The following is a 72,089-nucleotide window of genomic DNA, read 5'->3' on the forward strand; positions in this document are numbered from 1 at the left end:
TGGAAGTGGTTCAAGAGTTCACCTACCTAGGCTCAACTATCACCAGTAACCTGTCTCTAGATGCAGAAATCAACAAGCGCATGGGTAAGGCTTCCACTGCTATGTCCAGACTGGCCAAGAGAGTGTGGGAAAATGGCGCACTGTCACGGAACACAAAAGTCCGAGTGTATCAGGCCTGTGTCCTCAGTACCTTGCTCTACGGCAGCGAGGCCTGGACAACGTATGCCAGCCAAGAGCGACGTCTCAATTCATTCCATCTTCGCTGCCTTCGGAGAATACTTGGCATCAGGTGGCAGGACTATATCTCCAACACAGAAGTCCTTGAAGCGGCCAACATCCCCAGCTTATACACACTACTGAGTCAGCGGCGCTTGAGATGGCTTGGCCATGTGAGCCGCATGGAAGATGGCAGGATCCCCAAAGACACATTGTACAGCGAGCTCGCCACTGGTATCAGACCCACCGGCCGCCCATGTCTCCGTTATAAAGACGTCTGCAAACGCGACATGAAATCGTGTGACATTGATCACAAGTCGTGGGAGTCAGTTGCCAGCATTCGCCAGAGCTGGCGGGCAGCCATAAAGACAGGGCTAAATTGTGGCGAGTCGAAGAGACTTAGTAGTTGGCAGGAAAAAAGACAGAGGCGCAAGGGGAGAGCCAACTGTGCAACAGCCCCAACAAACAAAATTCTCTGCAGCACCTGTGGAAGAGCCTGTCACTCCAGAATTGGCCTTTATAGCCACTCCAGGCGCTGCTTCACAAACCACTGACCACCTCCAGGCGCGTATCCATTGTCTCTCGAGATAAGGAGGCCCAAAAGAAAGAAAAGAAGAACCTTTGATGTAGCACCTTATTGAATGCCTTTTTGAAATCCAAGTACACCACATTTACAGTTTCCCCTTTATCCATGTTGCTTGTTACTTCTTTAAAGAACTCTAATAAATTAGTCAAACATGATTTCTGTTTCACAAAACCATGTTGACTCTGCCTGATCATATTATGATTTTCTAAATGTCCTGCAATAACCTCCTTAATAATGGATTCTAGCACTTTCCCATGTCAGATGTTAGGCTATATTATAAACTACAGGCCTATAGTTTGCTGCTTTCTGTCTCCCTCCTTTCTTGAATAGAGGTGTTACATTAGGTTTACCAGACTGATTCCTGGGATGGTGGGACTGACATATGAGGAGAGATTGAGTCGGTTAGGAGTATATTCGCTGGAGTTCAGAAGAGTGAGGAGGGATCTCATAAAAAGATATAAAATTCTAACAGGACTTGACAGGGTAGATGCAGGAAGGATGTTCCCGATGGTGAGGGAGTCCAGAACCAGGGGTCATAGTCTAAGGATACGGAGTAAACCTTTCAGGACTGAGATGAGGAGAAATTTCTTCACCCAGAGAGTGATGAGCCTGTGGAATTCGCTACCACAGAAAGCAGTTGAGGCCAAAACATTGTATGTTTTTAAGAAGGAGTTAGATAGAGCTCTTGGGTCTAAAGGGTTCAAAGGGTATGGGGCGAAAGCCGGAACAGGCTGGATGATCAGCCATGATCATAATGAATGGCGGAGCAGGCACGAAGGGCCGATTGGCCCACTCCTGCTCCTATTTTCTATGTTTCATCATTAGCTATTTTCCAATCCACTGGGACCTTTCCAGAATCTGGGGAATTTTGGAAGATCACAACTAATGCATCTACTGTCTCTGCAGCCACTTCTTTCAAGATGCTAGGATGCTGGTCATCAAGTCCAGGACACTTGTTAGCCTTTAGCTCTAATAGGTTTCACAGTACCTTTTCCCTGGTAATTGTGACTGTTTTAAGTGCTTCCCTCCCTTTTATCTCTTGTTTCTCAAGTATTTTTGGGAATTTTTTGTCAACTACAATGAAGACTGACACAAAATACCTGTTCAATGTTTCCGCCATTTCTTTGCTACCCATTGTTAATTCCCCAGACTCGCTCTCTAGAGGATCAACGCTCACTTGAGTTATTCTTTTACTTTTTAAATACTTGTAGAAACTCTCACTATCTGTTTTTATATTTCTGGATGGCTTTATCTCATACTCCCTTATTTCTCCCTTATTTATTTTCAGTCATTCTTTGCTGAAAGTGACAAAGTCTTGGAAGAGGTGTCACTGACAGATAGACAAGTAGTAGTGAAGATGAATGATGTTTCTGATGTCAAGGAGTTGGGGTGTTTAGACTCCATCTTGTTGAAGTGGTCATTGTCTGGCACTTGTGCGATACAAATATTACTCAACACTTATTACTTCAAGCCTCGATGTGGGCACAAACTGCTTCATTATCTCAGGGTTTGCAGATGGAGCTCATCTTTGTGCAATCATCAGCAAACAGCCCACATTTAATGTCATGATGAAAGGAAGGTCATTGTTAAAGAAACTAAGATAGTTGGATCTGGAACACTGCCTTGAAGAACTCTTGCAGTGAGGTCCTGATGCTGAGTTCCATGAGACACGATGAAAACTGATTTTCTCTTACATTTACAAAATATATACTCTTTCTGACCCTAAAATCAGATTTGTGTTAGGGCAAGGACCGCATAGCCTGTGGCTGTCAGGGTAATTGTGGCTCTGAACTTTAATGCACTTGGCTCCTTCCAGGCAGCTGCTGGAGATATAAGCAACATTTTACCATTTGTGGTGCACTGCTGCAAAAGGGATGTCACTGAGGCTCTCTATACACAGATAGAGACAGCTTCATCTCATTCCCTATCACCAGAGATAAACAGGTGATGCTTCATGCTGCAGGGTGCCATTGACTGCATGCAATTTGCCTTGTGCGTGTTTCATGTGAACTCAGCCATTGTCCTGAACCAAAAGGGATTTCACCCCTTGATGTACAGCTGGTGTGAGACCACAGGTGATGCTTCATGCAGGTGAATGCTTTTATCCTGGCAGTAGTCACGATTCCTTCATTCTGCTGCAGTCCTCTGCGCCACCTTTATTTGACCAACCATGGCAAGGTAAAGGGTGGCTACTGGTGACAAAGGTGATGCACTCATGACATGGTTCATGACACCAGTGAAGAACCCATTCACATGTGCACAGCAGGTCTACATTGAGAGCCATGCTGCTACAAGGAGCTTGATAGAGCACACCATCGGTGTCCTCAAGAAATACTCCCATTGCCTGGACCGCTTTTGAGGAACCCTGCAATACTCGTCTAAGTAGGCATCAAGATTTGTGGTAATATGCTGCATGCTACACCAGCTCGCCATTATGAGGGAACAGCCTTGCCACCACCTATCAGGTGAAAAGCTGAAGATTAGAAGAATAAGGAGGAGGAAGAGTGTAGGAAGTGGATGAAACGGAGCTGAGAATATGCAACAGGAAGTCAAGGACCAGGAAGAGGAACGGAGGCTATGCCGTAGACAGCCCATTTCTACAAGAGTTCTATATAATCAAATAATTCACGAGCCATACCTGTGACCTCAACCACACCTCGTCATTCACCAACAGTCCCAAGCTCCTTACCTTTCCTCAGTTATTGACCATTATATTATCCTCTTTCCGACAACATTAAAATAAAACCCACCAGAAAATGCACGTTGAAATCCAATTTTATAAATTTACTCATTGCATAATATGGACAAAAATAAACTAATAACTTCTGTGCATTCCCTTACTGTCTGTCAACCGTGTGCTTTTGCCTATCCTAGTACTGCTATGACATGCTTCCCCAGTGGCTGCAGAATGAGTGTTGAAAGGCTGCTTCCTTCAATTGAGGAGACTGCAGATGGCCTTGGAGGCAATCACACCCAGCTCTGGATCTAGAGGATCTAGCTTCAGAATGCGCCATATAAACCTGGTCTGTCGCAGTCTGGGCTGGCTGGCTGGCTAACTGACAGGCAACAGCAAGGCCATCGGCTGAGTGGCAGTGGTGGGAGCAGGAATGCTATCATCTTTAGAGAGGACAGCATGTTTGTGCTTCCACTACAGCACACAGACCATTGATGGAATTTGCTTGTTTTGCAATAGAAGCTATTTGTGTTTCAATGGAAACCGTGACATTGGTGATGAGATGCTGCATCATGGTGGCTCCACAGCTATCCTGGTGCTGGTGACCTCCCCACCATTCCATGTTAGAAAGGATGAGCTTCAAACTCTGTGTAAAGCTGTCAAGTTGCTGCTGGACTCCTCCATGCTCCTTGATATTATACACAGGCTTTCTCACAGGTTTTCCAGTGCATCAAGTATTGGATACTCTCATCAGTCTTCTTTTGCAGCTTTTCCCATTGAAGTCCTCATCTGAGTTTGCTGTAGCAATACTAGTGTGTGACCTTGCCCTCCAGTGAGCTGGCACGTGGGCTATCCTTTCCCCAGCCCTAGCTTATGCACACTTGTGCCCAGTGTCTCACCATGTCTCTATCTAAGCCTCTAAAATCCACACAGTATCAGTGTCTGAGCTTGTGACTGTGTGTGTAAGGACAAGTGACATTGTCTCTTCACCTTCACCGTCTTCTTCCTCTTCCTCCTCTAATTGGGAAAGTTCCAGTTTGTGGGTATATGAAATGAAAAGGGGCCAAGGGTTGGGCTGTGGTAAGAGGAGAGATAAAGTAAGAAGCGCATGCTGACACCATCTGTAGCATGTGAGGCAGAAGAGATTTTGGGATGAGGGTGAAGTGGGAAGAGATAACAAGGATTAAGTATGGCTCATCAATGTTCCCTGCAGCCCTTCCAAGTTAAAACATGCAGTCGCGCTTGTTCTCCTCTAGTTCTTTCCTGCTGCCTCCAGTTGTGTGCGACCTTCTCCTACAATAGTGAGGGGATGTGTCAGTAAGTGTCCTGCAATATGTTTTAATGATGTGCCTGTCATGGCTGAATAGCTACCAGAGTGTAAGCTTTGAGTTGTAGGTGCAAGGCTTGCTACAGTGATAAGTATCTGCGGGGTAAGGTGAAGCTATGAGTTGAGAGATTGTTGGTAGATTGGTGATAGGAGTGTAGTGAATTGAACAGTGGATGATACTATTGATGCAGTTGGTAGGAGATGCTATTTGAAGATAAACTCAGTCACCTTGACAACTTGTATCAGTTCGTTAAACTTCTTCCTGCACTGCATCCATGTTCTTGGAGCTCCATTCCTGGCATTGTCCTCCATCATTACTTCTTCCCATGGAGCATTTATCTAGAGGGCCTCTACCTCCCTGCGGATACAGAATGTCTTTCCTTACCTCAAGCACCAAGACCTCCTGTGCATTGGAAGAAAATAATGGTGCTGACTCTCTTACATGTTCAGCCATTCCTCAAAGTATCACAGTCCAGACTCACTTTTCAAAATCTTCCCAACACTTCTTGCAGCTACAATGAATCTCGCCTTTAAGAGGTGCAGCTGCCTTTCAGTAACATTCTCCACTCACAATATCAGGTCCCCTACTGATGTGTGCAGCCAATAAATGGTACAGGTAGCACCAGATGCCAGCAGCAATCATCTAAAGCAGCAGGCAGCACAAACTTAACATGCTGCCAGCACTGCAATAAATGGGAATAGGTTAATCACACACCATGATGCTCAAGCCTGTTTTAGGAGGTTGGTCAATTTTGTTCTCATCATGTCTAGAAGTATTCTTTGCTAGAACAATCCAAAACCAATCCCACTGTCCCACACTCTACATAATTCTGTACCTTCCACTGCTTCCCATGTTTATACAATTTTTCCTTAAAAGATTCAATGATTTCTTACATTCCTTAGCAAAGCATTCCATGCTGTAATGACTCTGCATAAAGAAATTCATCCTTACCTCTTTACGTATTGTCTAAGTGACAATTGTAAATTGTTGGTCCCTCATCTAAGACTGAATCTAGTCTCAGAAGGGAACAAAGGTGCTCATTCTAGACCCTTTAGTGATGGTGCAGCCAGAGACCAATTTGGTTAGCAATGCACGTGTGATGGGTTTTCCCTCTTCCAGAGCATTAGAACATAAAAAAAAGGAATAGCAGTAGACCATATGAGCTGCTAGTGTCCCATTTCAGGCAGAAAAACTCCTACAATCTGTGAAAGGCCCTGAAATTTCACAGGCTGCTTTCTGGACAATTGTGCTAGGATCACATCCGCTGGTGAAGCTCCAATGTTGACCCTGACAGCTTGTGGCATCAGTGGAAGGGAACCTTATTTTCAAACTGGCCTTCACTACTATACCAGGTCCCCAGTCAGGACCAGGGAATCACAGCCTAGGAATATCCGGCCCCTATACCCAAACCATCATTTGCCTTGTGAGCATCAGACAGAAGTTCTATCCCTTACAAGCCATGCTGTAACCAAGTCTGGCTTATTTCCATATGAGTTCTGCAGATCTCCTACTGGAGTCACGATGTAATACCAGTAGACCCCCATCGTATTTTGGGGCCATTTGGTTCCTTTCACTTTTTAGCAAATATTGAACTATGCTAATCTTCATTCAGCTACACTAGTAACAAGCTAAACAGTACTTCTCAATAAACATGTATCCAGATTCATCTGCTTTGCAATAATGTGGCTAGAAAACAAAGTTACTAAGAGCCATTTGCCTGTAACAACATGCATTTAAACCTGCTTTTTATGAAGTTCTTTTTTAGACTGGTGTGTTTCGCCCTCTAGTGGTGATGTACTTAATAACAGTAAACATCAGGGACTGAATTTTCCCAGCCCAGTGGCGATGGGCTTGGAGGGAGGAGGAGACGGAATATTACGACAAAAGGTGTTGGAACAGAAGCCCGATGTCTTTGCGTCACCACCAGGTGTCCAGAAGGGCAGCCAGCATGGCGGCAGGAAGGTAATTAAATAAATACAAGAAATGCTGGAAATACTCAGCAGGTCTGGCAACATCTGTGGAGAGAGAAGCAGAGTTAACGTTTCATGTCAGTGATCCTTCCTCAGAACTAGTAGATATTAGAAATGTGAAAGGTTTTAAGCAAGTAAAGCAGGGGTGGGGCAAGAGATAACAAAGGAGGAGATGTAGATAGGACAAGGTCACAGAGAATAACCAACCAGAAGGTCATGGATCAAAGGCAAGCAATATGTTAATGGTGTGTTGAAAGACAAAGCATTAGTACAGATAGGGTGTTAACGGACTGAAAACTGAACAGCCACAAGTACAAACATGAAAAAAAACAATGGGTAGACAAACTGAACAAACCATGATAAAATAAAATAAACACAAAGAAAAAGAAAAAAGAAAAAATAACTAAAAATTAACAATAAATGGGGGGCCCGTCATGCTCTGAAATTTTTGAACTCAGTTTTCAGTCCGGTAGCCTGTAGTTTACCTAATCGGTGAATGTGATGCTGTTCCTCGAACTTGCTTGGTGTTCACTGGAACACTGCAGCAATCCCAGGACAGAGATGTGAGCATGAGAGCAGTGGGGTGTGTTGAAATGGCAAACAACCGGAAGCTCGGGGTCATGCTTTCGGACTGAGAGGAGGAGCTCCGCAAAGCGGTCACCCAGTCTGCGTTTGGTCTCCCCAATGTAGAGGAGACCATATTGTGAGCAGCGAATACAGTATACTAAATTAAAAGAAGTACAAGTAAATCACTGCTTCACCTGAAAGGAGTGTTTGGGGCCTGGGATAGTGAGGAGAGAGGAGGTAAATGGGCAGGTATTACACCTCCTGCGATTGCAGGGGAAGATGCCATGGGAAGGGGACGAGATGGTGGGGGTAATGGAGGAGTGGACCAGGGTGTCGCGGAGGGAATGATCCCTTCAGAATGCTGACGGGAAGGGAGGGGAAGATGCATTTTGCAGTGGCATCACGCTGGAGGTGGCGGAAATGGCGGAGGATGATCCTTTGGATATGGAGGCTGATGCGTTGGAATTTCCAGCATCCGCAGTATTTTGCTTTTAATATAGGAAGGTAATTAAGCCAGTTAAACAGGCAATTAACTGCAATTTTAACCAGGGTTTTCAGATTTTTCAAAGGGTGCACAGGAACTGCTTCAGAGCCTCGCCAGGTATAATGAGGCAGTGAGTTTGCGGGAGGTCTGCTGGCTCCAGAACACAGACATCATGAATGCTAGTGTGGCTTGACAGTGTCATTTGGCAGCAGGGACAATATTGGGGGCATATCGCCAGAGTGCCATATCAGAAGTGGCACGTGTGTGAGGACCTAGAGCTGATTGCAGCTACCTGCCATGCACCTCATTCATTCAGGCTCAGTGAGAAGTAGCATTAGAGAGGAAGAGAGCAGCAGCCACAGGCAGTGGGTCAGAGGTAACTTGAGGGCCGACAGGAGCTCTGGCTTCATTGTGGGTGGGGGGGGGGTGGGATTGGTGGCAGAAGAGGGGCACAGAGGGGCATGCAACCAGCCTCCTGTGCACTGAAGAGCTTACCCTCGAGAGAGGGTCTACCGTCTGAGGCTCAGGTACCTTCAAATGTCGCAGCAGCAATATTGCTGAAGACTGCACCTCTCCAGGGAGGCCATCACAGAGCTGTGTGCCACGATGCAACGTGAGCTGACCCCTCTGGGATGTGGTGATCACCCAATGTCGGTGGAGCTGAAGGTCACCGGGGCATTGAATTTCTACGTCTCAAGATCATTCTAAGGATCTACTGGAGATATATGTGGGATCTCACAGTCTGCAGCTCATCGCTGCTTCAAGATGGTCACCAAAGCCATCTTCAAGAGGTTCGGTGATTTTGCACCTATCTGGACAGTCAGGCTGAGAGGGCTGTAGGGTTTGGGGCTATCACTGGATTTTCCCAGGTGCAGGGTGTCATTGACTGCACGCAAGTGGCCATCAAGGCTCCCACAGACCATACAGCAGCCTTCATCAACTCACTCAATGTACAGGTCTGCAACCACTGCAAGTGGTTCCTGCAGGTGTGTGCATGATTCCCAGGAAGCAACCACGATGCCTACATACTAAAGCAGACCCAGGTGCCAGAGCTTTTCAGGCCCCATGCACGCCTTTAAGAATGGATATTGGGTGACAGGGGCTGCCCACTAAAGACGTGGCTATTGATGCCTGTAAGGAACGCAGGCACTGATGAAGAGGAGAGGTACAACATCTGCTATGGGACAACTCAAGCGACTATCGAGCAGGCTATAGGGCTTCTGAAGATGAGGTTCAGGTGCCTAGGTTGATCCAGTGGCAGTCTTCATTATGCCCCAGCAAGGGTCTTGTGCATCATGGTGTTGTGCTTTCCTCTGCACAACCTGGCATTACAGAGGGGAGAGACTTTGACCAATGAGGATATTGCTGATCGTGATGCCTCTTCCAACAATGAGGATATGGAGGAAGATGATGACCAGACACTGCATTCTGAAGAACCTCAGGGGCTACAAGCAAGGTGCAATAAAATATGTGCAAGGGAGGCTCAAAACATGCTGGTCTAGGAAAGTATCAGATGGTCCTTACTTAGATCCATGAAATTCAATAAAGCTTCACCTTTCTGCAGCCCCGTTGCCGTTTCCTTCAAAATCCTTACCATTTACCTGCACCCAGAAAGACCATTAGACTGTGACATGGGGAATGCATCAACCTCATGCTGTGTGGTCCTTCCGATCACACACTTTGATGGAGCCAGAGTACTCCTGAAGTCCCAGTGGCCCACAAGAAATAGAAGGATAACTCTTGCCTTGCCATATTACGCATTTATTGGAGACAGAGGAGACTGTAAGGCAGCATACTTTAACAAAATATTAACAGTGAACCCTTGGTGCAGTTAGGTACTCTTCTTAAATCTTTTACGTGAACTTCTAAGCTGTGCTCTCCCTGCGCTGTCAGCTGGGTTGGAGGCAGGCTGCTGACCTTGCTGCCCTATGCCTTTGGATGATGTTGGTTGTCCTCTCGCTGCCTGAGGCCTGGAAGGTCCCGGCATATTGAGGACCTCCTGCAAAAGTGCAGGACCCTGCTCTGTCATCATGGCTAAGTGAGGCACTAGTGTCACTGACAGAGTGGCTGAGGAGCCACTATCCACACCAGGAGAGCCCTGAGGGGAGCCCCCAAATGCTTCAGGCTGCCATTCCTCTACCTTTTCAAGGCACACTTGTACCTTCCTACTCACTTGAGGAATATGAGGACCAGGCGGTGACTCCAGGCACCTTGACCCACACCTCTCCCCCCGCCCCGTCCCTTGCCCAGCCATTGCTGCACAAAGCTCATGGAGGTGGCGATGGCACGTACATCTGCGTGCATCTCCGGCATCCACTGAATGGTTTGCTGATATGGCTTTCCGTGAGGGTCGCCAATCTCTCAACAGAGGAAGCCAAAGGTGCACACACCAGCGACATCACGGCACTCATGGCCTGGATGGACTCCTCTATCATCCGTCCCAGGGTGTGCATAGCCTCTGGAAGCTCCGCTGATATTCCCGCACCTCACGCTGCAGCTCTAGCATCTGCCACCTTGCTGATGACCCCAGACGTATGTCATCAGCCTGAGGCTCAGCATTGCACTGGCCTCCCACAGTCCTCCGAATGTCAGTTGCCTCAGCTGTCACAGCTTCCCTCAACTGCTCAAGCTTGTCTGTGCTGTGCTCACCACGTTGTGACCCGAACTCTAGAACAAAGAACAAAGAACAAAGATAATTACAGCACAGGAACAGGCCCTTCGGCCCTCCAAGCCTGCGCCGATCCAGATCCTCTCTCTAAACATGTCGCCTATTTTCTAAGGTTCTGTATCTCTTTTCTTCCTGCCCATTCATGTATCTGTCTAGATACATCTTAAAAGACTCCATCGTGCCCGCATCTACCACCTCCGCTGGCAATGCGTTCCAGGTGCCCACCACCCTCTGCGTAAAGAACTTTCCACGCATATCCCCCCTAAACTTTTCCCCTTTCACTTTGAACTCGTGTCCTCTCGTAATTGAAACCCCCACTCTGGGAAAAAGCCTCTTGCTATCCACCCTGTCTATACCTCTCATGATTTTGTACACCTCAATCAGGTCCCCCCTCAACCTCCGTCTTTCTAATGAAAATAATCCTAATCTGCTCAACCTCTCTTCATAGCTAGCGCCCTCCATACCAGGCAACATCCTGGTGAACCTCCTCTGCACCCTCTCCAAAGCATCCACATCCTTTTGATAATGTGGCGACCAGAACTGTACGCAGTATTCCAAATGTGGCCGAACCAAAGTCCTATACAACTGTAACATGACCTGCCAACTCTTGTACTCAATGCCCCGTCCGATGAAGGAAAGCATGCCGTATGCCTTCTTGACCACTCTATTTACCTGCGTTGCCACCTTCAGGGAACAGTGGACCTGAACACCCAAATCTCTCTGGACATCAATTTTCCCCAGGACTTTTCCATTTACTGTATAGTTCACTCTTGAATTGGATCTTCCAAAATGCATCACCTCGCATTTGCCCTGATTGAACTCCATCTGCCATTTCTCTGCCCAACTCTCCAATCTATCTATATTCTGCTGTATTCTCTGACAGTCCCCTTCACTATCTGCTACTCCACCAATCTTAGTGTCGTCTGCAAATTTGCTAATCAGTCCACCTATACTTTCCTCCAAATCATTAATGTATATCACAAACAACAGTGGTCCCAGCACGGATCCCTGTGGAACACCACTGGTCACACGTCTCCATTTTGAGAAACTCCCTTCTACTGCTACTCTCTGTCTCCTGTTGCCCAGCCAGTTCTTTATCCATCTAGCTAGTACACCTTGGACCCCAAGCGCCTTCACTTTCTCCATCAGCCTGCCATGGGGAACCTTATCAAACGCCTTACTGAAGTCCATGTATATGACATCGACAGCCCTTCCCTCATCAATCAACTTTGTCACTTCCTCAAAGAATTCTATTAAGTTGGTAAGACATGACCTTCCCTGCACAAAACCATGTTGCCTATCACTGATGAGCCCATTTTCTTCCAAATGGGAATAGATCCTATCCCTCAGTATCTTCTCCAGCAGCTTCCCTACCACTGACGTCAGGCTCACCGGTCTATAATTACCTGGATTATCCCTGCTACCCTTCTTAAACAAGGGGACAACATTAGCAATTCTCCAGTCCTCCGGGACCTCACCCGTGTTTAAGGATGCTGCAAAGATATCTGTTAAGGCCCCAGCTATTTCCTCTCTCGCTTCCCTCAGTAACCTGGGATAGATCCCATCCGGACCTGGGGACTTGTCCACCTTAATGCCCTTTAGAATACCCAACACTTCCTCCCTCCTTATGCCGACTTGACCTAGAGTAATCAAACATCTGTTCCTAACCTCAACATCCGTCATGTCCCTCTCCTCGGTGAATACCGATGCAAAGTACTCGTTTAGAATCTCACCCATTTTCTCTGAGTCCAAGCATAACATTCCTCCTTTGTCCTTTAGTGGGCCAATCCTTTCTCTAGTTACCCTCTTTCTCCTTATATATGAATAAAAGGCTTTGGGATTTTCCTTAACCCTGTTTGCTAAAGATATTTCATGACCCCTTTTAGCCCTCTTAATTCCTCGTTTCAGATTGGTCCTACATTCCCGATATTCTTTCAAAGCTTCGTCTTTCATCAGCCGCCTAGACCTTATGTATGCTTCCTTTTTCCTCTTAGCTAGTCTCACAATTTCACCTGTCATCCATGGTTCCCTAATCTTGCCATTTCTATCCCTCATTTTCACAGGAACATGTCTCTCCTGCACGCTAATCAACCTCTCTTTAAAAGCCTCCCACATATCACATGTGGATTTACCTTCAAACAGCTGCTCCCAATCTACATTTCCCAGCTCCTGCCGAATTTTGGTATAGTTGGCCTTCCCCCAATTTAGCACTCTCCCTTTTGGACCACTCTCGTCTTTGTCCATGAGTATTTTAAAGCTTACGGAATTGTGATCACTATTCCCAAAGTAGTCCCCGACTGAAACTTCAACAACCTGGCCGGGCTCATTCCCCAACACCAGGTCCAGTATGGCCCCTTCCCGAGTTGGACTATTTACATACTGCTCTAGAAAACCCTCCTGGATGCTCCTTACAAATTCTGCTCCATCTGGACCTCTAACACTAAGCGAATCCCAGTCAATGTTGGGAAAATTAAAATCTCCTATCACCACCACCCTGTTGCTCCTACATCTTTCCATAATCTGTTTACATATTTGTACCTCTATCTCACGCTCGCTGTTGGGAGGCCTGTAGTACAGCCCCAACATTGTTACCGCACCCTTCCTATTTCTGAGTTCTGTCCATATTGCCTCACTGCTCGAGTCCTCCATAGTGCCCTCCTTCAGCACAGCTGTGATATCCTCTTTGACCAGTAATGCAACTCCTCCACCCCTTTTACCTCCCTCTCTATCCCGCCTGAAGCATCGATATCCTGGGATATTTAGTTGCCAATCATGCCCTTCCCTCAACCAAGTCTCAGTAATAGCAATAACATCATACTCCCAGGTACTAATCCAAGCCCTAAGTTCATCTGCCTTACCTACTACACTTCTTGCATTAAAACAAATGCACCTCAGACCACCAGTCCCTTTATATTCATCATCTGCTCCCTGCCTGCTCTTCCCCTTAGTCACACTGACTTCATTATCTAGTTCCTTACAGGCTTTTGTTACTACCTCCTTACTGTCAACTGACCTCAATTGGTTCCCATCCCCCTGCCACATTAGTTTAAACCCTCCCCAACAGCGTTAGCAAAAGCACCTCCAAGGACATTGGTTCCAGTCCGGCCCAGGTGTAGACCGTCCAATTTGTAATAGTCCCACCTCCCCCAGAACCGGTCCCAATGTCCCAAAAATCTGAACCCTTCCTTCCTGCACCATCTCTCAAGCCACGCATTCATCCTGACTATTCTTTCATTTTTACTCTGACTATCACATGGCACTGGTAGTAATCCTGAGATTACTACCTTTGAGGTCCTACTTTTTAACTTGGCTCCTAACTCCCTAAACTCTGCATGTAGGACCTCATCCCGTTTTTTACCTATATCATTAGTGCCTATGTGCACAATGACAACTGGCTGTTCACCCTCCCCCTTTAGAATGTTCTGCAGCCGATCTGAGACGTCCCTGACCCGTGCACCTGGGAGGCAACATACCATTCGGGAGCCTCGTTTTCGACCACAGAACCGCCTATCTACTCCCCTTACAATCGAATCCCCTACGACTATAGCCCTTCCACTCTTTTTCCCGCCCTTCGGAACAGCAGAGCCAGCCACGGTGCCATGGACCTGGCTACTGCTGCCTTCCCCTGGTGAGTCATCTCCCTCAACAGTATCCAAAACGGTATACTTGTTTTGGAGGGAGATGACCGCAGGGGACTCCTGCGCTGCCTTCCTGCTCTTTCTCTGCCTTTTGGTCACCCATTCCCTTTCTCCCTCAGCAATCCTAATCTGCGGTGTGACCAATTCACTAAACGTGCTATCCACGACCTCCTCAGCATCGCGCATGCTCCAAAGTGAGTCCATCCGCAGCTCGAGAGCCGTCATGCGGTCTAACAAGAGCTGCAGCTGGACACACTTCCTGCACGTGAAGGAGTCAGGGTCATCAGCCATGTCCCTGAGCTCCCACATTGAGCAAGAGGAGCATGATACGGGTCTGAGATCTCCTGCCATTTTTAATCTTAAGTTTAAACTTAGTTAAATGAAAAAGGAACGAAAAGTTTTTACCAATCACAATAAAACCAGAGAAATCGAAAAAGCCTTACCTTATAAACACCCCACCGAGTCCTTTTTTTTGGTTAGAGGAGGAGGGCGGGTGAGAGACACTACAAGTGTGGTGTCTCGGGTTCAGAAACCGCCCAAATATATAGTGTTTTACTTACCCAGCAGCCCCCTGGCCTCCGCCGAAAAACAAAAGGAAATTAAATTTACTTTCAAACGGACTTTCCCAGCTGCTCACTCGCTCACACGCTGCTCCCGAAAAAGCTGCTGCACTGAAAGGAAAGTTATTTTAAACCGCCCAAATATATAGTGTTTTACTTACCCAGCAGCCCCCTGGCCTCCGCCGAAAAACAAAAGGAAATTAAATTTACTTTCAAACTGACTTTCCCAGCTGCTCACTCGCTCACACGCTGCTCCCGAAAAAGCTGCTGCACTGAAAGGAAAGTTATTTTAAACCGCCCAAATATATAGTGTTTTACTTACCCAGCAGCCCCCTGGCCTCCGCCGAAAAACAAAAGGAAATTAAATTTACTTTCAAACTGACTTTCCCAGCTGCTCACTCGCTCACACGCTGCTCCCGAAAAAGCTGCTGCACTGAAAGGCTAGTTGCGAATGGATACCTACCGACGTGAAAGTATCTCCAATTGGTGGAGGGTGCAGTGGAATGATGTGTTGGTGTACCCACTGAGGTCCCCACCTCCTCCTCAGTGGTGGATGGCTGCCCCCTGGTCTCTGGAGCTATCTGCTCATCTTTGACCTGTATCATACTCAGAAGGAGCTGTGATGAAATAAACAATGAACTGGAGGAATTATGAAAAAAAGCCAGCTGTTGAATTGAACTGAACCACAAGAAAATGGGCACATTTGTACCACAGACGAAATGGAGTAGAGGTAAGGTCCTATATTGTCAATAAACCAGCCTGTGTGCAAAGACAAAACTCATTAACTGCTTCTGAATTAGCTTTGGAGAAAACACATTAAAATGGAAAGAAGCCCATTTCATGTTAATGACTCCTACCTGCAGGAATGGGACTAACAAAGATTCTGTAGACTCCACAGCCCAAGCCAAGATGAATAGGTGTGAAGTAGCACCATTGAAACCGAATGGTCCCCACAAGACACCAACAGATAGCAATAGTTTCCATAGCCTGGACTATTGTATGGCCACACTAGGGGAGAGGGCCCTTTCTCACCTGACAGAGACAGTAGCTGTCTGGAGAGGGAGGGGAGATCACCCAAAGACCACAGAAAGCCAGTTCCAGCCAGAGGCTGTGAGATACGATCCAGCTAAGCAGACAAATCCTGCTGAATAACAACATGAACAACCACTGGAACAGAGAAATTGCAAGGTGACTTTGAAACTCTCCATCTGTGAAAGTAAACCAGGATTCACACCACCAACTTTGGGCTGAGTTTTAACCATAGAAGACTACAACACAAGACTACAAGACAAGGAACATTCAGGCCTGCAACATCGTTATAAAATTTCCTCCTGACAGAAACTGAAGGTTTTTTAAAGCAATGGTGTCTTGTACTGTAATTTGGACCTTAATTGCATCCTACCCTTTTCTCTCTGTCTATCTATTCTTGTGGATACATGTGTGTGTGAATGCGTGCGTGGGTGAGGTACTGACCATTTCAGAAACTGTTTAACAATAAATAATTTTTTTTTTGATAACCTATGAGAAAACCTTTTGTTTGTCTGTTTATTTGACCCTAAAAACACTCAGATACTAACACACCATTTTTAACAAAACACTATCTGTGGTCAGCTGGGATGTGAAAAGTGGAAGCCACCAACACCACTCACCACCTGTCCGTAACACCTGTGTGATAGAGATTAATTAGATGTTTATGCACATACCATCATGTCCTTCAGACTACTCCTAGTGTGAAGCTCCACGTGGCCAGTGGTGGATACATGAGAAATGTACCTCATGCTTACCAGATAGTCTCTTGTCCGGCCATATGGCCATTCATTCCCATGTGCCTCCACTCCTGTCATCATCTGTTATGGCCTCCATGCTGAGTTCCAAGCTTCAGAGCCTCCTCCAACAACGTCAGAATGATGAGGAAAGGGATGCCGCCGCCGGTCTTGGCGCTTTCGTTAATGTTGTGCGCAGCTTTCTCCTGTAAGCACATTAATGTCCATTGTTAGTTGCCTGACAAAGATATGCATAACATGTATTCTGTGCTGGAGGCAGCCTTACTGTCGATGATGGTGTCACAGGCACGCCTCCTGCATGCGGCCACTCAGAAGCCACTCATGGTCCGCGGCCCTCCATAGCAAGGCTGCCATGCCTCTCTCAGGCAATACTGTTGCCTGGCCATTGCCAGTGGCTGTGTGGACGTGCCCTTTCTACCAATCTCACATTCACGCCTAGTCACTTGTCGGGCTGTAGGGTAAGCAATGTGTAGTACATTCACCTTGACGGATTGCATGAGGTCATTACCCCGCTTGCAGAACTGCTGCCAGGTTTGAGGGACGACCCTCTGCAATCTCCGTCCAGGCTTGCTCCATCTGCCAGGCCAGTCTCCTACTCCTGTCCCAGGGGAAGAGGACCTCCCTCCTTGCCCAAGCAGCCTGGAGGAGAACCTGCAGAAAGGCATTACTGAACCGTGGGGCCATCCGGGTTCTTCTGCTCCTTCTGCATTTTCTCCAAAGGTACTGTTCTAATTAAATTAAGGAATGATTAAATATGGTGCCAGTACTTCAAGTGGCATGACTTCACGCCACCACCACCACCTGAGTGGGTGGCTCATCCGCCTACCGGCAGTTAATTGACCGGCCATCACTGAATTGCGTTTTCCAGCCTGTCCTTGCCTGAGCAGCAGCAGCTCCCACATCCAGTCCTGGTGGCAGAACCTTGAGCCTTTCCGCAAATCTCAGCACCAGGTTTCCTGGAGCACTAGGTGATCTGTTGACAGAAGGCGAACTGTCACCTTCCTCTTTGGGGAAAATTAACAACTGAGAAGGGGAATGGAAGGAGCAGAGCAGATTATTAACATTTTGAACGAAGACAATCTTTTCAGTTCTTTGGTATGAATATTTGTGTATTTTGTTATAAGGAATATCCTTTCAATATCTCAACCAAAAAAGACATGCTTACATCACAATATGACAACGTGATGAAGCAGTTGTTTGAATTTAATTGAAAACGATACAGAATGATCCTCATTCCAACTTTTGACAATTAAAAACAGCCTAATAGCAGCAGCTGTTTGATGCCTGAATTATTTGCTGGATTCTTTCTATTCAATGGTGATGGCAAGTAAAGATGTGGTAGTAACAATCTTAAGCAACACATGTGTGGTGTTCACCCCTCACAGGATGGTGCTGTCAAGCCAAAAAGACGTCCTGCCCATCACACAAATGAATAACGTGATATAGGAATTTCAATGCCAGTGTGATGCTAGGTATATAGTCTGTACATCTCAAAGATTGGCAGATTGTATCGAGCAACATGTCCCTTTCGCTGTTCGCAATGGTTAAGGTACAGGCCGTACCCAATCAGCCTGTGCTTGCAAAACTCAAAACGCAGTGTCAAACATTAGTCGTGATTCCGCGATTGGGCAACATTTGCTAAATAATCCTCAGTATGCTAAGAATTATGCTGACAACCAATTTAAGATTGTCAGTAGGGCTCGCAATGTGGCACATTTGCGCGTACTGGGAGCTACATTTATTAATACACAGGGCCCTGTTCTTTGCAGACAGAAAGAACATGTACACACATTGCGCCTGTTTCAGCGAAACAAAATAAGTGACAGCATTCGCTGGTTCATTCCTCAGGGCAATGCCTTGACAACCAGAGTCAAGCCGCCTGGTTTGAATTTCAAACAAAGCTTGAGAGTTAACTGTCAGTCACCATAAATCAGTGCATTTTCTATGGCAATGGCTCTACCAATCAGAGTTTACTTTCCAACCAATCAGCATTCTGTTATACAGTATAAAGTTGCTTTCCCTTACATTGGTATTCTTGCGGATTGTCCAGATGAGTGCAAGACGAAAAGATATTTTCAGCAATACTCAAGTTATGTACTGCCAAACAACTAATCTTTTCTCATTGCACAATACCAGGTCAAGTATAGCCTGCTCTCTGCTTAGCACCAAAACATGCTGTTCAAAGAAACTATCCTGAAAACATTCTATGCACTCCTCATGTATGCTAACTTTGCCCATCTGACTTTTCCAGTCTATATGTAGATTAAAATCCCCCATGATTATCACCGTACCTTTCTGACAAGCTCCCATTATTTCTTCCTTTCTACCCTATCCTACCATGTGGTTATTGTTAGGGGACCTGTACACCACTCCCACAAGTGACTTCTTGCCTTTATCATTTCTCATCTCGACCCAAACTGTTTCTACATCCTTGTTTCCTGAACTTAGGTCATCCCTCTCTATTGTGCTAATACCATCATTAATTAACAGAGCCACCCCTCCACCTTTTCCTCGCTTCCTGTCCTTCCTAAATGTCATGTACCCTTCAATATTCAGGTCCCTATCTATGTCATCCTGCAGCCATGTCTCTGTAATGGCTGTCAGATCATACTTATTTATTTCTATTTGCACTATCAGTTCATTTGTTTTGTTTCGAATGCTACGTGCATTCAGATACAGGGCCTTTAGTTTTGTCTTTTAATTATTTTTGTTGCCTCTAGCCTTGCCTGCTGAATTACTCTTAGATTTGTATTTTCTGTCCCTTCCTGTCACAGTCTATTATTTCCTATATTAGTACCTTTCTCTCTTGCTTTGTCTCTACTCTTTGATTTACCACATCTTCCCAAATTTTCGTTGCCTCCACTATTTAGTTTGAAACCCTCTCTATTTCCCTAGTTATGCAGCTCACTAGAACACTGGTCCCAGCATGGTTCAGGTGTAGACCGCCCCAACGGTACAGCCCCCACTTTTCCCAGTACTTGTGCCAGTGTCCCAGTGTCCCATGAACCAGAACCCACTTCTACCACATCAGTCTTTCAGCCACACATTCATTTCTCTAATCTAATTTGCTTTATGCCAATTTGCATATGGCTTAGATAATAATCCAGAGATAACTATCTTTGAGGTTCTGCTTCTTAATTTGGTGCATAGTTCCTCACACTGACTTTGCAGAACCTCTTTCCTTGGCCTGCCTATTTCGTTGGTACCTACATGGACCACGACAACTGGATCCACCACTCCCACTAAGTTCCTCTCCAGCCCTGAGCAGATATCCCTAATCCTGGCACAGGGCAGGCAGCACAGCCTTCTGGACACCCGCTTTTGCTGCAGAGAATGGTGTCAATCCCTCTCACTATACTGTTCCCTACTACCACGACTTTCCTTTTTGCTCCTCCCGCTTGAATGGCTTCCTGTACCATGGTGCCAGGGCCAGTCTGCTCATCCACCCTGCAGACCTCACTTTCATCCACATAGGTTACAAGCACCTCAAACCTGTTTGACAATTGCAAAGGCTCCTCCATTACTGCCTGCTCACTCGCTCGCTTTATCCTGCATCATTCACGGTCACCTCCTCCTGTCCTTCACTGCTGACCAAAACTGACAACACGTTTCTAAGAGGTGTGACCGTCTTCTGGTACAAAGTGTCCAGGTATCTCTCCCCCTCCCTGATGTTGCGCAGTGTATGCAGTTTGGCTTTCAGATCAATGAACTCCTCTAGCTGCTTACGCTTTCTGCAGATATGTTTGTCCTGGATTGCCTTGGCATCCAGGAGCTCCCACGTTCCACAGCTGCAACACAACACCTGTCCTGCCATTGTTACTTAATTTGTTTAGTTAATTTAAGTTAATTACTTTCTTAATTAACTTAGAATAATTCCTAAGTATACTACAATTTACTGTGCTTATTAAATGCTAGTACCATCTACAACCAAGTGCAGGTGCTGGATACATGGAGAGATATTGTTAATTAAGTCAACGCAGTTACCCAACTCCCCCAACAGGGCATAGATAGGACAGCAGAATAGGCAGAAAAGTGGCAAATGGAACTTAACACAAGTATCAGGTGATACATTTTGGCAGAAGGTACAGGTTGAGGCAATATAGACTTAATGGCGCAGTTCTAGAGTGTGCAGGGACAGAGGGACCTGGGGATTCATGTACATAGATCTTTGAAGGTGAGAGGACATATTGAGAGAGTAGTTAGCAAAGCATATGGGATCTTGGGCTTCACAAATAGAGGTATTAAATACAAAAGCTGGGAAGTTATGCTGAACCTTTATAAAGCTCTGGTTAGGCCACAACTAGAGTATTGTGTTCAGTTTTGGTCACCACACTTTAGGAAGGATGTGAGGGTCCGTGACAGGGTGCAGAGGAGTTTTACCAGAATGGTGCCAGGAATGAGGGATTTTAGCTACAAAGTTAGGCTGGAGAAGCTGGGTTGTTCTCCTTGCAGCAAAGAAGTTTGAGAGGAGATTTGATAGAGGTGTACAAGATTATGGTAGGTTTAAATAAGGTGGACAAAGAAAAGCTGTTCCCATTGGCTGATGGTAAAAGGACTAGGGGGGACACAGATTTAAGGTTTTGTGCAAGAGATGCAGGGAAGATGCAAGGAAGAGCATTTTCCGCAGCAAGTGGTAATGACTTGGAACTTTCTGCTTACGAGGGTGGTGGAAGCAGAGATGATCGATGATTTCAAAAGGTAATCGGATGGGCACTTGAGGGAAATAAACTTGCAGGGTACGGGGTTAGAGCAGGGGAATGAGACTGACTGAATTGCTCCACATACAGAGCTAGCATGGACTCAATGGGTTGAATGGCCTCCTTTTGTGCCATAATAATGATTCTAAAATTAGCTGCAAGCAGGGTAGGAAGACGAAAATGAGTGTTCTCCTCACTTCAGCACACCTTTCTTATGAGGCCTATTGAGCACGGCACAAATCTAAGTGTTCCCTTTTACACATGCTCTGTCATTGTACATGAACTGCAGGTGCAATTTTTGTGAAGGTGAATGTGGCAAGGACTGAAATATCCGGGCTAAGGTGCTTCTCTGCTATTAGGGGCTTTCTGTGTGGGATCAGCAGCTGTGGATGCAGAGAATAATGCTGGTCTCCAATGAGTCATCCACCCCTTGTTTCCTATCCATCAGATAATGAAGGCATTGTGGACTGCCGCACACTAAGACATCATGGCTGTTTCCTGGATAATGGTCACTGACATGTAGAATGATGTTTCTGTTGAACACCATTGGTGTGACCTGAAGGGGCCTGATATCCACATAGATACCAAGGGCAACTCTTTGCACTCAAGAGAATCTTCCCATCCAGTGAAACCTTGTCCAGATGATGCCTGATTTCTACAGAAGTAATATAGATGTGTAGCACTTGCAAATATAGCAGTTGACACTCTGCTAATGAATGGGTGCACTGGAGACTGCTTGATTTGGAAGATGTCTATCTGGGCAGCTTGGAAGAATAGTATGAAAACTTCACATCATAGTACCTCTTGCTATTGCGGGAAGAACTGTCTCTGATCCAGATGTTGTGTGTGGATCATTTTGTAGTAAGCGGCGCAACTCTTCGACAGCCTGTCTTCTATTGTAGAGGTGGCAAATACAGGAATGCACTGACATGTCCAGGCATAGGTGGGATAGTGACAGGTGTGTCCAGAACATGAATGGTTCTAGCCTCTCATGAATACTGCTTGTTCATTTTGAATATGCAGCCCCCACCCAGGAGTGAATCTACTGTTGTTTTCAATGTATAGAAAGGAATCTAACAAATTGATGGATTTTGTAGAGTTCAGGGAATTAGCGATTGTACTAATCTAGCCTTTTTATGTTAGTACCAATAATATATATTATTCAAAAAGATCTTCACTCTTTGAATGTGCTGATGATATGTGAACATGAATTATACATGAAAATACCAGATTTCCAGCACACCGATGGCTGATACATATTGCACTAATCCAGCTGAGGGAACACATTTGAAGCTGATGTAGGTGACTGGCTGCTGGTAAAATGGCAAAGGTTTAGAACCATAATTCATGATCCCTCTGGACAAACCCAGCATCAGGGCAGAGACAAGTTCTATTGAAGGACAGTCCTGGACTAGGGTGCTGACTAAGCAAACATCTGGTGTCCTCAAATAGCATTTCTAGTGCCTGGACCACTCTAACAGATGACTCATGTCTGCCCCTGAGAATTTGCATAACATTAAGATAGTGTTGTGCTCTACGATCTACAAAATCATGTGACAGATTAGTCTCAGGAACCTATGGGTGATCATAAAGCAGTGGTACCAGATCTACTGCATCCTGTTTGGGCAATTTCCAACCTAACAAGGACTCTTCTATGCTGCAATATCACACAATTCAGGAATCAATAGATTTCACCCTGATTATATTCACGTAAAATACACAGAAAATAGGAGATTTTAATACAGTAATTAGTATCTGTCAAAATTTACTACAGTCCTATATCCTCGGTGTATCTCACAATACAATAAATTACAGTTTATTTACAATCAAGAACAGGTTTCTATAACTGCCATTTGTGGAGGGTGGCAAGGCAAAGTTGAGTTATGGAAATATGGGGATGGCTGAATAAACTGAATATACTTTATATTTTGGGTATTAAAACAGAATCTTCCCTCATGAAATTAATTCAGGGCTGAATTTTACCGGCCCCTCATTGCCGCGGGTCACGGCGCAGGGGCTGGTAAAAGGCTGTGGGGAGAGGCCCGCCTCGACCCGCAACGTCGAGAAGGGCCCGCCGCATATTACCGATGGTGGCAGGGCCTCGGTGCGCCCCCCCACCCCCGCTGCACAGCAGTCTCACTTTGCATTACGTAAGGGAGGATGGAGGGGGGATACACAGGGGTCTAACTCTGCATTCTTAAAGGGAGGAGGGGGAGATACACAGGGGTCTCACTCTGCATTCTGAAAGGGAGGGGGTCTGGGATTACTGGAGGGAAAGCTATGCTGGCATGAAGGAAGGTACCGTGTATTATCCCTCTGTTAACAGTGTACGCTCTGTGTTTGTGAGGGGGCAATGGCACACTAGGCACCTTGTGTGTGGGAAGGGTGCCAGAAAGGGCAGGAGCATTAAGGTTATATGGATGGTGGGGGCAATAAATTCAGCTGGTAGGATCCTGATGTGGTCATGCTGTGCCACAATGAATGTTAGCCAAGATGGGCAATGCCTGGCATGCCACATAGTTGATCCAGGAAAGCAGCTGATGTACCCATCAACACCAATCAATGCCCTGTTAGGGACCTGCAAATACATGCTGGGTTCAACTTTATTTAACACATGGAAATAGGTGTGGCTCATCTGAGGATCCGTATGCGGCAGAGGCAATACCAACAGGCAGGTGCGATCCATGTAGAGGCCCCCGGTTATGAGCAGCAGCCCCCAAGGGGAGCTGCCATTACATTTGCCGTGCATCTACAGGTCCCACATGGTATGACATCGGATGTCAGAGCACCAGTGTCAGAGGAGATTGCGCATATAGACAGGGTGGTGACACGTCTCTGGGCCCTACTCAAGGATGACCTGCAGCCTATGGGCTCCGGTGTACGTCCAATGCATTTGCTTCTCATAGTGGCAGCAGTTCTCAAGCCTCATACCGCTTCAGCCTTTTAGGGGCCCACCAAAGACCTTTGTGGGGTCACACAGTCAGCAGTGCACTGCTGCATCAGGGAGGTCACCAATGCTCTGCACCGGAGGGCCAGTGAATATCTCCGCTTCAGGACGGACTCTCAAAGCCAGGCCCAGGGGCCATTGGTTCTGGCACCATTGTCGGAGAACCATAGGTTGTAAGGTTCTTAGACTGAACTCATAAGGCCATCAGGCCTACTGCCAGGCTACCACCTGCAGACGTCACCATTAAAGGAGCCCTCTCAATCTAGGTGAAGCTGGTATGTGAACACCGCAGATGTTTGCTGCAAATGTGTGACTGCTTCTCAGGCAGCTGACATGACACCTGGGTCTTGCGCCATTCCCAGCTGCCACCCATGTTCACTGAACTGGCTCAGATGGAGGGGTGGCTTCTTGGAGATAAGGGCTATCTTTGCAGGCATGGCTCCCAACACCAGTGAGAGACCCCACCACTGCTGCAGAGGAGAGATACAACACCAGCCACTGAGCTACATGAGCCACCATTGAGCAGGAGATTGGCATGCTGAAAGAGCACCTCCAATGCCTATATGGATAGGGTGATGCCCTGACCTACAGGCCAAAAAGGCCAGCTCCTTTCTTTGCTGCTTTGCACAACTACGCACCCAATAGGGGCCAGGCCTGGCATGATGAGGAGAGACATCAACAGGATTCATCCTCGGACTATGAGGATGCTAAGGACCTACAACATGACAGACACATGGGAGGGCAGATGGCACCCAGGCTCTGCACGCAGGGCTAGCAGTGAGCTAGGGATGTACAGCAGTGGCTTCTCAGACAAAGGCTGTCTGCACCATAGGAACCGACATGAGCTCTGCAAGCCACACATCACCCTCGCTCGCCTGCTGTGCACCAGTCCACATCTGCAGCATCTCTGTGTAAACCATCAGAGGCAGCAGCTGACTGAGCCAATGTCCATATCACTGCATCCGTGGAGATGCTCATGAGTAATGGTAGCATGGCAATGATGTTATTGTATACGTTGGCTCTCCTGATGGGCCAACGGTGCAAAGAGATGTGACATTGGCGCAACATGCTGGCAGACATCATTCGCACAGAGAAAAGGACACACATGTTGGTGAGGAACGTTTAGTGTTAAACGTATTTACATTGCTGTCACACCTGTGCATTCCCATTTGTGTCAGTGTGTTCTCTGTAAACCTTTATAATACCTTTTATGGTCTATTTAAGTCTCACGTCCTGGAATGTGCAAATTTAAGATTATTCACCCAGGTGCGGCACACCTACAAGAAGGAATGTTACACTTGAGTGGGAGAAGAGGATCGCAACTTCACAGGATACTGGGACACAGCAGGGTAAGTATGTGGCAGCAAAGTGGAAAGTGCTGGGGTAACTCAGCAGGTCAGCCACCATCTGTGGAGAGAGAAGCAGAGTTAACTTTCAGGTCTGTGAACTCTGCTTCTCTCTCCACAGATGCTGCCTGACCTGCTGGATTTCTGCACCACTTTCTGCTTGGCTGCCACATTAACAGCAGCCCCACTCTTCAGCAGTCAGGTAAGTATTCTTTGAGAGCTGTCAGGAAGCAGGTGCTGGGGTGCTTAAAATAGGACCCCAGCACCTGCTGCACAACTATCAAAAACTCTCTCAGTGCGCCAAATGTCCTGCCTCTCTCCATGTAACATGGGGAGGGTGGCTCAGCACCGTAATTCTAATGAGCCCCCATGATTAATATTGCGGGGTCTCGGCGGTGGCCACTGCACTGAGTTGAAAGGGCGCCACCGCACAGCGCGGTGCCCAAATAAAATGCAGCCCCTAGGTGTGTAGAAAACGTGTTAGGATAATTTGCCCACAGTCTGACAAGAGTAAGGTTGAAGAGCAAATGACTCTTTCCATCTTAGATGCTCTCACAGTTCAAAATGCCTTATCCTTACCAATTGCTGCACTCATATTCATTTGGATAGGTCTAAGGCTGCATCTTAGACTAAGCAATCAATATTTAAATATCTAGCTGCACCATGCAAGGACAGTAATTGACACTATCCCACTGCTTCAGAGAAAAGGCAGTATTGATAAAGTGGAAAAAAAGGCTATTCTGAATTATAAGATCATTGATTATTTCCTGGTTCACATAAATTATAAACCTCAAACAGAAATAATGCATCTATTAGGTGTGGCTAAAATCAATTTTAAAATCATGTTTTGCTGATACAAGCTCCATCAATGCGGTCTATAAAATGAGAACATATACAAGTTCAATAAAAACAGGTGGCAATTTCTAAGTGGCAGGATAAATGGCCCCATTAACGTCTGTTTAATGTACTTGTGATGGCTCATCACATTGTTGATAAAATGTGACATGGAATCATACTTCCCAACAGAGACATTTCAAGAGGGAAGGAAGCATTAATAAATGTGAAGTGTTTAACTTCAGGCAGATTAAAGGTGTGAAATGAATCTGTATGTACCAAGCATATCTCATGCAGCCAATAACTGTGTTGCTAACATTAGCGATTATAAATGGTGAGAAATACATTATTATGATAATATTAGTGAATTTGCTTTTACCATTTACATTATTGATCTTTTATAATGGCATTTTTACAATATCTAACTTTGATGGGAGATGGCAGATCACCTTTTAAGATTTTCATATCATTTTCCACATAAACGTTAGCTTTAATATTGAGATTTTTAAAAAAAAAGTATTAGGTTAGATTTTTGTCTCATTGCCTGAGCATTAAACAACACCTGGTAGGAGGTCGGAAGGAAACATTTGGCAGAATGGCTTTCATGCTGGTAACTGACTTGCCTGATTTTCTCTTCATTAAAATGAATGCTGGGAAAATCTGACACGTTATGTAGCAGGTGAGTGATTGTCACTGGCAGATGTTTCTTTCTGCACTGCAGTCAGGTGATGCCTAACACCCAGGCAGCAAAGTCAAAACTCTACCTATAGTGGGCTCGATTCTCCAGCCCCCCCGACGTCAGGGGTCATGGCAGGGTGGGACAGAAAATGCCTCCAGCAGAAGCCCACCACATGCCTCAATGCCGGGAAGGCCCAGCCCAATATTACTGGTGATGGTGCAGCCTCCTGCCGCTCGGCAACAGGAACCAAATTAGAATAGGGAAATTTATTTACATCAATGAATTAAGTAGTTACCCGCTCCCGCCATCCATTCTGGTGCCGTATTGGTGCTAGGGGCCTGCACTCCCATCCTTCGGATACTCATCCGAGGATCTGATGTAGGACACTGGTGGGGAGGGGGGAGCAAGTAAGTACCTCAGTGTGGGAGGAGGGTGGAGAGGGGTCAATCTCATCCGATTGGTGTACAGGATGATGGAAAGGGGTAAAGATTAAAGTTTGTGAACTGTGGTGGGGGCGGGGTAAGGTCAGGTGCACAGGTAAGTATTTTTTTTGGGGGGGGAGAGGGAAGTATTCTGTGGTTATTGGTGGGATGGGAGAGAGGGCAGAAACATTTTGTTGATTCCATTTCAATTAACTATATCTTTCAGTATTTAAATGAAGTGGAAGGGCTCAAAATATAAAAATGGCGTTGGTGCCTGCGCAGTGGCGCCTGACGCCATTGCTGGGTATGGTCCGCCCGCCCCATGTCTCTACATGAATTTTTAAAAAGTTGGGTCAGTAGATAATGATGCTAATTAACTTTGAGTTCTGATGAAAAATCATTGGAAATGTTTACTCTGCTTCTCCCTCTGTAGTTGCTGCTTGATCTGCTGAGTGTTTCCACCATTTTTTGTTTCATATTGTTTCCCCGTTGATTGTAAGTAAGCAGTTGGTTAGGCTTCTTCAGCAATGGAAAAACACCTCATACTCACCGTATTGAAATAGTTTCTTTGCTATGGTTGGAGAGATATACAGCAAAGTTGAGACATGGATGGCATAAAGATTTTTTGTAACATGATGCTATGCTGGAAGTCAGGTTTTTAAAGCAAAAGCTACAAGACCAAAAATCTGGAGGAGCAGCTAGAAGTTATTGGCCACAATTTTCTGTTGCGTAGCACCCATTTTTTCAGAGCGATGGATGCAATCTTGTTCCAAAATGGTATCCATAGCATGCGCACACTGATGGTGCAGATTGCATTGGATGCCATCTTGGGTAGGGCATTGTGTGGGTGCAGGGAGCTGATTTGACACCAGTGGTACCATTTTGGAGTTCGGCACTTCAGCTAATGTCCTCTCTTAATCTTGCGCAACTGAACATGCATTCAGCAGAAAGAAGGACTTCCCCTCCCCGACACCCACCCGCACCCCCCTCCACACCCCCACCTGTACTATTTAAAGGGATCATCCATTACACTTGCTCTCAGACATGGTTACAGTAGTTTGCTTTCCTCCCTTTGGACCACAACATGAGAGGAAGAATGAGAAGATGTGGCACAAAACAGGACAAGGAAGAGGGAGGAGGAGGTGATGAAGAAGGGCTCTCAGCAGGAGACAATATCCACCCAGGGTCTTTAGGGGGAAATTCTCCTACATCAACCTCAGCAAGGAGTAGCATGTCAGATGTCTCTGCTTCACTAAGGAGATCCTTGCTGAAATCTATCACAACTGAAGCCTCAGAGGAGGGTGAGGACGGCATTGCCAGTGGCTGTGAAGGTGACCATGACCATGAACTTATGTGCATCGTCCTCCTTCCAGATTGTAGCAGGAAAGATTTGCAACATCTCCCAGTTTGCTATCCATTATTGGGTGCAAAGAGAGCTAAATACATTTCATTCTCTCTTACCAGAGAGAAGCAGGTGGAGTGAGCATGTGGCTTCACCATGATTGCAGGCTTCTCCCTGGTGCAGAGTGCCATTGGCTGCATGCATGTCACTTTGTCAGTGTTGCATATGAACTCTGAGGTGTACCACAACCGGAAGGGGTTCCATTTCCTCAATGTTCAAATGGTGTGCAACCATATGCAGCAATTCATGCAGGTGAATTCCCAGTATCCTGAAAAGTCCTGCTGCATTCATTCTGTGGCAGTCCAGTGTACCATCTGCATTTGAGCCACCACTAAAAACCAAAGATGGCTACTGGGTGACAAGGGCTATTTGCTGATCACATGGCTCATGAATATAGTACACAGCCCATGCAAACGTGGGCAGCATATATATAACAAAAGCCATGCTGCCACACTAAATGTGATTAAATACACCATTAGGGTGCCTAAACAATGCTTCTGCTGCCTGGAGCGCTCTGGTGGAGCCTGGCAGTACTTGGCAGAGCATGTGTCAAGATTAGTTGTGGTATGTTGCATGCTGCACGACACAACCAGCATGAGGGCACAGCCCTTGTGATCAGATATCCAGGGAGCAGCTGAGGAAGAGCAGCAGGAGGAGGAGGAAGGGGAGGAGAAAGAGAGAAGGAGGCAAAAAACACATCTCTTTTATAGCAAAGTTGTTCATGATTGACTCAATCAACTACAGTACCAGTGAATGCGACCCCAATTCCCCATTCACTACCAGATAGGGTAAAAATTGAGAGGGCGGTGGAAAGGCTGGCTATGCTTAGGGTAGGTAAGTCACCTGGTCTGGATGGCTTGCATGCCAGGTTGCTAAAAGAAGTGGGAGTCGAGATAGCAGAAAGGCTTGCCATAATCTTCCAATCTTCCCTAGATATGGGGGTAAGTGCCAAAGGATTGGAGAATGGCAAATGTGACACCGTTATTCAAGAAAGGGTGAAAGGAGACAATCTTAGCAACTACTGGCCAGTTAGTTTAACATCAGTTGTGGGTAAGGTTTCAGAAACAATAATCAGGAAAAAGTTCAACAGGCGCTTGGATAGGTCTGAGTTAATGAAGGATAGCCAGCACGGATTTGTTTGACTAATCTAATTGAATTTTTTTAATGAAGTAACAGAGAAAGTTGATGAAAGGAATGTGGCAGATGTTGTCTATATGGATTTTAAGCAAGCGTTTGATAAAGTACCACATAAAAGACTGGTTAACAAACTTGAGACTTATGGAATAGGAGGGTCAGTGTCCAATTAGATTTTAAAAATGCCTTAAGGACAGAAAACAGTGAATCATGGTAAATGGGTGTTTTTCAGACTGGAGGATGGTCGACAGTGGTGTTTCCGAAGGATCAGTGCTAGGACCACTTTTCTTTTTGCTACATGTAATAACTTAGATCTTGGAAAATGGAATAGAATTTCAAAATTTGTCGATGATACCAAATTTGGAGGAGTGGCAAACAATGAGGATGATACAAATCGCCTGCAACAGGACATCGATAGGTCAGCAGAATGGGCAGACAAGTTGCGGATGGAATTTAATACAGACAATTGTGAGATGATGCATTTTTGACAGAAGGGATAGGATGAGGCAATATAGACTTAATAGCACTGTTCTAAAGCATGTGCAGGAACAGAGGGACCTGGGAGTGCATGTGCATCGATCTTTGAAGATGGCAGGACATATTGAGAGAGTGGTTAGTAAAGCAAACGGAATCTTGGGCTTTATTAATAGAGACATTGAGTACAAAAATAAGGAAGTTATGCTGAACCTTTATAAAGCTCTGGTTAGGACCCAACTGGAATATTGCATCCAGTTTTGGTCACCACATTTTAGGAAGGATGTGAGGGTCATTGAGAGGGTGCAGAGGAGATTTAGCAGAAGGATTCCAGGGATGAGCGATTTTAGTTACAAGGTTAGGTTGGAAAAGATGGGGTTGTTCTCTTTGGAGCAAAGGAGATTGAGGGGAGATTTGGTAGAGGTGTACAAGATTATGGTATGCTTAGATAAGTTAGACAGGGAAAAACTGTTGACTTTCAGTAGGGGAGACAGCAGATGGCCTTGGAGGATGGCCTCGATCAGTTCTGGGCCTTAAGGGCCCTGCTTTGGACTGCACTATCTTGACATCAGACTGGGCTGGCTGGCTGACAAGCAATAGCAACAGCACTGGTAGCGTGGCAGTGTTGGGAGGTGGAACGCTGGTATTGTGAGAAAGGGCAACAGAGTATCATTGCCATATCCCCCAGATGACACCTGAGCAACCCTAGCAATGTGTTGAAGGACAAATTGCTGGACTATTGTAACACCCACAAATCCCTTTGCACATTGGTATCTGTAGCTATGATGGCAGCAGGCTGAGCTGCTGCTACAGCAAGCTGAGTTTGCATATAACCTCAGTCTGAGCTTCCACTGCAGCACTCAGATGTTGAGTAGCTTCTGCTTGTGCTGCAATGGAAGCTGAGATATTGGCCATCAGATGCTGAATCATGGTTGGTTCTGCAAGTTTTCTCATGGAGTTAGCTGCAAAGGATGAGCTCCAAGCCCTGAGCTAGGCCTTGTGCCAAGTTAGTGCCAGACTCCTGCATGCTCTTTGACATGACCACAGGTTTTCTCACAGGCCTGCCAATGCATCAAGCATTTCATTATTTTTTAAAATTCTTTCATGGGATGTGGGCATCACTGGCATGGCCAGAATTTGTTGCCCATCCCTAATTGACCTTGACAACTGAGTGGCTTGGTAGGCCATTTCAGAGAGGAGTTAAGAGTCAACATTAAGAGACCCCTCTAAATCTCCCTCCTGTCCCCGACCACCCCATCCCGGTAAACCTCTCCCGCCCTGACGTACCTGTGGCATGGATCCAGCGCTGCTCCTGAGCCTTGGGCGGGTGCTCCACAGGCAGCAGTCACCACCTCTGCGGTGGCGCTGCTCAGTTAAAGAGCTGCCGGTTGCTGATTGGCTAGCAACTCTCTTAGGGCGGGACGTCCGTCGCCAGAGTCCTTGATCCCGTGGAAGGCATGCTGCTGTCCAGTTAAATGCCTAATTGGCAATTGATTTGGCGGGCCTCCCACAGAACAGGCAATGTGGGGTTCTCAGCATTGCTTCTGCTGGCAGTCGAGACCCCTTCCGCCCAGATAAAATCCCAGCCTAGCTTTCAATTCCAGGTCACACCTCTAAGCTACCTCTAAAGTACATGCAATCTCAGTATCTGAGATGGTGGCTGTGAGCACGAGGGTGTTTCTTCTTCATCACTGTCTTTCTGCTCTTCTACGTCTTGCTGTTTCACCGCTGTCTTGCCAGGGGTGGCAGTTCTTAAGTATCTGAAAGGAGAAAGGGACAAGTATTGGATTGTGGTGAGGGTAGGGGGAGAAAGAAAGAGATGTGTGCCTACACCATGCACAGCTCGTAAATCCGAAGAGACTGTGAGTTGAGTGGAAATGGAATGTGAGAAAAAGGTTTAGGTATGAGCATGCCATCATCTTCAATGGCTTCAAACGCACTGCTAGCGACAGCCTCAGTCTTGGCTGCTGCAGTGATGGAGAGTACCATGGGGGTGAGGACATGCTGCGATGCCTGTCCCCTGCTGGTTAGGTGCCGCTGTCTCCATTTATGTGCCAACTTGTACGTGACTGTGGTGCAACGTGTTTAGGCAAAGTCGCTTTCATGGTTGAATGGCTGGCATTATGCTCAAGCTGTGAGATGTGGGTGTGAGGCTTGCAGCAGTATGAGGTGTGTGAACACAAGAACACAACAAATAGGAGCAGGAGTAGATCATATGGTCCATTGAATCTGCTACGCCATTCAATACGATCATGGCTGATCTTAGGCTTCAACTCCACCTTCCCGCCTGCTTGCCATATCCCCTGATTCCCTGTGAGACCAAAAATCTGTCTATCCCAGCCTTAAATGTATTCAATGATGGAGCATCTGCAACCCTCTATGGTAGAGAATTCCAAAGATTCACAGCCATTTGAGCGAAGTAATTTCTCCTCATCTCAGTCCTAAATGATCAGCCCCTTATCCTGAGACTGTGCCCCCATGTTTTAGGTAACCTGACCACCGGAAACAAATCTCTCAGTTTCTACTCTATCCAGCCCCTTCAGAATCCTGTATGTTTCAATGAGATCGCCTCTCATTCTTCTTAACTCCAGAGAGTATAGGCCCAATTTACTCAGACTGTCATCATAGGACAACCCCTTCATCCCAGGGACCAATTTAGTGAACGTTCGCTAGACCGCCTCCAAGGCAAGCATATCCTTTCTCAAATGTGGAGACCAAAACTGCACACAGTATTCCAGTACTCCAGTGGTCTCACCAAAACCCTGTACAATTGTAGCCAGATTTCTTTATTCCTGTAGTCCAATCCCCTTACAATAAAGGCCAACATGCCATTTGCCTTCCTAATTGCTTGCTGTACCTGCATGCAAACTTTCTGCATTCCTTATACAAGCACACCCAAGTCTCTTTGAACATCAACACTTACATGTTTCACACCTTTTAAAAAATATTCTGCTTTTCTATTTTTACGACTAAAGTGAATAACTTCACACTTCCCTACATTATACTCCATCTGCCATCTTGTAGCCCACTCACTTTACCTGTCAATATCTCTCTGCAGCTTCTCTGTGTCTTCCCCACAACTTACATTTCCACTTACCTTTGTATCATTAGCAAACTTAGATACATTACTCTCTGTCTCTGCATCTAAGTCATTAGTAAATAGATTGTAAATAGTTGAGGATCAACACTGATCCATGCGGTACTGTACTATTCACTGCCTGCTAACTTGAAAATGCCCCTCTTATAGAATCATAGAGTCATAGAGTTATACAGCACAGAAACAGGCCCTTTGGACCACCTTGTCTGCGCCGGCCATCAAGCCTATCTATTCTAATCCCATTTTCCAGCACTTGGCCTATAGCCTTGTATGTTATGGTGTTTCAAGTGCTCATCTTTGCCTCTTGTCCATTAACCAATCGTCTATCCATGATAATATCATTACCCCCAACTCCATGAGCCCTTATCTTGCCTACTAACCTTTTGTGTGGCATCTTATCGAATGCCTTTTGGAAATCGAGGTATACTACATCTAATGGTTCCCCTTTATCTACCCTAGTAACTACATCCTAAAAAACTCTAATAAATTTGTCAAACATGATTTCCCTTGAGTAAAACCATGTTGGCTTGTTAGAATCATACTGTGCTTTTCTAAGTGCATTGTTAAGACTTCCTTAATAATAGATTCCAGCATTTTCCCACTGACTGCTGTTAGGCTAACTGGCCTGTAGTTCCCTGTTTTCTCTCTCCCTTCTTTCTTGAAAAGTGGTGTAACATTTGCCAACTTCCAATCTGATGGAACCATTCCTGAATCTAAGGAATTTTTGAAAATCATAACTTACGCATCACTATCTCTGCAGCTTTCTCTTTTAGAACTTGAGGGTATATGCCATCAGCTCCCGAGGATTTGTCAGATTTTAGTCCCTTAAGTTTCACCAATACTTTTTCTCGCTTGATATTAATTTCCTTAATTTCCTCACTCTTTTTAGCCCCTAGGTTACCATCTATTTCTGGTATGAAACTTATGTCTTCTTCTGTGAAGACAGATACAAAATATTTATTCAATGCCTCTGCCATTTTCTCATTCCCCATGATAATTTATCCTGTCTCTGCTTCTAAAGGACCAATGTTTACTTTAGCTACTCTCTTCCTTTTAATACACCTATAAAAGCTCTTACAATCTGTTTTTATATTACTGGTTAGTTTACTCTCATATTCCAATTTTCCCTTTTTTATCAACTTTTTGGTGGCCCTTTGCTGGTTTCTAAAATACTCCCAATCCTCAGACTTGCTACTCTTTTTTTGCAACATTGTCAGTCTCTTCTTTTAATCTAATACTATCCTCAACTTCCTGAGTGAGCCACGGATATGTCTTTCTTGCTGAGTTTTTGTTTATCAATGGAATATATTTTTGTTGAACATTTTGAATTGTTTTTTTAAAGGTTTTCCGCTGTTCATTTACTGCCATACCTTTTCGTCTATTTACCCAATTTACCTTAGCCAGTTCTCCCCTCATATCTACGTAATTGGCTTTAAGTTTGTTCACAATTCTTGTTTGTGATTGGAGTATGTCACTTTCAAATTTAACATGGAATTCAATGGATCTTTTACTATGACAATACTAATTAACGTTGCTTCATTACACAATGCTAGATCTAAGATAGCTTTATCCCTAGTCTGGTTCACAACATATTGCTCCAAGAAACTGTCCCGAAAACATTCTACAAACTAATTTTCTAGGCCACTCTTGCCAATTTTATTGTCCCAGTCTACATGAAGAATAAAGTCCTCCACAATTATTATGTTGCCTTTTTTACAAGTTCCAATAATTTCTTGTTTAATGCTCTGTCCAACGGTATAACTACTGTTAGGGGGCCAATAAACTACTCCCACCAGTGTTTTCTGATTCTTGCTATTCCTCATTTCCACCCATACTGATTCTACTTCATGATCTTCTGAGGCCAGATCCTTTCTCACTAATGTACTTATGTCATCCTTTATTATCAAGGCTACTTCTCCTCTTCTGCCATTCTGTCTGCCTTTCCGAAATATTGTGTATCCTGGAATTTTAATTTCCCAACCTTGATCACCTTGTAACCATGTCTCTGTAATGGTGATTAAATCCAAATCATTTACCTCTATTTGTGCCACTAGTTCATCTATCTTATTGCAGATGCTTCAGATAAAGAACCTTGAATTTCAATTTTTTTACCTCTATTCCCTGCAATGACCTTATTCGCTGACGTACAATTTTTGTTAAACTCTTGTTTTGTTAAACTTCCATTCTGCTTGTCTGTATCCACAACGCTATGCTGATCCAATGCCTCAACCTTTCTCTTTGGATTTCTAAATCTCCCTTCACCAGAACCTTCCCCCCCCACCCCACCAATCTGTTAGTTATGACCTCTAGCCTTATCTGCTGGTGCACTCTTAAGTTTGTATACTCTGCCCCTTCCTGCCACACTCTGATTATCATTACACTTATTGCTATCTTGCTCTCTTGCCTTCTCCTCTCCCTTTAAATTATCACATCTTCCCTCACTTGATCCTTCACCTCCACTATTTAGTTTAAAGCCCTCTCTACCTCCCTAGTTATATGACACTGGTTCCAGCATGGTTCAAGGTGAGGTTAAGCTATGAATGTGTGGTGTGATTGATTGAGATTGTAGGTAGGTGAGTGATGGGGGTGTGGTGAATTGAGGCTAGTGGTGCAGTTGGTGTTACATGGCATTTGAAGATGCATTTGCTGACCTTGACCATTCTTAGGAAGTTATTGGATAGATTGGAGAAGCTAGGGCTGTTCTCCTTAAAGAAGAGAAGGTTGAGAGGAGATTTGATAGAGGCGTTCAAAATCATGAGGGGTCTGGGCAGAGTAGATAGAGAGAAAGTTTTCATTGGCAGAAGGGTTGAGAACCAGAGGACACTGATTTAAGGTGATTGGCAAAAGAACCAGAAGTGACATGAGGAAAAGTTTTTTTATACTGCGAGAGGTTAGGATCTGGAATGCACTACCTGTGAGGGTGTTGGTGGCAGATTCAATCATGGCTTTCAAGAGGGAATTGGATAATTATCTGAAGGGAAAAATCTTGCAGAGCTACAGGGAAAAGGTGGGGGAGTGGGTCTAGCTGAGTTGCTCTTGCAGAGAGCTGGTGTGGACATCACAGGCCAAAAGGCCTCCTTCTGTGCTGTAACCATTCCATGATTTTATGATTGTAAGATATTGAACTTCTTGTGGCACTGCATCCAGATCCTCAGGGCTTGCCTCCTGGCATTGACTGCCAGGGCTAACTGGTTCCACTTCCTTTGCAAAGTTTGTCTGGAGGGCCTCCTAGCCCCATGTGAATAGATCACATCTGTCCTCCTCTCCACCTCCTCCATCATGGCATTACGTGCAGTGGCAGAGAACTTTGGGGCTTGCTTTCTTTCCTTTTGCAACATAAATTCACTCTTCTTCCTGCTCATACTCTCTTCCACAAACAGTGTCAGCACCTGCTCCAGCCATAATGTACCTCCTCTTTCAGAGGTTTAGGTTGGCTTTTAGCATTGTAGGATAGCTTTAAGAGGTGTTAGACTCGCACAAACTTGGGCCCCCTGCTGATGTGTGCACCCACACCACAGTGCATTTAATGCTAATTGCATGGAGCACTCATGCAAATTAGCAGGCAGCACGAAGGTGGCACGCTGTCAGTATCATAAGCAATGGGTGTAGGATAATCCTGTGACTGTTTGCAGGGGCTATCAAGTTTTACCCTTACTATGTCTTGATGGCCTGATGGAATGTACTAGTGATGGTACTGTGACTTAAAAGATGACAAGGGTGTAAGCATTTGATTTAATTGAGTAATTACATAGCAGTTAGAACCTGCAGTGCAAACTTGTTATCTTAAACACAAACCTATTAAATATGAAACTACATTGTAATCATTCACCTTGCAGCTGACATACTAAGCATTCCTTCGAGATCAACAGGGAGGACGGGCAATAGAGTTTTCAGAGAGGTTTACTCTAGCTGTTACAAGAATTGAAATGCCTGAGAGTTCCTAATGGTGGAGCACTTCTCCATTAAAAATGAGCAGTGATAAATTTATTTTTCTTCCATTCTGAAAAAATATTTTGTTAACTATTTTTATATATGTGTGTGTTTGTAGTTCAACATATTTGCTATATGTCTTAGTTGCTGTTAAAAGTTAATATATTCTTGATTAAAGGGTCATTTTCTAATTGGGCCTTGCATATCAATAATTCAGATGTGCATTATGCTTGGTTTTACAATTTGCACCCCAGTAAAAATGTAAAATCAGAAAATTGCCCTAAAATAGTCTTAATTAGTATTAGAATGCTTGCTGCTGTAAGGATTGTTTGTTCTCATTTTATCCAGATAATGTAGACACTGCTACATTCAACTTTGCCAGGCAGTCACAAAGTGGTTTAAGTATTAAAGACTATTCTTCCTCCTTAAATTGTCTTACACTAATTAAATAGTAGTGCATACCTTGAAAATTAAGACTACCTATATTTATTTTAAATGGGTTAAAGTTTCCACTGAAATAAGAAAGAGAAAGGAATTCAGATAAATACATTAAGCAAGTATTTCACGGGTAATTTCAAACTCTAGTTTTTATTTAGTTTTGAAATTATGAAAAGATAGGCAATGGGTAGAGCTGTTATGTTTATTCAGAATCAGTTCACAAAAGACAATAACTCAATAATCAAAGTTTATTTTTCACCTGGCATTAATGAAACATTTCGCTGACAAGTTCATTCATTTAACTACACACCACAATGAGATCAAGTGGTCTAATGTAATGTAATAGCTCTAATAAAAGTCACAAATGACTTTCTATGTGACTGACCATGGTGCGCTATCTCTCCTTGACCATTCTTAGCCTTTGACACAGTCGATCACACCACCCTCCTCTAATGTCTCACTTCTGTTGTCCAATTCATTTGGACCAACCTATCTTGGTTCCACTCTTAACTATCAACACATAGCCAAGGCATCTCCAGCAATGGCATCACTTCCCAACCCTTTGCCCTTTCAGGTGGACATAAAAGATACCATGGCACTATTTTGAAGAAGCCCATGGGATTCTCAAATTGACTTCTGCGTTCCCTACATTACAACAGTGACAATATTTTAAAAGTACTTAATTGAGATCAGTTTCCACATGTATGATGATGACCCGCAGTTCTAATACTTCACCACCTTTCACAAACCCTGCACTGCTTTTGTGCTGTCAGCATATGTGTCAATGTCCTGTCTTAATGAGCTGCAATTTCTTCCATCAAAGTATTTGAAAGCCATTATTTTCAGACCCCATCATAAGCTCTGTACCCTTGTCCCAACGTCACTCCCATTCATAGCCACCGTTTCAGGCTGAACTAATCCATTTACAACTTTGGCATCCTGTTTCACCTTGAGATGAGCTTCTGAGTATGTGTCCTGTCCATCACAAAGGCCAAACACAACCATGTCTGTAATATCCCCAACCTCCTTCCCTATCTCACTCCATCTACTGCTAAAACCGTCACATGCCTTTGCCACTTCTAGACTGTATTACTCCAGTGGTTCCTTGGCCAACTCACATCCTTCACTTTTCATAGACTTTAGCTTGCCTGTATCCTATGTCACATAAATTTGCCTCAAATTTAAAATTCTCATCTTTATGTGTAAATGGTTTTGGTCTCACAAATCTCTGTAACTTCCTCCAGTCCTCCAATCCCATGATGTAGTCATACATTCAAAAGACACCTTGAGAACAGCATTGAGGTGTCATCCTATAAATTGTGTGCTCAAGTCCTGAAGTGAAGCCTGAACTCACAACTAGCTGACTTGGAGGTGAGAATGCTATCACTGAGCCAAGCTAACACAGACACAAGCCCCTCTGCTACCAGTGTGTCTGCCGTGCCTCAGTTGGTAGCACTCTCACCTCTGAGAATGTTGTGGGTTCAAGTCCCATTCCAATCTAGGCTGACACTCCAATACAATGTGAAGGGAGTGCTGCACTGTCAGAGGTGCCATCTTTCAGGTAAGACATTAAACTAATACCCTCTCAGGTGGATGTAAAAGTTCCCATGGCACTATTCTGAAGAAGAACAGAGCAGTTAACCACTTTGTAATGGTCAATATTTATCCTTCAATCAAGATCACAAAAACAGATTATCTGGTCATTATCACATTGCTGTTTGTGACAGTTTGCTGTGCGCAAATTAGCTGTCGCATTTCCTACATTACAACAGTGACTACACTTCAAAAGTACTTCATTAGCTGTAAAGAACCTTGGGACATGCAGTTGTTGTGAAAGACACTATATGGGTTGGATTTTTTTCAGCTCCCAACGTCGGGCTCCATGGCGGGAGGGACTGGAAGATCAGAGTGGCAACGGCCCACCATGGAGCCCGATGACGGGAATGTCGGGCCTAATCTTCCTGGCAGCAGGGAAGCTCCGGGACAGCACCTAGATTTCAATATTCAAATCAGCTATTTAAATAGATTTAAATGGAAACCGGAACGATTTTACTGGCAGTTCCAAATCTTCCGAGCGATGTGCGGCACTCCTGCGCCTTCACTTTCCATCCAGGGAAAGCTGGCACCACTGAGGTGGGGAAGGAGGGAACTCTGCATTTGTAGTGAAGTGGGGGTGGGGGGAAGGAGTTAATTCTGCATTGTCAGTGTCGTGGGGAGGGTTGAACTCTGCACTTAAGTCAGTTCGGGGGTGGGGGGCAGTGAAAAGGGTCAACTCTGCACTTAGTGCATTTGAGATGGAAAAGGGGTAGTCTGGGCTTTTCTGGTATATTTGGGAGGGATGGTGTTGAGCATGGATCAAACTTTATTTTTTGTTGCAGTTGGAGGGGGATGGGTACAACTTTAATCTGCCAATGCAGGCTTGGCAGCCCTTTAAAAATGGCACCACACCTGCACAGAAACAGGCGACGCCTTTGACGACGTCAATGACGTCACCGAGGCCACCCCTGCCACCTGACTGGGGGGGGGATGGGCAGCCGTCCTACATATTATAATGAGCTGCCAGGCTGAAGATCGCGACGGCATGGCGGTGCGCAGCCCGTGCAAGCAGGCCACCATTTTATTTGCCCACCGCCGCTCCCGGTGACACAAAAACAAAATTCAGCCCTATAAATGCAAATCTTTCTTTTTCAAAGTAGTGTATAATCATTTTGGACCTCAAACCTGACTATTACATTTGATTGAAGTGCAATGTTTTGACCCACAACTCTACTCATTGCATTCATGTAAAATATTTTAATGGAGCGCAGTACTAAATATAGTGCCTAAAATGCGCACAAATTTTATGTTGGCTATTTAACTAACTATAACATTGACTTAATAAAAGCAAAATACTGCAGATGCTTGAAATCTGAAATAAAAACAAATAAATACTCAGCAAGTCTGGCAGCATCTGTGGAGCAAGAAGCAGAGTTAACCTTTCAGGTCATTGATCCTTCATCAGTACTGGAAAATATTAGAAATTTAAAAGGTTTTAAGCAAGTAAAGTGGGGGTGGGGCAAGAGATAACAAAAGAGAAGGTGTTGATAGGACAAGGTCACAGAAAATAACTGACCAGAAGGTCATGGAGCAAAGGCAAATGGTGTGGTGAAAGATGAAGACAGAGACAAAGAGAGGGTGTTAATTTGACAGAAAAATGAACAGCCCTGGCCCCAAGCACAAACATTAAAAAAAACAGTGGGTAGGCACAGTAGAAACAAACTAAACAAACTAAAATAAAATAAACAAATAAAAAAGAAAAAATAGCTAAAAATAAAAAAGGGGGGCCCCTCATGCTCTGAAATTATTGAACTCAATGTTCAGTCCAGCAGGCTGTAGCATGCCTAATCGGTAAATGAGATGCTGTTCCTCAAGCTTGCTTTAATGTTCACTGGAACACTGCAGCAATCCCAGGACAGAGATGTGAGCATGACAGCAGGGGGGAGTGTTGAAATGGCTAGCAACCGGAAGCTCGGGGTCATGCTTTTGGACTGAGCGGAGGTGCTCTGCAAAGCGGTCACCCACTTTGTTTTTGGTCTCCCCAATGTAGAGGAGACAACATTGTGAGCAGCGAATACAGTATACTAAATTGAAAGAAGTACAAGTAAATCGCTGTTTCACCTGAAAGGAGTGCTTGGAGCCTTGGATAGTGAGGAGAGAGGTGGTAAATAGGCAGGTATTACACCTCCTGCGATTGCAGGGGAAGGTGCCATGGGAAGGGAACAAAGTGGTGGGGGTAATGGAGGAGTGGATGAGAGTGTCACGGAGGGAACGATCCCTTCGGAATGCTGAAGGGGAAGGGAGGGGAAGATGCATTTGGTAGTGGCATCAAGCTGGATGTGGCGGAAATAGCGAAGGATGATCCTTTGGATGTGGAGACTGGTGGGGTGGAAAGTGAGGACAAGGGGAACCCTGTTGTGGTTCTGGGAGGGAGGGGAAGGGGTGAGAGTAGAGGTTCGGGAAATGGGCTGCACACGGTTGAGGGCCCTGTCAACAACAGAGGAGGGAATCCTCAGTTGAGGAGAAAGGAAGACATATCAGAAGAGCTGTCATGGAAGGTTGCATCATCAGAGCAGTTGCATCGGAGATGGAGAAACTGGGAGAATGGAATGGAGTCCTTACAGGAGCACAGGGTGTGAAGAAGTGTAGTCGAGGTAGCTGTAGGAATCGGTGGGCTGATAATGAATATTAGTAGACAGCCTATCCCCAGAGATGGAGACAGAGAAGTCAAGGAAGGGAAGGGAAGTGTTGAAGATGGACCATATAAAGGTGAGAGAAGGGTGGAAATTAGAAGGAAAGTTGATAAAGTTTTCTAGTTTCGGGCGGGAGCAGGAAATGGCACCGATACAGTCATCAATATACCGGAAAAAGAGTTGAGGGAGGGGGCCTGAGTAGGACTGGAACAAGGAATATTCAACATATCCCACAAAAAGACAGGCATAACCAGGACCCATGCGGGTATCCATAGCAACACCTTTTACTTGAAGGAAGTGAGTGGAGTTGAAGGAGAAGTCGTTCATTGTAAGAACAAGTTCAGCCGAGCGCAGGAGGGTGGTGGTGGATGGGAACTGGTTGTGCCTCTGTTCAAGGAAGAAGTGGAGAGCTCTCAAACCATCCTGGTGGGGGATGGAGGTGTAGAGAGATTGGACGTCCATAGTGACGAGGAGGCGGTTAGGGCCAGGAAACTGGAAATTGTCAAAATGATGTAGGGCGTCAGAAGAGTCATGGATGTAGGTGAGAAGAGACTGGACCAGCGGAGAAAAGAGAGAGTCAAGATAGGAAGAAATAAGTTCAGTGGGGCAGGAGCAGGCTGAAACAATGGCTCTGCCGGGACAGTCCTGTTTGTGGATTTTAGGAAGGAGGTGTAAGTGGGCTGTCCGAGGTTGCGTGACTATGAGGTTGGTAGCTGTAGAGGGAAGATCTCCAGAGGAGATGAGGTCAGTAACAGTCCTGTGGACAGTTGCTTGATGTTCAGTGGTGGGGTCATGGTCCAGGGGGAAGTAGGAAGAAGTGTCTGTGAGTTGGCGCTGAGCCTCTGCAAGGTAGAGGTCGGTACGCCAGACAACAACAGTACCATCCTTGTCTGCAGGTTTGATGACAGTGTTGGGATTAGACCTGAGAGAACGGAGTGCGGCAAGTTCAGAGGGGACAGGCTAGAGTGAGTGAGGGGGGCAGAGAAATTGAGACGGATGATGTCTCGCTGACAGTTTTAAATTGATTTAAATCCAAAATAAAACTGGATTATTGCTTACAGTAAAAGTAAAAAGAAAATCATGTTGTCAGTTCATCCAGTTGTAAATGGTGCATGTCCTTGTGATACCTGCACTGTTTACAACTGGATGAATTCACAAAATGCATCAAGATTATTTAACCATGAGCTCTTGCACAACAATTGTCTGTTGAATCCACTCACTGATAATATTAGAGTATTTTCACAAATTATGCTTATCTCCTATGTATAATTGCTAACAGGAAATAAGATAAACATAAGCACACACCAGATCTAGGAAATAAATATGTGGACAATAAAATACTGAGATACAAGTTATCCATTCAATCATTTCACAATGAATTTCACTTTTTGTGAATCAGATTTTTTTAACCCAATAATAATTATTTTTGCTAGTTGAAAGCATAGCGAGAAAATGATGTTGCCAAAACATTAATACAGAAATATCCAACATCTGTTTATGCTAAAACCTTGAATTGAATTTCACTTATTAAATGTGCCTGATGTAATTTTAATCCAGGAACACTGCACAGATATTTCACTCACCTTGCAGAAGCAACTTGTGCACTGTCCTGTTTTTCAAGTTTTTCAATGTTCACTATGTGAGACCATAATATAATCCAATAGTTAAATATATGAATAAATTATTATACTTACTGATAATACTTAAAGGCCCACACAGGCCGTACGTCACAGGGCCGCCGTGATTCCAAATGCATGCTCATTAGCATGCCTGGGGCACCCGCACCCCCCTGCCCCCCGCCTCCCCAATGATGTGGAGGGGGTGGGCTGGTCGACGTCATAAACGGCGTCAGCTGACGACTCATCAGGTGCTGACGCCATATTTAAATGGCAGCCAGCCCTGCAGTTATACAGAAGTGACCTGAAAACCTTGGTGCTGGAGTTGAGAGGCCAGCACAGGAGCTCTTGAATGAAAAATTGAAAGCAGGACACCAGCAAGGCACAGAAGATGCAGAGGAGTGAGGAAGGGCGGCCCCACGGTTCAGCAATGCCTCCCTGATCACTCTCCTCCAGGCTGCAAGGGAAAGGCGGGAGCTCCTTTTAGTCATAGTCATAGGCACTGAAACAGGCCCTTCGGCCCACTGAGTCTGTACTGACCAACAACCACCCATTTATACTAACCCTACAGTAATCCCATATTCCTACCATCTACCTACACTAGGGGCAATTTACAATGACCAATTTACCTATCAACCTGCAAGTCTTTGGCTGTGGGAGGAAACCAGAGCACCCGGTGAAAACCCACACAGTCACAGGAAGAACTTGCAAACTCTGCACAGGCAGTACCCCGAACTGAACCCAGGTTGCTGGAGCTGTGAGGCTGCAGTGCTAACCACTGCGCTACCCCCAGCAATGGCAAAAAGAGGCCCTCCTGCACGACCAAGCAAGCCTGGATAGAGATTGCAGGGGAGATAAGCTGCCATGAGGTCACCTGCCGAGACTGGGTCCAGTGCCGCAAGAGGATGAATAATCTCATTCACACAGCAAAGGGAGGTGGCACTTTTTTTGGGGGTCCCATCTGACCTGGGTTTGCCCACACTGAGTGGCATGGGTGCCACTACCATGTCAAACACAGGGAGGCCGGGCGGGGAGGATTGATGCCACATGGGTGTCTGCATGTGTGAAAGAGTCAACCCTTATTTGCACCCCAGAACATGGCACCTACATGACAGGCTGAGTCTGCCTGACACACTGACTGTCCCCCACCTTTTGCTGTAGCGCCCCTGTTGTGCAAAGTATCATGTTGTTGTCTGGCAATGTTTTACATCTGCATCCTTCCTCTTCCAGACAAGGAGTGCATACAATGCAAGGGAGTCCTCCAGGACTGGAGGAGGGGTGCCAGACATCCGACCACTGACCCAGGCTGAGGAGGAGGCCCTCGAACTTTGTGGAGGTCAGGGAGGATGTTCAATTTCAGAAGTAGAGCTTGGGTTCTGGGATGAACATACATCCCTTTGACAAACGCAATGATTATTGGAAGCATTTCCTTTGTGGATACAGTGCTGTCATGTTAGTGATATGTGCACCAGTGAACCTAAAACTGTGCTCTTCACATTGTATCTTGCAGGGCGATGCTCCACGGTGGCATCAGAGGCCCCAGAGAGTGACAGCACCTCTGAGGAGGAGACAAACTCAGAGGAAGCAGTGTCCCATGACAGTCACGCACCTTCCACCAGTGCAGAGACATGCACCTCGGTGGGAATGCATTCGGCTTTACAGCCTGGGTCACAAGCTGGTGAGAGCACCACACACGCGCCCAAACAGCTGGCTGAGGCTGAGACTGCCGAGGCCTCTGATAGTCGGAGGACTGTGGGTGGCCAGGCCCATGCTGAGACCCAGGTTGATGATGACCCTCTGGTGTTGACACACAGGGCATGCTGGAGTTGCAGGGAGAGTTAAGGCAATACCTGGTAGAGATGCCACAGGCCATGCACAGCCATGAGCGAACGATGGGGAGTCCATCCGAGACAAGACAGCTGCCATGTCCCGGGCAAATGATCCAGGGCTTCCTCCATGGAGAGGATGGCAATCCACATGAAGAGCCACATTACACAGATGAGTCCTGACCTGCAAACCATCTCCTCGGCCAAGAGCTGGATGCAGCAGTGGCAAGGTGAGAAAGAGACCAGGGTCCTGTACACTGTCTCCGCATCTGGTCCTTCTCAGGAGAGTAGCAAGGCTCCCACGAGCCTTGAGTCGGAGGAGGAGAGCCAGCCCTCTATATGTGGTGTCTCCCCTCAGAGCGATTCCAATTTGGATACCGGCTCCTCAGCCCCTCTACTGGTGAGTCCAGCTCCAGCAGCCACGACGTCTGAGGAGAGCCCTGCACTGGTGCAGGTGATCCTCAGGCAGCCGGGGCCCTCCAGGCCTCTTGCGCACAGAGGACGACCGCCCAAGTCATCCAAAGCCAAAGGGCGTCCTGACCAGCAGCCTGCCTCCAGTCAAGCTGCTAGCGCACAAGTTGCACAGCGAAAGAGCACCCGCAAGCGGCTAAAAAAGACACCAAGACACATATGGGTTATCATGGGTGCAACACATATGTATTGTTCACTTCCCATTAAATATGTTCATCTAACAGGTGTCTCCTTTTTATTGTGTGAATGACGAATGCCAGCATGTGCCAACTATGTCTCCTCCCATTGCCCTGGAACAATGCCAATGTACGGAAAAACATCATCGCCATGTCAGTATGCATGATGATTGCACTGTACAAGTGCAGTCACATGGGCAGTGGCTCACTCATCTGCTGCCAGTAATGGTGGAGTCACAGATGTCACCGATGCAGAAGACTGCCTACCAGATGAAGCATGGTGATGTGTGACATGGGGAGCATATTCTGCACCTCAGGAATAGTGGAAGCACTCAGCAATAAGGCGTTGTCGGGCATTCCTTGCTCTTTGCTCGTCCTGTCTGCAATGCCTCGATGATCTTCATCCTCCCATGCACGTGTGCTACTGCACCTCCTCTGTGTCCTTATCATCCGAGCATGTCTCCTGCTCCTGTCTCTCATCTTCCTGCAAGGCCTCCTTCCTCTGTATTGCAAAGTTGTGCAGAGCACATCACACAACAACGATGCACGCTACCTTTTCTGGTGAGTACTATAGGGCCCCACCCGATCTGTGCAGGCAGCGGAAGTGCATCTTGAGCATGCCGATGGCCTGCTTGATGGTAGCTCGTGTCAAGCCCTGGCAGGCGTTGTATCTCTCCTCTGCATCACTGGTGGGGTTTCTCACCGGTGTCAAGAGCCATGTCTGCAAGCGGTAGCACTTGTCTCCAAGAAGCCAACCCTGGATCTGAGCCAGTGCAGTGAAGAGCATTGGCACCTGGGACAAGTGCACAATGAATGAGTCATGGCAGCTGCCTGGAAAGCGGGCACACACTTGCATCAAGCACTTCCTGTGGGCACTGACTAGCTGCAGGTTGAGTGAGTAGAAGCCCTTTCCATTCAGGAATGCGGCTGGTTGTCTGACTGGAGCTTGATGGCCACATGCGTGCAGTCGATGACCCCTTGCACCTGTGGGACTCCCACAATGGCCCCAAATCGGATGGCCCTTTGGGCCTGACTCTCAGGGTCTGTCCTGAAGCACACATAGTCACCAGCCCTCCTGTACAAGGCATAGGTGACCTCCCTGATACAGCTGTGCACTGCTGGCTGTGAAACGCCACAAAGGACGCCAGTGGGTCCCTGGAATGATACGGAGGTGTAGAAGGTAAGAGCCACAGTCACTTTGAGGGACAGAGGCATAGGGTGTCCAGCAAACCCCATCGGCTATAGGTCATCATTCAGCAGTGCACAGAGATGCGTCACCGCTTATCTGGACATCCGCAGTCACCTTTGACACTGGCACTCCAACATGTGCAGGTATGTCATGTGGGGCCTGTAGACCCGTTGTCTTCTCCGACATTGGAAGTGCCTTGGTGGCTACTGCTGCTTGCTTCCATGAGCTTCCACATGGGCTGTGCCTGCCTGTTGTTTTGGCCTCCGGCAGATATGGCTCCTCACAGCACTTGGATCAAGAAAGACAGGATGGACCAGCCCTATCGGAACGCTGCAGGTGAACCCAGTGCCTTCAGTAGGTCAATGGCACCTATCAGGACAGAGAGTGATGTACATTGGTGCTTCAGCTGCGTTCCGTCATCAACTATATGGTATGGCCTGACATTACCCATCTTAGCTTTGCATAAAAGCAGAGCAGCATGAGCACTGTCATGTTACTCACATTGCAAGGATGCAACCATCAGCCACATGACCTTCGACCCCATACCATTTTTGGCTCCTGCCCCACACAAAGGGGTCATGGAGTGCTATTGCTCCCCCATCCCCCAAACAGCGTTGGCCGATTGCAGGGTCAGCCCCCTTCAGCCCCCCACACCGCCCCCCCCAGCCAAATGTTAGCTGGCACAGAGTGACCCCCTTTACGGTAGAAGGGCACAGGGTACCTCCCTTCTTTCATGCAGAGTTTTGTAGTTTTGTCCCGGTCACTGCAGACCTGCACCCACCTTTGCCTGTTCCGAGGACTGATGCTTCGTTACTGCCAGCTTTTCACAGACGTGAACGTGAAGGTACGTGAGTGCCGCACGTCCGAATGAAGATCTCAACCTGCTGCCTGAATCGCTGTGGCCTGCATATTAATGAATGGTAAGTACCCATCTGCATATTGCAATGTGGGTCCCGTCACCAAGCGATGGCGGGGGAGTGCCACCACGAGGCCTTGCTGCCGCCGTTGAGACTGGGACGGGCCCTGCCGGCGTCGGGGTCGGTGGTGGGCCTCATCCATAGCGATCATCATGCCCCCCGCCACCTTTACCCAGTCTCGGACACCCTATAAAATCCAGCCCAAAGAGTCTGATTTGCATTAGAAACATATATGCAAACCTAATATATGTCTATATTAAAAATCCTAATTCTACATGCACATTCCATCTACATAACTTTACTTCCTATTGTCACACTTTTTCTATCATAAGTTCCTACATCCACATTTCTTTTAAAAGCTGCCTGTGTAACCTTGTTATGTTGCAATTTCACTTGTGGTGCTTCAGTTTTGCACATTCCAGCTCCTATGCCTGTACTGCAAAGAAACGCCAAAGCCACAACCAAACGTACTTCCATTTCCGAAACTGTTTTCAGTTTTCCTAAAATCAAATTATTCTATAAAAATAAGAGTAGAATCTATAACTTTAGATTAGGACTCAATTAAGGATCTGTACCCTAGTCCAATTATCCCCTACTCTTGAACCCTGTTTTATCTGAACACTACACTTGCTCTTAACTCCCATGTGCAACTAATGTATATTTATGACCCTGAAAATGCATGTGGGGTGTGAACCCACCAGTTATGCCCACCATTGAACTCTGCTGCAGACCCCACTGGGGTTTGTCAGTTCAGGAAGAAGAGTCTGCAACAGTGGGTCTCAGCAGTGTAAAGGTGCATCTACAGTGCCCCTGCTGAAGACCCGAGAAATGAGGACATGAGATAAGCCAACTAGAGGGTGCCAATCCTCCACCAGAAAGCAGTAGTTAATCACCAGATCCTTAAAAAATTGTTTTTAAAATAGCTTTTCTCTCATCAGTGTTCGGGGCGCTTCTCTGGCTTTGACCACAGTAACCCATTTATGTCCTTCAGGAGGCCTATATGCCTCATCTCACTGGTCGTATTGGCCTCCAGCCATACACTACATTGCATTGCGGTTAGGGAAGCATGAAGTCCCTGCTTAGTGAGTGTCTGCTTTCAGCTTGGCCTTGTCCACACCTTGCTTGTGTGAGAGCAGGCTCCACCACCACACAAGGCCATTAGGAACTCCCTCATAAGGACCTGGCGTGTTCAGCTTTATGCTGATGTTTCCAGCTATTGCAAGCAAAGTCAGGGCCAGTAAATCTTTGTGTCTTAGAATGGGTGCCAACTTATTTTTTAAATGAGATATTAAATTTATTGGAGAAATTTTTTCCAATGCTTTTGCTATTACCTACCTCCAAACTGTCTCCTTGTCACCTGGATCTGACAAATATTTCAGTGATTCTGGTTTGTCCAACAGTGAAACACACACTTCCTGAAAAATGAGCTGACGGTGGATGAGTTGCAGACTGGCAGAGATACATGACTAATGTATTCAAAACTGTTACTGAGTTTAGTGGATAGGAATGGTCTTTTCTGAAGGATGAAGGAGGTTTATTAACAGCAAACTCAGTAACACTAAACTATTGCCCAAGGTCAAAAGTTGAGGTAATTTTGATTGCCATTAGGCAAATACTTTGAGGATATTCTTGGAGACAGTATCATCACTGTTATCAGGGAAGAGGCTCTAAAAGACCTCAAAGTCAATGGCAGAACAGAACAACAATATACAAATATTGATGGCAGATTAATACAGTATGCAAATGTAACAGAGTTGTGCAATCCTAATTATACTAAAATATCAAATAACAGATAAAGTACTGTTGCAAAGTCAGGATCAGTTTTGTAACATTCGTGTTAATAGCACTTGAGACCAGAAAATTCAGGCTAATTTTGTTTTTATAATTTTGCTCCATATAGACTCGCTGCATACCCCAAGTACATTAGAATGTCATCTTACTGTGATGCTGAAGGTCATTCCATTGTGAGGGAGGACAGCACATTTCTATTGCCTTTTGCCATACATTTCATACCTGGGAACTTTTATAGTTTTACCCTGAACCTGTTCTGATTTCCTCCAATATTTAGTATGAAGCATGTCAAGAGAAATTCAGAATCCCTCACCGAAATGTGAAGGACATGCTAATTTGGGATACATGTATTGAGAGCATAGTCTAAGTGACATGTGAGCTGCCTTCTGGCATCAGAATCCTGTATCCTTCAGCTCTGAACCTCTATGTAAGGTTCTCCAGACAGTGATTTTACTGAGCATTTTTTAAGAGGAACTGATTAAGGCAACAATGAAAAAGATTCAATGCATGTAACTGTCTTTCAGCTAAGCAAAATCTAAAATCTTTACCAAATAGAATTTTCTCTTTGTTGTCTTATAATGACATTTCCTTAAATTATTGCTCACCTGAGACCTAAAGCAAAGCATGCTTTGAAACAAAGGGCCGAGGGCTTCACTGCATGTCACTTTAGCAATCTAAAGGGTAAAGGTCACCAGTTTACCAGCTATAGCCTACAAACAGTGCAATCAATGATTAATTATAACATTGAGCTAATAAGTTCAGTTAGAAGACTAGGCTATTTGAGCCATCTTGACAAGAAGTCAAGCAAACTCTGATGTGAGAAACATTACTAGACAACAGTCTCTGCAGCAAATAGGTTTTACTTGGCTGGGGGTGGGGAGTGGAGGGGAGGGGAGGGGGAGGGGGTGGGGGGGCACGGAATTCTAAATCATCAACCTAATGTGTAATCATTCCATTTAGACGCCAGGAATTCTATTTCTTATTTTCTACAAGGAAAGTTATGACTTTGGTACTTTCTGAAAGAGATTATAATGGCTGTTAAATGAGCATGAATTCTGTTTACTTCTGTTTGCTTCACTGATTCACGGATCAGCTGATGCTAGCTTTTGACTTTTCTGATAAATATTGAAGCACGTCTTTGTTAGATAACTTACACCGACAGACTAAATAACCTGTATTTTTCATTCTAAGTAGGTGCATTTTGCAAAAAGGTTTATTCACAGAAACTGAGAATCTTTTGATCTTTGGTGTTGCATGGGTCTCATACAAATGGAGGTCAAACCCTGCTAATGTAAAGTTCTGGTTAAATATTGTCTCACAGTTTGCATTATGCCTTCTGTTGCTTTTACACTAAAGGCTGTGCAATTGTTAAAATCAGTATTTACTCAGCAATTAAACTTTTTTTAGCTTCAGGATTTTACACTCATTACACTTAAAACCATCTGTTCCAGTTTGGTGACTGATTTTTTTTTCAGCAATTGGCTGATAAGTAACTTTTCCCAGAATACTTTTCAGTCAACATGACTCTATACAAGGTGATCCTTATTTTGTAAAATTTTACACTTTACCCGTTGAAGAATATGCTGTTTTTCAAATGTGAGACCAACAATTGAATTGGGGCAAAATAAATAATGAGAATCCAACCAAAAACATCTGAAAATTCATGCTTCCCTTAATAAAAGATTATGCCCAAATGATTTTTTTTATGGCAGCTCTGGCTTTATTATGCACCTTTATTTGTGGTGCATGGAAGACCTGTATGAATAGTTTTCTACTGTTTCAGCTGAGATGCCAGTTATAATTAAAATATAAACAGCCCATGGGGTCAGCTTCCAGATGAATACTGATCACCTTCAAACCAGTTCACTTGCACCATTTGGCTGACATCCAGTCTTGGATGAGTTGCAAATTTCCTCTGGTTAAACATCGGTAAGACTGAAGACATCATCATCATCAGCTGCTGCCACAAATTCCATCCCTCCCAGTCACTGTCTCATGTTGAACCAGATGGTTCACAACCTTACTGTTTTATTCAACCCCAAGCTGAGCTTCTGAATCCATATCCTGCCCAACACAAACACTATCTACTTCCTGCCCATAACTTTACCTGCCTCTGCCCCTGCCTCAGCCCATCTGCTGTTGCTGTATAAACTTTAATTCATCCAATGTTCCACTGCCCACCCATCAATGCTGTCCTGGCTGACCTATATTGGCTCCAGGTTCTCTTGACTCCTCCAATTTAAAGTATTCGTACTTGTATTTAAATCTACTCATGGCCTTGCCCCTCTCTACCTCCCTATCTTCATCCAGCCCTATAATCTCAGAACTTGTTATTCTTCTGACTGTGGCATTTTATGCAACCCTCGTCCCTTCATCCCACCATTGGTGACCATGCCTAGGCCTTATGCTCTGCAACCTGTCTCCCCAACAACTAATCTTCCTATAGGACCATTCTTTAAATCCACCCCTTCAATCAAGCTTTCATTCAACCTTTTTGATATCTCCTCCTTTGGCTCTATGCCCATTTTCATCTGATTTACCCCGTGAATCATCATGGCACTTTTTCCATGTTAAAGTCACTACTTAAACTCAAGTTGTTGTTGAAATGCTAATTGTGGTGAATCTACAGTCCCCTCTCTATAGTTAAAAAGCATATATTGCTTGGATATGTAAAAGAAATACTAAAACCAAAAGGTTAAAACCAATATATAATGGTAATTAATTTTGGTGCAGTTCCTGTCTGAGATTTATGGAACATCTGGTTCTCAGAGTACTGAACACTTAGCATCTCTTTGCTTTTGTGACTAGTGGATTGTACATTAACTGTCTATTTATTCAGTGATATCACTCTAACATTGACCAATACAGAAACCAAATAATTATTATCATAGCACAAAGCAGATAAAACTAGAATATTAGATAAGATGCACAGCTCCAGTTTATCAGCAGGCCTTGCTTGTTTCACGTTAATCACACAATGTCATAGACTTTTCATGAACCTTTGATCCAGCCTTTACGTGAGGAAATGAAAAAAAAATTATTTGGTCAGTTCATCCATTCATTAGTTTTAGCAAAAGTGACATCCCTCTGAACTTCCAATTATCAAATTATCAATGTTAGGAATGAATTACAATTATAGCATTGGACGTCTTGTGCCTTTAAATGAACCTTGAGTTGAATAAATATGGTGTCCACAGCTCAGTCATGCATTGCTATCATATTTTATGAAATTAATTGTTGCAGTATTTGATTGCGAGTCTTTTATTAGGTTTGTACAGATATATTTCAGAAGCAAAGAGGACAATATTTGCCAAAATACTTTACCAACATTGTGCGAGCTCACTAATGCTTTGCAAATGTTATTACTGAATATTCTGAAAGTTCTGATGTGTATTTTAATGATAATTGTATAATTGATGCTCTTTGAATTCTGGGAAAGTCAGGATGGGTCAGGTCAGCGATGCCAACAACACATTACTGCCTATCTGACAGAATCTGCCATTATTGAAGATTTCTGTTGGTTCATTCCTAATCCTGGAAACTCAATTTGTTTTTTTTTAAATAATGGCGATTTACCTAAATAACTTTGCAATTCATTTTGGCATCCATTGTCCTTATTTTATGCTTTCCACTTTGAAATTAATGGCCTTTGCTATTGCTTTTCCTAGTTGCATGCCTGAGAAAGCACTTGAGAAGTAGGACACCAGTATTATTACTGCTGTGCCCAGATTGGACAGATTTCTAATACTAGCAGTAATGGCAAAATTAGAAACAGCAAATCACAGTGTGTCATATTGTCAGTGGCACCCAATGAAAGATGTAATGCCAGAGGTTCAAGAACCAGGATAGGCTGATTAGCCACATTTATCAAAATACCACCGACCATTTCTGCATGCCTTTCAAATGTATCTGGCAATTATTATTGGATACTATATTCTCGGAGTCCAGGCCATCAGCGCAGTGGATGCAGATTTGTGCTATCTGTTGTGCTATCTGTTGCAAAGTTACCAGCAGCTTAGTAGCTATGATATAGCATATGATTAACACATCCTGCTGCCATCAGCTGCTGCCTGTAATTTAGCCTCATTTCCTTGCAGGCATGCTGCAATATTTACCCTTGGGGCATGTGATGTGGAGTGGCACCTATCATGCTTGCAACCAGCTCAGGCGGCAACACCTCCACTTAGCAGCATCAAACAGTGGGTCAAGTGCTATCTCTGCAGACTTATGCCTGCACCTTAGTTTTCCTTTCCTTCATTGTCTGTCTCTTTATTCTCTTTATTCTCTGCATGTTCAGCCATGGCTAAAGTTGATGATAAGTTAGAGTCATAGAGTCGCACAGCATAGAAACAGGCCCTTCGGCCCACCGCGTCCATGCCGACCATAATGCCTATCTATACTAATCCCACCTGCCTGCATTAATTCCATATTCCTCTATGTCTTGCTCATTCAAGTACCTGTCCAGATGCCTCTTAAATGTTGCTACTGTTCCTGCCTCCACCACCTCCTCTGGCAGCTCATTCCAGATACCCACTATTCTTTGTGTGAAAAATTTACCCCTTTGATCCCATTTAAACCTCCTGCCTCTCACCTTAATTCTATGCCCTCCAGTTTTAGTCACCCCGACCATGGGAAAAAGACCCTGGCTATCTACCCTATCTATGCCTCTCATAATTTTATATACCTCTAACATGTCTCCTCTCAGCCTCCTTCGCTCCAGGGAAAACAGACCCAGCCTATCCAATCTCTCTTTATAATTCAACCCCTCCAAACCAGGCAACATCCTTGTGAATCTTTTCTGCACCCTCTCTAGCTTAATCACATATTTCCTGTAGTGCAGCAACCAGAACTGCACACAGTACTCCAAATACGGCCTAACCAACGTGATGCACAACTGTAACATGATGTCCCAACTCTTGTACTCAATGCCTCGGCCGATGAAGGCAAGCATGCCATACACCTTCTTCACCACCCCGTCTACCTGTGTTGCCACTTTCAGGGAACTATGTACTGGCACCCCAAGGTCACTCTGCTCAACAACACTCCCCAGGGCCCTGCCATTCACTGTACATGTCCTGCCCTGGTTTAACTTCCCAAAATGCATCATTTCTCACTTGGCTGCATTAAATTCCATTTGCCAATCCCTTGCCCACTTTCCCAGTTGATCTATATCCTGTTGGAACTTTAGACAACATTCTTCACTGTCCACTATACCACCAATTTTGGTGTCATCTGCAAACTTACTGTTCATGCCCCTTACATTCACATCCAAGTCATTAATATATATGACAAACAACAGAGGGCCCAGCACCGATCCCTGCGGCACACCACTGGTCACTGGCCTCCAATCTGAAAAACAACCCTCCACTACCACCCTCTGCCTCCTATCACCAAGCCAATTTTGTATCCAATTGGCTAGCTCACCCTGGATCCAATGTGTTCAAACCTTCCGGACCAGCCTACCATGCGGGACCTTGTCAAAGGCCTTGCTAAGATCCATGTAGACAACGTCCACCGCACTGCCCTCGTCAATCCTCTTGGTCACCTCCTCGAAAAACTCAATCAAATTCATGAGACATGATTTCCCCCGCACAAAGCCATGCTGACTATCCCTAATCAAACCTTGCCTTTCCAAATGCATATAAATCCTATCTCTCAGAATCCCTTCCAATAACTTTCCCACCACTGATGTAAGGCTCACCGGCCTATAGTTCCTTGGCTTATCCCTGCTGCCCTTCTTAAATAAAGGCACAACATTAGCTATCCTCCAGTCTTCCGGTACCTCACCCGTGGCTAACGATGATACAAAAATCTCTGCCAGGGCCCCAGCAATCTCCTCCCTTGCTTCCCATAGCATCTTAGGATACAGCTGGTCAGGCCCTGGGGATTTATCCACCTTAATGTGCTTCAAAACCTCCAACACCTCCTCCTTTGTAATGTTGATATGCTCCAGGATATCGCAGTTCCCTCCCTTGAACTCACTAACTTTCATGACATTCTCCACGGTAAATACAGACGAGAAGTATTCATTTAAGACCTCGCCCATTTCCAGTGGCTCCACACATAGATTACCACACTGATCCTTAAGGGGACCTACTCGTTCCCTAGCTACCCTTTTACTCTTAATATACTTATAGAAACTTTTAGGATTCTCCTTCAGGATTCGCCCTCCTAATTTTCTTCTTAAGTGTACTCTTGCAGCCCCTATACTCCTCGAGGGACTCGCATGATCCCAGCTGCCTATACCTGACATATGCCTCCTTCTTTGTCCTGACTATACCCTCAATATCCCTCGTCGACCAAGGTTTCCTAAACTTGCCAGCCTTGCCCTTCAATCTAACAGGAACATGCCGGCCCTGAACTCTTCCTATTTCACTTTTAAAAGCCTCCCACTTGCCAGATGTCTCTTTACCTGTAAACAGCCTCTCCCATTCAACTTTTGAGAGCTCCTGTTTGATGCCATTGAAATTAGCTTTCCCACAATTTAGGACTTCAACCTGAGGACCAGTCCTATCCTTTTCCATAACTATCTTGAAGCTAATCGAGTTATGGTCACTGATCCCAAAGTGCTCCCCCACTGACACATCAACCACCTGCCTAGCCTCATTTCCTAAGAGGAGGTCGAGTGTAGCCCCTTCTCTAGTAGGACCATCCACATCCTGCTTCAGAAAACTATCCTGGACACACTTAACAAATTCTTCCCCATCTGATCCCTTAGCACTAAGGCAGTCCCAGTCAATATTAGGGAAGTTAAAATCACCTACTACTACAACCCTATAATTCCTACACCCATCTGTGATTTTCCTACATATATGCTCCTCCAATTCCCGCAAACTATTGAGGGGCCTATAGTATAATCCCATCAAAGTGATCACCCCTTTCTTATTTCTAATTTCTACCCATATGCCCTCGCTGGACGTTCCCCCCGGGATATCCTCTCTAAGTACTGCCGTGATGTCCTCCCTAATCAATAGTGCAACTCCCCCTCCTCACTTACATCCACCTCTGTCACGTCGGAAGCATCGGCACCTGGAACATTCAGCTGCCAGTCCTGCCCATCCCTCAACCACGTTTCTGTAATACCTATAATATCACAATTCCATGTACCAATCCATGCTCTGAGTTCATCTGCCTTACCTGTAAGGCTTCTTGCATTAAAGTAAATGCAGTTTAGCTTACCAGACCTTCCGCACTCCCTGTCCTGCCCCTGCCTGGCCTGCCGACTGGACTTGCTTGCTTTAACTTCTACATTTGCCTCAACTATCTCATCGGAGAGTATTACTTTGGGTCCCACCCTCCTGAGTTGAAGTGTCCTCTGAGCCTTTGGAAAAGTTTACAGAATTTTTGGAACTCTATTGTGATATTCAACATTAATAGCCCCCGGACCATTAAATATCAGTTATGTGGAATTTCCCAGTGGCACCATTAACATGTTCCTATCTCCATCAACATCTGTACCTAAGTTATGTGCATGAGCAGATATTGCACAACTGAGTGAAAACAGCACCTTTCTACATGTGCTTGCCCAAAACCTGCCAATAGCTATTCAGGTCTAAGGTACATCGATCGTGTAAAATTTGAGAACCTATTCCGAAAAGCAGAAAATAAGGGGCACAGATCATCATGTACAGGATTTCTTCACAGCCAGTAACCGATCAAAGCAGCAAACAGAACACATAATGGCGTCACCAACCAACTTAGCAACACATGAATGAGAATAGTGCAAAAGATAAGGCTGAAGCATTTGCAACAATCTTCAGCCAAAAGTGCCGAGTTGATGATCCATCTCAGCCTCCTCCTGAAGTCCCCAGCATCACAGATGCCAGACTTCAGCCAACTCGATTCACTATGCATGATATCAAGAAACAACTGAAGGCACTGGCTACTGCAAAAGCTATGTGCCCTGACAACATTCCGGGAATAGTACTGAAGACCTGTGCTCCAGAACTTGCCGCATCCCTAGACAAGCTGTTCCAAGCTGTACAGCTACAATACTGGCATTTACCCTGCAATGTGGAAAATTGTCCAGGTATGTCCTGTACACAAAAAGCAAGACAAGTCCAACCCGGTCAATTACTGCCCCATCAGTCTACTCTCAATCATCAGCAAAGTGATGGAAAGTGTCGTTGACAGTGCTATCAAGCGGCACTTGCTCAGCAATAACCTGCTCACTGATGCTCAGTTTGGGTTCCGCCAGGGCCACTCAGCTCCAGACCTCATTACAGCCTTGGTTCAAACATGGACAAAATAGCTGAACTCAAGAGGTGAGGTGAGAGTGACTGCCCTTGACATCAAGGCAGCATTTGACCGAGTATGGCATCAAGGAGCCCTAGCAAAACTGAAGCAAATGGGATTCGGGGAGAAAACTCTCCGCTGGTTGGAGTCGTACGTAGCGCAAAGTAAAATGATTGTGGTTGTTGGCGGTCAATCATCTCAGCTCCAAGACATCACTGAAGGAGCTCCTCAGGATAGTGTCCTAGGCCCAACCATCTTCAGCTGCTTCATCAATGACCTTCCTTCCACCATAAGGTCAGAAGTGGGGATGTTGGCTGATGATTGCACAATGTTCAACACCATTTGCGACTCCTCAGATACTGAAGCAGTCCATGTAGAAATGCAGCAAGTCCTGGACAATATCTAAGCTTTGGCTGATAGGTGGCAAGTAATATACGTGCCACACAAGTGCCAGGCAATGACCATCTCCAATAAAAGAGAATCTAACCATCTCCCCTTGATATTCAATGGCATTACGATTGCTGAATCCCCGTCTATCCTGGGGATTACCATTGACCAGAACCTGATCTCAAGTAGCCATATAAATACCGTGGCTACAAGAGCAGGTCTGAGGCTAGGAATCCTAAGGCGAGTAACTCACCTCTTGATTCTCCAAAGCCTGTCCATCATGGCACAAGTCAGGAGTGTGATGGAATACTCTCCACTTGCCTGGATGGGTGCAGCTCCAACAACACTCAAGAAGATTGATACCATCCAGGACAAAGCAGCCCACTTGATTGGCAACCCATCCACCATTATTCACTCCCTCCACCACCGACACACAGTGGCAGCTGTGTGTACCATCTACAAGATGCACTGCAGCACAACACAGTGGCACAGTGGTTAGCACCGCAGCCTCACAGCTCCAGGGACCCGGGTTCAATTCTGGGTACTGCCTGTGCGGAGTTTGCAAGTTCTCCCTGTGACCATGTGGGTTTTCGCCGGGTGCTCCGGTTTCTTCCCACCACCAAAGACTTGCAGGTGATAGGTAAATTGGCCATTGCAAATTGCCCCTAGTGTAGGTAGGTGGTAGGGAATATGGGATTATTGTCGGGTTAGTATAAATGGGTGGCTCTTGGTTGGCACAGACTCGGTGGGCCGAAGGGCCTGTTTCAGTGCTGTATCTCTAAATAAATAAAACACCGAGGGTCCTTAGACAGCACCTTCCAAACCCATGACCTCTACCACCTGGAAGAACAAGTTCAGCAGATGCATGGGAACACCACCAGCTGCAAGTTCCCCTCCAAGCCACCCACCTGACTTGGAACAATATTTCCGTTCCTTCACTGTCGCTGGGTCAAAATCCTGGAACTCCCTTCCTAACAGCACTGTGGGTGTACCTACCCCACATGGACTACAGCGGTTCAAGAAGGCAGCTCACCACCACCTTCTCAAGGGCAATTAGGGATGGGCAATAAATGCTGGCCTAGCCTGCGATGCCCACATCGCAGGAACAAATTTAAAAAAAATTACAATGTCATCTAGGTGCATACCATATTTTATAATCTACAAAATGATTGGAAATCCTTTTGATACAGCTGACAGGTCTTTTCCCGGAATCAGAATTATCCTTCACTCAGACTGATTAGACATCTACTCAGTCATGACCAGTGAACAGACAGAGGAAAATAATAGAATAATTACCTCAGAAACTATAACAGCATCTTACAACAACAACTTATATTTATATAGGGCTTTTAACATAATAAAACGTCGCAAGGTACTTCACAGGAGCATTATAAAACAAAATATTACACCAAGCCACATAAGGAGATACTAGGCCAGCAGACCAAAAGCTTGGTCAAAGAGGTAGGTTTTATGGAGGAAAATGAGGGAGGGAGGGTATTCCAGAGATTGGGGCCTAGGCAACAGAAGACGTGGCCATCAATGGTGGAGCGATTAAAATCGGGGATGCTCAAGAGGCCAGAATTAGGGGAACGCAGATACCTCGGAGGGCTGAGGGACTGGAGGAGATTAGAGAGGTAAGGAAGGGTGAGGCCATGGAGGGAATTGAAAGCAAGGATGAGAATTTTAAAATCAAGATGTTGCTTGACTGGGAGCCAATTTAGGTCACCACGCACAGAGGTGATAGGGCAACAGAACTTGGTGCAAGTTAAGACATGGGCAGCAGAGTTTTGGATGACCTCAGGTTTACCGAGGGTAGAATGTGGGAGACCAGTCAGGAGTTTAGTTTTAGTTTAGAGATACAGCACTGAAACAGGCCCTTCGGCCCACCGAGTCTGCGCCGACCATCAGCCACCCACTTATACTAATCCTACACTAATTCCATATTCCTACCACATCCCCACCTGTCCCTATATTTCCCTACCACCTACTTATACTCGGGGCAATTTATAATGGCCAATTTACCTACCAACCTGCAAGTCTTTTGGCTTGTGGGAAGAAACCGGAGCACCCGGAGACCCAGGGAGAACACACAGGGAGTGTGTTGAAATAGTCCAGTCTGGAGGTAACAAAGGCACGATTGATAGTTTCAGCAGCAGATGAGCTGAGACAGGGGTGAAGTCATATGATGTTACAGAGGTGGAAATAGGTGGTCTTAGCGATAGCATAAATATGAGGTCAGAAGTTCATCTCAGGGTCAAATGTAACACCAAGGTTGCGAACAGACTGACTTAGTCTCAGACTGTGCATAAGGAGAGGGATGAAGTCAGTAGCTAGGGAATGGAGTTTAGAGCAGGGACTGAAAACGATGGCTTCAGTCTTCCAAATATTTAATTGGAGAAAATTTCTGTTCATCCAGTACTGAATGTCAGATAAGCAGTCTAATAATTTAGGAGAAGTCGACAGAGGTGGTGGTGAAGTAGAGATGTACATGTCAGCATACACGTGAAAACCAATGCTGTGCTTTTGCATGATGTCGCCAAGGGGCGGCGTGTGGATGAGAAATAGGACGGGGCCAAGGATACATCCTTGAGGGACACCAGAGGTAAAGATGTGGGAGCAGGAACAGTAGCCATTACAAGTGATTCTCCAGCAATGATTAGACAGATAAGAATGGAACCAAGTGAATACAGACCCACCCAGCTGGACAACAGTGGAGGGGCCTTGGAGGAGGATGGTGTGGTCAACCATGTCAAAGGTTGCAGACAGGTCAAGAAGGACGAGGAGGGAAAGTTTACCTTTGGCACAGTCACACAGTCTACCAATAATAAAACAATGGCATAATTGGAAAATATTAGCATGTTGTGGAAATTTTAACATCAGTGGAGGATGTAAACAGGCACAATTGGATTGTTCACTGGTTATACACTCTACTCCATTAGAATCACCGCAGTAATTGTTCATCATGTTTTCAGTGGCATTGAATGAAAGAAGGCATGCTAGAGAGATCAAGAACTTTCAATGGGAAGGAAACTTGTCTAGATGTACAATCGATGACTGAGCTGCTATCATACAGTTTATACCCCGTAAAAGTTCAAAGTTGCAATGAATATTTCTATCTCTGATGAATCTGTCATTGCTAATGCAATTGTAATTTATCATTCATGTGTTATTCAACAAGTTTATTAATTATATAAATATCAGACAAAACATTAATTTGTTATATGTCCTTCATTCAAATGGAAGAATCTGCACATGCTGGGCTGAATTATGTTGAACTTCCGACGTTGGACTCCATGGCAGTGGGGGAGCCGGCTGCTGGGAAGATTGGCTCGATCTTCCCAGTGGGTAGCAGCGAGGCTCCATGGCGGCACCCCCCCCCCCACCCCTGCCACCCACCATCCCCCAACCCCCCCACTGGCACCCCCCACCCCACCGCTCGGTGAGGGGACCCAACTTTAAATATTTATATAAAGGACATGAATAAATCAACATACCTTTCACTGCGATCTTGGCGGTTGTCCATGATCTTGCGTATGGCGCCCGTCACTCACGCGCCTTCACTTTCTTGTCCAGGGAAAGCTGGTGCCATCAAGGTGGAGAAGGGGGGAACTTAGGATTTTTAGTGTAGTGGTTTGCGACAGGGTCAAATCTGCATGTGCAGGGTAGAGAGTGTGGTGGGGGTGGCGGGGGGGAAGGTTGACCTCTGCACTTTGTGCAGTTGTGGGGGGAAGGTCATATATTAAGTACAAGTGTTTTGGGCAGGGGTGGGTACAGGCTTCAAATGTGCAGGTCTGGCAGCCCTATAAAAATGGCGTCAGCACCTGTGCAGAGACAGCTGACGCCGTTGCTGGCATCACAGAGCCCGCCCCCGCCACATGATTGGGTTGGGCGGACTACCCAGCGTATGCAGATGAGCTGTCGCGCACTAGACTGCGGCAGCATGGCGGTGCGTGGCTCGCATGTGCGGGCCGCCATTTTTGGTGAATAAAATTGAGCCTGCTATTGTTATATATGTTGTGGAAGGAAGTGAATGTTCATTGTTCTAGAAATAAGTTGAATTTCTCTTTTATTATCTTTGTGTGTCACTGTTCTAAGATCAGAATGTTTGAGATTCATGTCATATGGCAATGCACAACCACCTGTTTGTCATTGTACTAACGCCTGATATCTTTGGCTTGGAAATCTCTTTGTGATTTATTATATCCAGCCTATAATTAATCTAATTTTCCTTATGTCACAGACTTCTGTCTGTGCTCAATAATTTCTTATAACCAGCTTAAGTAAATGATAAATGAATCAGCTGTTATTAGGCAAGTCAACCATACACTTTGTTTAATTCTTTGAGCACATTTAATCCCTATGAACAAATGTAGCTTCAACATTTTGCTTTCATATTTTCCACTGTTAATTATTGCATTAAACATTATTTTAATCAAAGGCTCTAGTTTCCCAATTTTGTTTGCTCTCTGAATTAATATAAATTCCTTCTACTTTAAATTGACAAAAAGAACACAGGTGCAAGATCGTAAAAGGTAACTTTAGGACTGCTATCGGGGTTTTTCCAGTGGTGTGGGGGTAAATCATGGAATAAAGAACAACTAACTTCTGCCATGGGGTTGGAGGGGTGAAGGGTTGCCTTGGATGGATATACTAAAATGGGCTGAATAGGCTTCCTCATCCAGAAGCATGCCATGATTTGGATTCCCTGAGTTTGGCAATTTTTCTTTTTTTTCTCTTTCCCAGATCCCAATTTATCTTATGTTATCTCATCCTCTTTAACCTCATTCATCCTTTCCCCTCCTTATTAACAGTACACTGAACGATAACTTGCAGTTCCAACCTGCTAGCTCTTACTCCTCTGATAGCCCTCTCCCTGATATATTCCCACAGATCCATTTTATATCTCCCTTCAAGGATATGGTCCCAGTCCTGTTAATGCTAGGCCATCCTCTTGGTGCAGCTCACTCCTGCTCCATAACTGCCTCAGGAATTTGAATCGCTCCCTCGTAGACCATGCACTTTATTGCACAGAAAGCTACCAATGCCCATCTAAAAAGCACAGATTCTGTAATGAATCATCAGCATGCATTCAGAAGTAATATATCATATGTATAAGTTGGCCGAATTCTGAAATTGCCTTGTAAATTAGACTCAAAAGTTGGTGAGGAGAAAAAGTGTCCAGGGAAGCATTGACTAGGGAAGTATTCCAGTGGTCTGTTCTGAGTGCCTTTCTGTTCACAATATCCATAAGCAATTTGGAAGAGAGTAGATCTTGCAAAATGACAGAATTAACTAATGGTGGCAAGTTATGTGATCCTGTGGCAAATGTATGCTGGGGAAAACAGTTTAAGGGATCTTCGCTGGGCTAAGGATTGATAGATGGATTAAGTGCAGAAAAGTTTAAGATGCTGCAGATTCAAAAAGCAAACATGAAATTTGTCCAGATGCCTAAAAGGTATCCTTTAACAAAGGTAGTAGAGGAAAAAAATGAATTTAGTATAATTATTAATCATTTACAGGATGTTACCAGTTATTTTAAATTTGTTACCACCAAAGCTAATTAAATGCTGAGAGATATCTTGGGCAAGACAAAAAGACAAGATTATAAGACAAAGATCACTGCTGAGGACACATCTAGAAAATTCTGTGTAGTATTGGGCCTTCGCCTTCAAAAGTTTAATTCTTTTTAAAATGTGATAGAGGTTAATTTGATGGTGACATTTGTTGCTGTGGCTCCCACTCAACTCCTGTGTCTTAGTTGCTCATCAAAGGCCATGATGTACATCATAAACATACACATGTGCAGACCACCTTTCACTGAGCTACTGTGTCTTGGAGCTGGAGTTGCACAGGGAACCAGCAGGATACTGGCACAACACTCTAGTCATTTGTTTACATTTTAAAGAATAATTGGATGGATATCAAGGCACTTTTAAACAAGCGCCATAAAAAATTATAATATTTATACTTAATCTTACATATTATGGCAACTTTATATTTTACACTGAAGAGTGCCTGCAGAGTCTCATCGACAGGTTTGCGGCTGCCTGCAATGAATTTGGCCTAACCATCAGCCACAAGAAAACGAACATCATGGGGCAGGACGTCAGAAATGCTCCATCCATCAATATTGGCGACCATGCTCTGGAAGTGGTTCAAGAGTTTACCTACCTAGGCTCAACTATCACCAGTAACCTGTCTCTAGATGCAGAAATCAACAAGCGCATGGGTAAGGCTTCCACTGCTATGTCCAGACTGGCCAAGAGAGTGTGGGAAAATGGCGCACTGACACGGAACACAAAAGTCTGAGTGTATCAGGCCTGTGTCCTCAGTACCTTGCTCTATGGCAGCGAGGCCTGGACAACGCATGCCAGCCAAGAGCGACGTCTCAATTCATTCCATCTTCGCTGCCTCCGGAGAATACTTGGCATCAGGTGGCAGGACCGTATCTCCAACACAGAAGTCCTCGAAGCAGCTAACATCCCCAGCTTGTACACACTACTGAGTCAGCGGCGCTTGAGATGGCTTGGCCATGTGAACCGCATGGAAGATGGCAGAATCCCCAAAGATACATTGTACAGCGAGCTCGCCACTGGTATCAGACCCATCGGCCATCCATGTCTCCGCTATAAAGACGTCTGCAAACGCGACATGAAATCCTGTGACATTGATCACAAGTCGTGGGAGTCAGTTGCCAGCGTTCGCCAGAGCTGGCGGGCAGCCATAAAGACGGGGCTAAATTGTGGCGAGTCGAAGAGACTTAGTAGTTGGCAGGAAAAAAGACAGAGACGCAAGGGGAGAGCCAACTGTGCAACAGCCCCGACAAACAAATTTCTCTGCAGCACCTGTGGAAGAGCCTGTCACTCTAGAATTAGCCTTTATAGCCACTCCAGGCGCTGCTTCACAAACCACTGACCACCTCCAGGCGCGTATCCATTGTCTCTCGAGATAAGGAGGCCCAAAAGAAAAGAAGATATTTTACACTTATATACTATGGACACTTCAAGAATATTTACTTTCTATATGTTTTATATATAAATTCATTGGAGAATTTTGCTTGCCTTTGTGCTTCTGTCAAGGTGTCTAGTCCACCAGCAGTACAAAGTGGAATTTTGGGTGTGTGCTTTTCTAATCACTCTAATCATTTAAGATGGATGAAAGGTTGTGCTCAGCATGTGTCTGATTCCTTGACAGACACTGCCAATTAGCCTTTCCACCATCTACAAGGCACAAGACATCTGATAACACTCACCATGCCCTGCTTATCATTATGACAATTTAAACACCTCTCTTCTCCCTCTCTGCTTGCAAGACAAGACTGCATATAACAGGTGTGAGCAAAACTTCACAGGATGAGGATCCTGTAACATCAGATCCATGAGTAGATGTCACTCTGAGGAGTTACTCTGCACATGATTGTATACAAGGGCATGAAAGTAGAAGGAGAATGTGAAGTCAAAAGCCTTCCTTAGTGTAAATATTGTATCATCCTTCTCATGCCCTTGCATCTCACTCTATTCACTCAGTCACACTGAAACCAATACATTTGCTAAAGCGTAATAGCATGTGGCTCATTCTGCAGCAAGACATAATTGAAGGGTTATCATGATGGTGCTACTGTAACCTATGCTCCTCCTTTCTTTCTTTAGGTTTGCCACAGGAAGCTTTGCATGTGCTGAATGACACAGGCAGGCTGAGCATCTCACCACATCCAGTGTCAGCCATTGCTAAACATGCAAAAACCAGCTCAGTTACATTAAAGATGAGGGATTTAAATAGTGAGGTAGGGAAGATGCATCAGGTGATGAACAGAGCACAGCCGACCAGGAGCAACTGGTGAGAGGACCACTTGCAGTGCTAAGGGCCAGCTCTCATTCATTAACAGCCATGAGACCCAAGACTGTGGACCTCAAGAGGCTTGCTTTTTAAAAGAAGGATGGTTTCTGAGCATAGAATCATTATCGACTGCTAAAAACAATCTGCAACAGTCAAAGGCAACTGTGTAGGACTTTATGCACTACATCAGTGCCAACTGTGAATCTTACATCTGAGTCTGAAAGCTGTGGGTTCAAGTCCCACTGCAGACCCTTGAACATAGAAATCTGAGGGAGTACAGCACTGTTGCTGGGACTGTTCTACAGATGAAATGTTAAACTGAGGCCCGATCTGCCCTCTCAGGTGTTTGTAAAAGATCCCATGGGACTCCTTTGATTAAGAGCAGAGTAGTTATCCCTGGTGTATTGGTCAATATTTATCCCTCACCCAACATCACAAAAACAGATTATTGGGTCATTATCACATTGCTGTTGGTGGGAGCATGTGCACAAGTTGGCTGCTATGTTTCTTACATTATAACAGTGATTGTACTCCAAAATTGGCTGCAAAGCACTTTGAAATGTCCTGAGGTTGTTAACAGTGTTATATAAATGCAAGTTTTTCTTTTCTTTTCATCTATGCTGGCTGATTCACAGCACTACCATGGGTGAAAATCCCAATGATGAGCTGGTTTTATATCGTGCTGGGCCAGCAGGAGGGAGTCACCCCGCTTCAGCCCTCTCTCAGACCCCCAGCCGAATTCAACAGCGGGCAGGCTATTAACCATAACGCTAATGCCGTCCTCTTTAAGGGACAAGGTCCGGTCCCAAGAGCTGCCAGCCAATCAGAGGGAGCAGCTCAGCAGTACCAGTGCTACTGGGAGTGGGGGGCCACTGCTGGTACTGCAGGATCAGGGCCAGTCAGGCAGGCCCCAGCGAGTGGGTGAGTGGGGTGTTGGTGAGGACGGGGACTGGGGCAGGGGTGGGGGAATCTTGCTGCAAGGGCAGCCATCGCCACCAGCAGGGTGGGGAGCGGCAGTTGGAGCGACCATCCACGTGCCACTAATTGCTCCCAGGGGAGAGCTCCCCTTCCTCTCTCAAGCCCACTAATTCTCACCTGGTGGTGTCTCCACCCGGCCTCTCCAAAATTGGCTTAATTCCAGTGGAGGTGGGAGGTAACTCTTAAGTGGACCTAATGAGCCACTTAAGTGGCTTAATTGGTCTCTGTGGACTTCCCATGCACCGCAGTGCCCACTGGGCCTGCCATCCCACACCATTTTGTGTGTCTCCCGCACCTCCCAGCCCATTTCCAAGGGTCGGATAAAATCCAGCCCGATATGTGCAGTGGAGAATCCACTGAGCATGACCCTACAGACACTCATGTCATCTGTCATAAATGCTCAGACTGCTGATAAGGAGGCCTGGGAGCCCAGGACTTTCTCCTTTGGCTGTAGTTGTAGCTGTGGAGGGGTCAGAAGCTAGATTATTTAGTGAACCAACTCAATGAGATAGAGGACAAAACTCCCACAGTCCCCAAATGCTTAACTTACTCCTGCTATGACAGGAGTATGTAAAGTAACAGGAGGATATAGCCCACAGTACACAAATCATACACTGTCACCAAAGGGAAGCACTGAGATGCAAAACATTCCAGGAACACAAACATCAATTTTAGGGCATTACAATGTGATTGAACTGAAACTCTACTGTGTACAAAGAATATTCTTGGAATAGTGTTAGATAATGTTTCAGGAGAGGAATAAAATCAGATCCATGGTAGTTTAAATGCAGCAATTGGCAGCGTAGGTGAAAGTGCATTTATGCACTACATGATAAAAAGGTAAAGGATGACTACTGATGCTTTTGGTGAAGTGAATATCTATGCGATCTTTTAACTCTTCCTGTGCATGGTGCTCATAACCTGTCTGTGACTGGTTGACCTTCTTCTCCAGCTGCTTGACGCTAATGCCTCATTGCATGGCAAAGTTGTGCAGAATACAGCAAAGGTTACAGATTCTTGCCACTGGATTGAACTGAAGAACACCCTGACCTGTCAAAGTTTTTTTTAATCTATTCATTTATGATATATGGGTGTTGCTGGCAAGGCCTGCATTTATTGCCCATCCCCAATTCTCCTTGAGAAGGTGCGAGTGAGTCACTTTCTTGAACTGCTGCGGTCCATGTGGTAAAGGTACTCCCACAGTGCTATTAGGGACAGAGTTCCAGGATTTTGACCTAGTGACAGTGAAGGAAAGGCAATATTTCCAGGTCAGGATGGCATTTGTCTTGGAGGGGAACTTGCAGCTGGCAGTTTTCCCATGCGCCTGCTGCCCTTGTTCTTCTAGGTGGTAGAGGTCATGGGTTTGGGAAGTGCTATTGAAGAAACCTTGTTGAGCTGTTGCAGTATATCTTGTAGATGGTACACAGTGTGCCGGTGGTGGAGGGATTGAACGTTTAAGATGATGGATGGAGGGGCTAATCAAGTGGGTGGCATTGTCATGGATGGTGTTGGGCTGCTTGAGTATTATTGGAGCAACACTCCTCCAGGCAGTTGGAGGGTATTCCACCACACTTCTGACTGATGTCCTCCAACAGTTCCTGACTGGAAGGCAGCCCTCTTCATTTATAGGTGTTTCCACATCCTCCAGTGTACTGTGTGCTGCTTTACAATATCGGCATTGCCCTGGGGTTCCAAAGAGGGCCACCCTCCTCTATCACACTTTTTCCAAAATAGATTCCACTAAAGCATCAGGAAATATCGCCATGTGTGGCTCTTCACTGCTCATCACCTCCGTCTGATATAAACATTTTTGCAGTTTGCAACAAACAATGTAGTCTGCTTTGAGGTGCTACTGCAGGACTTTAAACCAAAGTACTAAATTAAAGTCAAACTGCGTAAGTATATTCACAAAAACAGATCTTCCTTTGGACCAAGAGCGAGTACTGTATTAAAACAGATGGTAAATGTTTGTGTCAAAGTGTCCATATGTCTTTGACTGTATTAAAATTACTTTAATATGTGGCAACATTGTTTATTCACCTCATTACTATCCCAACATGTTTGTTAAAGTTGTTTAATTATTGCCTCCAGTGCAAAGGTAAAGCCACCGTAAACATATATTTACCAAAATGAAATGCATGCCGTCTTGGCCATGAGTACGAGCTCTGATTGTGAAGGTAAAGCTGTCATTATTCAACATTAGTTAGGGTTTTAAGAGTGTGTGCCATGAATCATTATGTAACTTCACTGTATCTGGCGGTTGTTCAAACATTCACTCTGATTTTAGTACTGTCCTAAAGTAAACCCAATCCAGCTGTCAGAGGTTTAAAATTACTCATTTGCAATGTTTGTTTTCATAAATCTCTGTTTACTTGGAGAAAGAGTGTCACACAATATTCCAGAAATGCACGTTAATGATCAAGTCTCAGCTCTTTACTTCACAAACTTTCTTCATCTTTGACCTTGGCAAACCAAAGTAAGATAGTGCTATGACATATATTCTACAGGAACAAATTAAACCAAAGATTAATGATGGTTACAAGAGAATTGGGACACCCAGCCACCTTTATTCTGCTTCCGTGCACTTCAGTTCTGTGACTACTGTGCACATAACAGCACAGTTCAGACTTCAGCATACATACCCAAATTCAAGGCTTAGAAAAGCTAATGAACAGCTTTTTAAAAAGCTGACACAGTCCCAATAAAGCTGACAACTCAAAAAACACAACATACAACTGAAAAACCAGCTCTGAATAACAGCTTATGACCACTGCCACCCAGGAAACTAAATAAGATAAATTAATTTTTACTACAATGTATTTGAGGATATTTTATTCATGTTTTAGAATCACATTCTGTAACTTAGACGGCTGAATGAGCGAGCATACGCCTTCACGAGGATTGCAGGCTTCCCCATGGTGCAGGGTGCCATTGACTACACACACGCTTTGTAGGCTCCACATGTCAATTCCCAGATGTACCAAAACTGGAAGAGATTCCACTTTGTCAATGTCCAGCTGGTGTGTAACCATACTGAATGCACCAGCCAAGTCAATGCCCCATGTCCTGGCAGCAGTCATGATGCCTTCATTTTCCAGTAATCTGCTGTACCATCTGCATTCGGGCCACCATGAGAAACCAAAGGGTGGCTACTGGACAACAAGGGTTACCCACTGATGACATAGCTCATGACTCCAGTGAGCAATCCAAGCACAAGTGGGCAGCATGCATAAAGCAAAATCCATGCTGCCACACAAAATGTGATAGAGCAGACCATTAGGTGTTAAAACAATGCTTCTGTTGCCTGGAACGCACTGCAGCAGCACTGTGGTACTCAGCAGGACACATGTCAAGATTCATGGTCTGTTGTCTGCTGCATAACCTCACCATCATGAGGGCACAGCCCTTGCCACCAGCTATATGACGACCAGCAGAGGAGGAGGAAGCAGAAGAGGAGGAGGAGGAGGAAGGGAGGAGGCAGCCAACACATCCCCTTTCCAGTCAGGCTGTCCATGTTTGACTCATCTGACTATGATATCTGTCAATGCAAGCCCAAGTTCCCCATTCAACAACAGTCCTATACCTTACCTTCCCACTGTTACTGACCAGCACAGAGTCCACTTGGCCGCAATGCCAAAAAATAAACAAACAAATTAAACATTTCAAACTAAATTTATAAATGAAGTCATGCTATATTGCATACAAACATTAACTAATCACCCTTGTGCAGTCCTTTATTGCCTCTCTTCCATGTGTCTTTGCCTGATCTAGTGCTTCTACACAGTGCTATTCCATTGGCTGCAACATGCCTTGTGGTAGGCTCCTGCCTTTCTGTGCGGTAGACTGCTGATGGCCTTGGAGGATGCCCTCAGGCAGCTCTGGCCCTTGAAGTCCTGGCTTTCGACTGCACCTTATCGGTATGGGCAGCAGCAGTCTGGGCTGACTGGCTGACAGCAACAGCAAGGGCACTGGCAGAGTGGCAGTAGTGGGTGTTGCATGTTATCCTAACCTCTGTGTTAGCTGCTACTATACACAAAGCACTGACCACTCAAGACAGGATCAGTAACATAGTCACATGGACTCTTTATTTAAGGAGGGTTCTGCATGTACAGACAGGTTTTCACTGTACTTACTTAAGACTGTCCCCAACCCAGAGGTCACATGCTCTTACACTGCCGGCCTGATAACATAGCCACACCTCTTACAGGTGCACGTACACAATATCCCCTCATATGCCCCTCAAATAGGGAACGGTTAAGTATATGCAATTCAACAACAGTAATATTAACTATATACATGGTACAAAACAGTAATAGAAACATGCAAGTACATCAGTCACGTTAACGAAAGGGTGATTTGATCAAACGGCCTGATTTAGAAACAGGATAACAGTTCTCAGAATTTGGAGCAGATGTATGTGGACTCGGCTGTATGAAAGTGGAATGCGTAGCCTCTGCCCAGGGTGTCATCCTCGATCTCATCCGATTTGCGATAGAGTTTTCCATGGATCTGGGATCATGGACTGTTCTGATCTGACCTCTACTCCTATGCATTGTAGCACCA

Source organism: Heterodontus francisci, chromosome 3 (genome assembly GCF_036365525.1).
Source record: "Heterodontus francisci isolate sHetFra1 chromosome 3, sHetFra1.hap1, whole genome shotgun sequence".
NCBI lineage: Eukaryota > Metazoa > Chordata > Chondrichthyes > Heterodontiformes > Heterodontidae > Heterodontus > Heterodontus francisci.